The 72,089-nt window shown below is 35.0% G+C and overlaps 3 non-coding genes and 1 pseudogene across 3 annotated transcripts; 2 read left to right on the top strand and 2 right to left on the bottom strand.

Moving 5' to 3' along the window:
- The first annotated feature begins 59,389 nt into the window (after positions 1-59,389).
- Positions 59,390-59,512, top strand: LOC124361643. Its single transcript, XR_006922385.1, has one exon. It is a non-coding gene; the product is annotated as a U5 spliceosomal RNA (small nuclear RNA).
- A 165-nt stretch (positions 59,513-59,677) lies between these two features.
- Positions 59,678-59,894, bottom strand: LOC124361621. Its single transcript, XR_006922366.1, has one exon. It is a non-coding gene; the product is annotated as a small nucleolar RNA U3 (small nucleolar RNA).
- A 509-nt stretch (positions 59,895-60,403) lies between these two features.
- LOC124361605 lies at positions 60,404-60,565 on the top strand. Its single transcript, XR_006922357.1, has one exon. It is a non-coding gene; the product is annotated as a U1 spliceosomal RNA (small nuclear RNA).
- Positions 60,566-61,371: 806 nt separating this feature from the next.
- Positions 61,372-61,548, bottom strand: LOC124361615 (annotated as a pseudogene).
- Between the last annotated feature and the right edge of the window lie 10,541 nt (positions 61,549-72,089).

Here is a 72,089-nt window from a genome sequence, read left to right as displayed (position 1 = left end):
CAATAGACACTACATAATAACAGCAGTATACCGCAGTCCTACTATGAACGTTGACTTATTTCTACATGACCTTGAATCTTATCTAACTGGACTTAGTGAAAACATTACAAACGTGTTTATTGGTGACGTTAATATTGATACCTTACAAACTACTAGACATAAAAATGATAAGGACTCTTATTTAAACATTTTATACGGGGCTGGCTATACTGAGTGTATAACATCACCAACTAGAGTAACTGAACATTCTCTGAGCTGTATCGACCATATATTTATTAAACACTTTGACTATACTGCGATCAGCTCCGGGGTACTGTCTACTGACGTGACTGACCACTACGCCGTCACAGCGAGGATACAGAGTGCAAACAGTAACACCACAGACACGTCTGACTTGACTAAAACATATGTTGATATGGACAAACTACAAGGTTTAATACAGTCCCCAGCCCTGGGACAATGTCCTGGCCCAGGGAAATGTTAATATGAGCTGCAACAAATTTCTCGAAATTTATCACAATCTTAGAAATCAGTCAGAAGTATCAAAACAACCAAATAATCGTAATAAAAAACTAAAACCTTGGATAAATATAACTCTCATACGTAATATTAGGAAAAGAGATAAGTTGAGTAAACGGATTAAAAAACAACCTTGGAATGAAAATTTAAGAATTTATTACACCCGGTTTAGAAACCAACTTAGTGGCCAAATAAAAATTTCAAAAATTACTTATTATAGACAAAAAATATTGGATTCATCTGGAGATCCAAGACGTTTCTGGAAAATAGTCAATGAATTAAGCGGTAAAAAAATTAATAAAAATTATTTTCCAATAGCATCATTTATGGGGGGCTCGGATGTCGGTGGTGGGGGCATGCCGGTGGTGGCACAATCCTTTAATACATTTTTTTTCAAATGTAGGGAATAAGTTGGCCACTGAGCTGCCTCCGCCATTGGGCCCGCCGTTGATCGATGATTCCGCGTACAGAGTCGGGCACGAGTTTCATCTGGAGCCAGTCTCCGCCAGCCAGGTGTTGAGGTGTGTCGGGGAGATGCGTGGCGGCTCGGCCCCCGGCATGGATGCTTTTCCGGCCGCTATTCTCAAAAATTGTATTGAGTATTTACTTTTACCCTTGACCCACATCATTAATCAAAGTCTAACTTCTGGAATCTTTCCAGATCAGTTCAGGGTTGCAAAGGTCATTCCAATATTCAAAGCAAACAGTAAAACCGATTTAAACAATTATAGGCCGATCTCATTACTTAGTGTACTATCTAAAGTATTGGAGAAGTGTGTTAAATATCAATTGCAATCGTATTTGGAACTTAATAATATTTTATCAGAAAACCAATTTGGATTTAGAAGTGGAAAAAATACGACAGACGCTCTTTTCTTGCTAAACAAAGTGATCATGAAGTCAATCAATGCTAATGAAAAAGTGTTAGTTATTTTTATTGACTTGGCGAAAGCCTTTGACTCAATTGATAGACAAATCCTATTTTCAAAATTAGAATGTGTTGGAGTGTGGGGTGTGGCCTTGAACTGGTTTAAGAGTTATTTGAGTGATAGGAAACAAGTAGTATCAATTAATAATCAAACTAGTGATGTCCTCAGTGTAGAGTATGGTGTAGTTCAAGGCAGTACACTCGGACCTTTACTATTCTTAATATATATAAATAATAATGACAAACTGAATTTAACAGGAAGACTTTTTCTATTTGCAGATGACACGGCAATAATATTAAAAGGTAGGAACTGGAATGAAGTGTATCAAATTGCATCAAGAGAAATAACATTAATTCATAAATGGTTTAATGATAATGTGCTAACCATGAACGTAGGCAAAACTAAATGTTTGCCAATTGCCCTTCGTGCCGCGGGTGGGCCGCCCGCTGATCTCAGATTGATGCTCCACTCTTGTGGTAACGCAGTAAATCGGTGCTGTTCCTGCAACGTCATTGAAAGGGTAGACCAGTATAAGTATTTGGGAGTAATTTTGGGTTCGAAATTGAAATTTGACAACCACATCGAGAAAATTAAGAACAACCTTAGAAAATTAATATATGTTTTTTTATCAGCTGAGTCGGATACTAAATTGTGATGAAATCAAGCGTGTATATTTTGCTTATGCGCAATCTATCCTGTTGTATGGAATAGTTGCTTGGGGAGGCGCTCGTAAAAACCTAATTTACCCTCTTTACATTTTACAAAAATCAGTAATAAAAGCCGGGTTTAAAAAACCGAAACGCTACCCCTCAAATCAGCTTTTTCGGGAGACAAAAATACTTACAGTAAGGCAGCTGTATATAAAATCGGTTTTGGTCTACACCTTCACGCATCGTGACTCAGTGATAACTGAAGGTTACACACCAACATTTCACCAGACATGCACAACATGTTGGTATGCAGGTCCCCAGAGTAGTAACATCTGCTAATTGCACAAATTCTTTCTATGTCGCAAATTTTCTCTACAGAACAATACCTTGCCCATGTAAGGGATCCGCAGGTTTCACTTAGTTTATACAAAAAACTGATCACCGCCTGGCTGGTGGAGGTGGGGGCTGACTACGCGGAGCTGCTAATCTGCCCTGAGTATACATGAATATGTCAAATTGCTGACTGACACCATCTACACAAGCACTGTGTCTGAGCTGGTCTTCCCTCGTCCATGCGTGTATTGAAATATTAAAGTTCTAAATTTTTTGCAAAGCCCTCAATTTTTAATTGAATTTATTTTAAATTGAACTTTTTATCCTATTTTAAATTAATTTAAGTCCGGGGTTTTATTATTAGTTCATACTTTGTTTTTATGTTTTAATTCATTAATTGTTTTTAATGATTACTTTTTTCGTAAATATTTTTCATAAAGTAAATGGTTAAAAACATCTTTGAACCTACATGAGGAAGAAAAGTATTTCTGTAGTGCTAGTCAAATACGGTGGTTGATGCATTAAGTGTAGTTACAACTATTCTGTAGCAGTCTTAGTTTGCACTTATTTTTATTAACGTATACTGTACATATATTTCTAAATTTATTTAGTTCTTTAGTGTAATGTGTTTCTTTTTTATCTTTCTTTCTGTCTTTTTATATATCATGTAGTAAGCGCACAGTTTTTTTAATGGAACTCAGAGCCACGCACAGGATTCGTTCCATGTGGCTCTTTATTCATTTGTAATGTGTGATTGATTAACAAATAAAGTCTTTCTGATTCTGATTCTGATTTTGTCTCTTAAAGTAGTTTTTATGTGTCGGTTTTAAGCGTATATAGCTAGAAAAATATAATCCTGCAATCGCTTCAAAGCTTTAATCCTTCCGGCATCCTCCCATTTCGACCTTTTCCAAAATGGTGGGGCTGACATTTCCTCTGTCGGCTTAAAAAAAGTTTGTGTGCTTATACAGTTCAAATTGGCTCTTTGCAACAATAAGCAACAGCAGCTTACTCGATGTAATTCAGTACTAGTCGATGTAAGTACTATATACTAATCATTTAAGTCATCTACGCACAACATTGTCCTTTTCTCTTTGCTACATCTCTTATAGTTTCTAAGATCCCTTAAGTGTGGATAACTTTTGGAACACACTGCATGAAAAAATAAGCATTAAAATCTATTTGTCATACAGAAATAATTTTGGGACATATTTTCGGAAGCGACAATGATGTCTGTTGAAATGGCACATGTGAGAGTCGAGCATAGAGCTCCTAATGGCCTGAACCTACAATGTGTATTTATGCAAATGAAAGAGTTTTTCACTTTTTTATGCCTCAGCGTTATCTATGCCGGCTTTGATGTACACTGTTTGGAACGCTGCATTAGTACACTAATTATCGTGTTTATACGTAATGGACTTCCCGGGGATTTGAACTCGCGATCTCTCAGTTAGAGAGCGGCGACTATCCGTTAGTCTACGAAGGAGGACATCAAAAAGAGTTGTCAGAAGATGTATTTGATTCGGGAAAAGGTTTCACAATTATTGACTATGAGTAACCTTACAATACCATCGAATACTAATGAATAGCAACCAAATACATGAGCGGTTTATCCAAGTATTAAATATATGAGGGTTAAATACTGATATAAAATCATTCTAAGCATTTAAGTAGGTATATTCTACGTGTATAAAATACCTCCTTACCCAATTATTCCACAATGGTTATGAAGATATTCATAATCTCATACAGAACAATACAATTAAATTTTAACTGCGTCAGTAAAGCTAACTCTGACAGATATAGGACAGGAACAGCCCATAAATCAATCATGTAAATATGGCCATAACCCCTCCTCCTCTTCGCCATACACTTCCACCCCCACCCTACCACAGCAGCACAGCATGTATTATAGCCTACTACACGGCGCGCCCATTAAAACTTGGCCGGGGCCACACAGCTTAGTCGGCCTGGATTGGTTTATCCCGCTTTCATCCACAAACTTGGTAAGTTACGTTGAGTTTTCATCGTTTTACATAAATTGGACTTAATGATACAAAATTAATACAGAAGTTTTAATGTACTAATGGTATTTCAATTTTTATTCAAATAAGCATATGTAGAATCCTAAAATTTAACTTTTACATCAATTTCAGTTAATTTCTACGAAAACAGCGAAGGTACTTGGTTATATGCTACGTAAGAGAGTACAGTACAGTCCACGAGATAAATTTGATTACAGTTGTATAAATAAACCACTACATTCTTAAGGTTATATCTGCTAAATAATATTAGTGAAGTATTTCCTTACATGTTCAGTGGATAATTTTGAGTAAATATCTCTAACAGTATATGTTTGTACAACATGAGAAACATCATGTTTGCTAGTACGTAAGTATATCACATCCCGTCTGATGTACAGTACGTACCGTTAACGAACCTAAATTCTTTGCACAGTGGTTAATTTTAAATTACTTGTAAAATTAAATTACTGTAAAATCAATGTTTTAACATTATATTAAAATTAAGTTTTACTGTCGTAATTTAAAAAGTAAAATGTAATTTTATCGTTTATTTTTAAAGAAAACTAATGTTTCGAATCAGTAAAAGTCAAAAGTTTATTTACAAACCTTAATTTAACGTCAAACTTAATAATTTTGTGTCAATACTTTTTTCAGCCTGTTTTTTAATATTTACTTTTTCTAAATAACATAAATATAATCTGAATCTAATTTATTTTAAAGACAAAGGCTTATCACCTTCAAATAGAGGTTGGTTATTAAATATACTTAACTGTATCGTAATTGCATTTGCGCATGTGCAGGCGCTTTGAAAACTTTTTTTGCAGCGCGCCGCCCGGTGGCGAGTTACATCAATGGGTATAGCATATAAACTTTCCCCATGGAAAAATACATACAAATTTTCCTAATGATCGGTCTTATAGTTACTGAGTCTATCAGTGTCATATATACAAACATCTTCTTTTCCTTTACTAAATAACGAATATGTTTACTGATTCCACAGAGGTAAATATTGTTGCTATTTCTTTTTGTGACGGTAGACCACTCAAAGCCAACGGTTTTACTAGGCTTTCACTGTGCTATGAACATTTTTATATTATCATTGCATTTGAACAAAACAGGTAGAAACAATATTGAAATCCCTGTAAAAAAATAATGCAATTTCTCGTTTTATTGTACAAGAAAGCACCTTTTCATTTAATCTTCTCCTACTATCAATTCTACATAATGTTTTAACAGTTTAATAGTTATTGTAAAACCCTAATGTTAACATAAACAGATTATTGTTAAGGTACGTAAACATTTTGTTGCTCTTTTCCCTTAACTAACGACCAGTACGTTGTTGAATTAACGGAAACGGAAACCTAACATCTCTGACGTGAGCTAAGGGCTGGAAAGTACAGATCGGAAATGCCCCTGGCCATCAGTGCGGGTTTCGGTAAAGAGCCAATCATGTTCCTTGTTCCAACAATATGAATAATAATAAACAATAATTTAAAAAAATATAGTTTGTACTCTAAACGAGAACCTGTAAAAGAAGTATCCGCTCGCAGAGGCTTGTATTCGCATTTCTAACTGGACCAAAGGTCTTGAGTGTCACTGAGCCGAAAATCCATTTCATGGTTATTTGCACACAATCTCGTGCTGTACAAAATGCCTCTCAATTGTAAAAACCGCACTGCCTGTTCTTTACTGTCCCACTCACTAGCAAGCCGTAACATATTCAGAGATGTCACACGAGAAACATTGATTGTCTGGACTGACCGCCGCCAGGCACAAGATTAGTTACCTCCATCACTAAGCGATAAGATAAGGCGCGCACGCGTCCTAGAGGTATAACAAAAACCGGAATGAATATTACAGAGTGTATTGAACTTTTACCTAGCTATATATTTAATATTGATAGTGGTCACGGTGAATAAACGGACCCATTTATTACAAGGTACATTTTATTTCTTCCCTGAGACGTTAAATTGAATATAATGAAGCAACAATTATTAGTTTATATTTTTTCTAAATTTTTCTAAAATACTCACCCTGTAAGAGACACAATTTTGACCACAAAAACTACATTAAACAAATTTTCACTAAATAATGAAAGCTATTAATATTACATTCCAGTATTCAAGCACTGTAGGACTAACAAAACGCATTAACCATGAATTTACGAGCGTGAAGCAGTAACAGTAGTCTACTTTAACCAGCCTAATTAATACTGGATTAATACTATTATCGGCCACGCCATTCTGTAATATTCCAGTATTCAAGCACTGGATGACCAACTAAACGCATTAACCATGGATTTACGAGCGTGAAGCAGTAACAGTAGTCTACTTTAACCAGCCTAATTAATACTGGATTAATACTATTATCGGCCACGCCATTCTGTAATATTCCAAGTATTCAAGCACTGGATGACCAACTAAACGCATTAACCATGAATTTACGAGCGTGAAGCAGTAACAGTAGTCTACTTTAACCAGCCCAATTAATACTGGATTAATACTATTATCGGCCACGCCATTCTGTAATATTCCAAGTATTCAAGCACTGGATGACCAACTAAACGCATTAACCATGAATTTACGAGCGGGAAGCAGTAACAGTAATCCACTTTAACTAGCCTAATTAATACTGGAACATTCTATTAACAGCCACGCTATTCTGTTACATTCCAAGTATTCAAGCGCTGGATGACTAACTAAACGCATTAACCATGGATTTACGAGCGGGAAGCAGTAACAGTAATCCACTTCAACTAGCCCAATTAATACTGGAACATACTATTAACAGCCACGCTATTCTGTTACATTCCAAGTAGTCAAGCACTGGATGACTAACTAAACGCATTAACCATGGATTTACGAGCGTGAAGCAGTAACAGTAATCCACTTTAACTAGCCCAATTAATACTGGAACATTCTATTATCAGCCACGCTATTCTGTTACATTCCAAGTAGTCAAGCGCTGGATGACTAACTAAACGCATTAACCATGGATTTACGAGCGGGAAGCAGTAACAGTAATCCACTTCAACTAGCCCAATTAATACTGGAACATTCTATTAACAGCCATGCTATTCTGTTACATTCCAAGTAGTCAAGCGCTGGATGACTAACTAAACGCATTAACCATGGATTTACGAGCGGGAAGCAGTAACAGTAATCCACTTCAACTAGCCCAATTAATACTGGAACATTCTATTAACAGCCATGCTATTCTGTTACATTCCAAGTAGTCAAGCGCTGGATGACTAACTAAACGCATTAACCATGGATTTACGAGCGTGAAGCAGTAACAGTAGTCTACTTTAACCAGCCTAATTAATACTGGATTAATACTATTATCGGCCACGCCATTCAGTAATATTCCAGTATTCAAGCACTGGATGACCAACTAAACGCATTAACCATGAATTTACGAGCGTGAAGCAGTAACAGTAGTCTACTTTAACCAGCCTAATTAATACTGGATTAATACTATTATCGGCCACGCCATTCAGTAATATTCCAGTATTCAAGCACTGGAGAAGTAACTAAACGTATTACACACAAGGTTCCGAGCGGGAAGCAGTAAAAGTAATCCACTTCAACTAGCCCAATTATACATTGGAACATTCTATTAACAGCCATGCTATTCTGTTACATTCCAAGTAGTCAAGCGCTGGATGACTAACTAAACGCATTAACCATGGATTTACGAGCGGGAAGCAGTAACAGTAATCCACTTCAACTAGCCCAATAACATTGGAACATTCTATTAAAAGCCAGGCTATTCTGTCACAGTAACACAGCCACCCCATTGTTCGTCACAGGTTTCAGAGGACTAGCAACAGTGGATTGCGTTAAATAGTTGAAAATTGTATTTCGCTGTTTTCAAACTATCAAACAAAGCTGAAAATGATAGTTTGAACCTAGTTGCTGTCGTAATTGGTTTTGTATTAACCCTAAACAAATTAAACTTTGTTTTATAAATTGAATTGGGACTTGATTTCAATCATTTTAAACTAATTAATGAGGAACAAATCACATTTCATTGGAACCTCTTATGTTTATAGTCTCTTAGATACATTGAATTAGTGATATAAATTACTTTATATTATGTGTAATACTAAATCACTTACAGTATTGTTTTAGTGAGAATTGGAACGAGTGTGTTAAAAAATACAAAAATTAAGAAAAAATAAAACAAAGTATCAAGTCCTATGAAGATACAAGATAATTCCGAATTTCTTGGAATTGAAACAGTAAAGAGAAATTTGAGCACGAAGAGAAAATTTATGAAACAGCATTTGTGTGTAAAACGTGTGTGTACTCTTAAAATTCTTGAGCGAGTTAACTATTTATTTTATATATTGACCGCAATGTCGCTAGGAACCACAGTCAATTTGCATGCTAATTGATGTTGCTTGTTAGAACACGTCTTAGCGGTATCTACTATATTTGCCTCTGTAGTGATAACATGATAGCAATTATCGCTGTTTTATATATATATATATATATATATATATATATATATATATATATATATATATATATATATATATATATATATATATATATTACGCCGTATATTACAGTGTCTGATAGTGTGATACGGTAATCACCACGAATGCTTTCTTTACGCCACTGAGGTAAACACCCACTTCCGGTATAAGTATGATGATATCCGTAGACTGAATTCGCATGTCTCAGTCACGGTCCTAAATCGAGCTCTGGCCTTAAGTATGAATTTAATAAGTATGAAACCAAAAACGTCTTCTAAATATTAATATTAACGTATTATACAGTTAATGATACAGGTCATTGGATTCTTTCATATTTCTTTTATTTTGTATTATTAAAGCTAGTAACGAAGTTTCACGTACTTAACCCTTCTGGTATTGTAATTATATTTATTAATTAATGTTTCGGCTCAAAGATCATTAATTTTGGGTTGTTTTGGAGGGGTTGCCAAAGATTATATAACAGCATATTTTCGTGGTCCACACTCATACTTACTTTACTTCGTGGAGCCTAGATTTGTGGTCAACCTGTTGCCGCTCTATACTGAGTTACAGAGTACTCTTAGCAATTCAGTCTGCCGCAGTCAACGTGTTAACACCTTCACTGCCGCTCTATACTGAGTAATACAGAGTACTCCTAGCAATCCAGTCTGCCGCAGTCAACGTGTTAACACCTTCACTGCCGCTCTATACTGAGTAATACAGAGTACTCTTAGCAATCCAGTCTGCCGCAGTCAACGTGTTAACACCTTCACTGTCTATACTGCAGCAATCCAGTCTGCCGCAGTCAACGTGTTAACCTTCACTGCCGCTCTATACTGAGTAATACAGAGTACTCCTAGCAATCCAGTCTGCCGCAGTCAACGTGTTAACACCTTCACTGCCGCTCTATACTGAGTATACAGAATACTCTTAGCAATCCAGTCTGCCGCAGTCAACGTGTTAACACCTTCACTGCCGCTCTATACTGAGTAATACAGAGTACTCCTAGCAATCCAGTCTGCCGCAGTCAACGTGTTAACACCTTCACTGCCGCTCTATACTGAGTAATACAGAGTACTCTTAGCAATCCAGTCTGCCGCAGTCAACGTGTTAACACCTTCACTGCCGCTCTATACTGAGTAATACAGAGTACTCTTAGCAATCCAGTCTGCCGCAGTCAACGTGTTAACACCTTCACTGCCGCTCTATACTGAGTAATACAGAGTACTCCTAGCAATCCAGTCTGCCGCAGTCAACGTGTTAACACCTTCACTGCCGCTCTATACTGAGTAATACAGAGTACTCTTAGCAATCCAGTCTGCCGCAGTCAACGTGTTAACACCTTCACTGCCGCTCTATACTGAGTAATACAGAGTACTCTTAGCAATCCAGTCTGCCGCAGTCAACGTGTTAACACCTTCACTGCCGCTCTATACTGAGTAATACAGAGTACTCCTAGCAATCCAGTCTGCCGCAGTCAACGTGTTAACACCTTCACTGCCGCTCTATACTGAGTAATACAGAATACTCTTAGCAATCCAGTCTGCCGCAGTCAACGTGTTAACACCTTCACTGCCGCTCTATACTGAGTAATACAGAGTACTCTTAGCAATCCAGTCTGCCGCAGTCAACGTGTTAACACCTTCACTGCCGCTCTATACTGAGTAATACAGAGTACTCCTAGCAATCCAGTCTGCCGCAGTCAACGTGTTAACACCTTCACTGCCGCTCTATACTGAGTAATACAGAGTACTCCTAGCAATCCAGTCTGCCGCAGTCAACGTGTTAATGGTAGTATTCTGCATAGGAAATTCGTTTTAATACGTAAGTTTGCCTTTACTTAAAGGAAGAGTTCAGAGCTATGTTTTTTAAGGACTGTGTACTTTTAAGTCAGTCAACGATTCGTCCCAGACAAGTATCTTTAAATTAAATCAGGATGTTCCAACAAATGATTATTCTCAGCTCTGAAGGCTAAGATTTATTGTAATTGGCATGATTATTGAGATCCACCCTTCAATTTACAGTTCTATTTTGTTCTCAGTATTCTATGTTTCTGTCATGAGTATGTCTAAAACCTAATCCATCAGTATAAACTATTGTTACTCAAAGCAAGATTTCTACTTTCATGAATGATATACAAATAATTATAAATCACCAATATATAAGCTCTATTTTAATAACTGATACTGTTTTTTATTCTTCTTCATAGGACAAGAAGATTATAAATTGCACTTAGTCCTATAAGGGCCTTAGCGCTGCTTCCGGAGTGACAGGATATTCAGGATGAGAAGGGTTAGGGGGTAGGGGCCGCCTCCTGTTGAGATACATGAGGAAGAATCTCAAAGCCATGTCCCCCCGGGAGCAGGGGAGGCTCTGAACCAAGTAACAAGAACCTCTGATACTTACTGAACGAACTACACCAACTCCACCAGTCATATCCCGCAGTAGACTAGACCTATCGAATTACCCTTGCATCCCAGAATCTTGACGTTTGCAGTTCGTGATGTGCCGCTCCTGGATATACATAAGGCTATCCAGATTTAAGTGACACATCGGTTTTTGCTGTACCCAGTGGTAGGTTCAACTGGAAGGTATAAACCAGCCAGAAGTAATCACTGCTGGGTGAATTAATACGTTCAGTTTAAACTTTAATATAATGAATTTATCAATTGAATTAAATTTAAGAACTTAATGTAAATAGTTGTCATAGACAGTAGGCCTGCTAATTGGTCATAGAAACTTACAATGGCTAACTTTTAAAACTTAGTAGCCTACAAACATTACAACGTTCTATCTGAAATAAATAAAATGTAAATGTTTATTTTTGGCATTTCAAACGAACCGTTTTCAAGTCATCAGCAGAGTACAGATGCTCTTTGTTACAGTACTCAATAATAGAATAGTAATCAGTAAAGTGGTACGTGGTGTTTGTACTAAAAATGCAGCGCACTTCCCTGACCCAATTGTTTTTAAGTTGTGAGCAGAGTACAGAGTTTTGGGAGAGTGCAGGTACAACTCTCTATGTTACAGTACTCAATAATAGAATAGTAATCAGTAAAGTGGTACGTGATGTTTGTACTAAAAATGCAGCGCACTTCCCTGACCCAATTGTTTTTAAGTTGTGAGCAGAGTACAGAGTTTTGGGAGAGTGCAGGTACAACTCTCTATGTTACAGTACTCAATAATAGAATAGTAATCAGTAAAGTGGTACGTGATGTTTGTACTAGAAATGCAGCGCACTTCCCTGACCCAATTGTTTTTAAGTTGTGAGCAGAGTACAGAGTTGTGGGAGAGTGCAGGTACAACTCTCTATGTTACAGTACTCAATAATAGAATAGTAATCAGTAAAGTGGTACGTGATGTTTGTACTAAAAATGCAGCGCACTTCCCTGACCCAATTGTTTTTAAGTTGTGAGCAGAGTACAGAGTTTTGGGAGAGTGCAGGTACAACTCTCTATGTTACAGTACTCAATAATAGAATAGTAATCAGTAAAGTGGTACGTGATGTTTGTACTAAAAATGCAGCGCACTTCCCTGACCCAATTGTTTTTAAGTTGTGAGCAGAGTACAGAGTTGTGGGAGAGTGCAGGTACAACTCTCTATGTTACAGTACTCAATAATAGAATAGTAATCAGTTAAAAGTGGTACGTGGTGTTTGTACTAAAAATGCAGCGCACTTCCCTGACCCAATTGTTTTTAAGTTGTGAGCAGAGTACAGAGTTGTGGGAGAGTGCAGGTACAACTCTCTATGTTACAGTACTCAATAATAGAATAGTAATCAGTAAAGTGGTACGTGATGTTTGTACTAGAAATGCAGCGCACTTCCCTGACCCAATTGTTTTTAAGTTGTGAGCAGAGTACAGAGTTGTGGGAGAGTGCAGGTACAACTCTCTATGTTACAGTACTCAATAATAGAATAGTAATCAGTAAAGTGGTACGTGATGTTTGTACTAGAAATGCAGCGCACTTCCCTGACCCAATTGTTTTTAAGTTGTGAGCAGAGTACAGAGTTGTGGGAGAGTGCAGGTACAACTCTCTATGTTACAGTACTCAATAATAGAATAGTAATCAGTAAAGTGGTACGTGATGTTTGTACTAAAAATGCCCAATGTTTTTAAGTTGTTGAGACGCAATTGTGGGATAGTGCAGGTACAACTTCTCTATGTTACAGTACACAATATAGAATAGTATTCCAGTAAAGTGGTACGTGATGTTTGTTTTTTTTTACTAAAAATGGCAATTCCCCGACCCAATTTTTAAGTTGTGAGCAGAGTACAGATTGTGGGAGATGCAGTGTACAACTCTCTATGTTACAGTAACTCAATAATAGAATAGTAATCAGTAAAGTGGGGTACGTGATGTTTCGTCACTAAAAATGCAGCGCACTTTCCTGAACCCAATATGTTTTTAAGTTGTGATCAAGTACTGAATGTTACATACTCATAATAGAAAAAGTATCAGTAAAGTGGGTACGTGAAGTTTGTACTAAAAATGCCGCGCACTTTCCAGACTCATTGTTTTTAAGTTTGTGAGCAGAGTACAGAGTTTTGGGAGATGCAGGTACAACTCTCTATGTTACAGTACTGATAATAAATAGAATCAGTAAAGTAGGTACGCATGATGTTTGTACCAAAAATGCTATGTTCCCAGTGTTTAAGATGTGAGCAAAGTAAGAATTGTGGGATGCAGGTACAACTCTCATGTGTTCAGTACTCAATAATAGAATAGTAATCAGTTCAGATGGTACGTGAATGTTTGTACCTAAAATGCAGCGCACTTCCCTGACCCATTTGTTTTTACATAGTACAGAGTTGTGGGAGTGCAGGTACTAACTCTCTATGTACAGTATAATAATAGTAATCAGTTAAGTGGTACGGTATAAAAATGCGCACTTCCCTGACCAATTGAGCGTACAGAGTTGTGGGAGAGTGCAGGTACAACTCATCCTAAGTTAGTACTCAATAATAGAATAGTAAAATTCAGTAAAAGTGGTACTGATGTTTTGTACAAAAAATGCAGCGCACTTCCCTGACCCAATTGTTTATTAAGTTGTGTGAGCTTACAGTTTGGAGAGTGCAGGTACAACCTCTCTATGTTACAGTACTCAATAATAGAATAGTAATCATAAAGTAAAGGGGTACGTGATGTTTTGTACTAAAAATGTTCCCTGACCCAATTGTTTTTAAGTTGTGAGCAGAGTACAGAGTTGTTGTTGGAGAGAGCAGGTACACACCTACTCAATGTTACAGTACTCAATAATAGAATAGTAATCAAAAAGTGTAATCTGTACGTGATGTTTGTACTAAAAATCTAAAAAAGCAGCGCACTTCCCTGACATACCCAATTGTTGTTTATAGTTGTGAGCAAGCAGTACAGAGTTGTGGGCGAGAGTGCAGGTACAACTCTCTATGTTACAGTACTGAATAATAGAATAGTAATCAGTAAAGTGGTACGTGATGTTTGTACTAAAAATTGCAGCGCACTTCCCTGACCCAATTGTTTTTTAAGTTGTGAGCAGAGTTACAGAGTTGTGGGAGAGTGCAGGTACACAACTCTCTATGTTACAGTACTCAATAATAGAATAGTAATCAGTAAAGTGGTACGTGATGTTTGTACTAAAAATGCAGCGCACTTCCCTGACCCAATTGTTTTTAAGTTGTGGAGCAGAGTACAGAGTTTTTGGGAGAGAGTGCAGGTACAACTCTCTATGTTACAGTACTGAATAATAGTAATAGTAATCAGTAAAGTGGTACGTGATGTTTGTACTAAAAATGCAGCGCACTTCCCTGACCCAATTGTTTTAAGTTGTGAGCAGAGTACAGAGTTGTGGGAGAGTGCAGGTACAACTCTCTATGTTACAGTACTCAATAATAGAATAGTAATCAGTAAAGTGGTACGTGATGTTTGTACTAAAAAATGCAGCGCACTTCCTGACCCAATTGTTTTTTTAAGTTGTGAGCAGAGTACAGAGTTGTGGGAGAGTGCAGGTACACCAACTCTCTATGTTACAGTACTCAATAATAGAATAGTAATCAGTAAAGTGGTACGTGATGTTTGTACTAAAAATGCCAGCGCACTTCCCTGGACCCAATTGTTTTTAAGTTGTGAGCCATCAGTACAGAGTTTGGGAGAGTGCAGGTACAACTCTCTATGTTACAGTACTCAATAATAGTAAAGTGGTACGTGATGTTTGTACTAGAAATGCAGCGCACTTCCCTGACCCAATTGTTTTCTCTCTCGGAGAAAGTAATTGGCAAACATCGTTATTTTTCAATTTCCCAGAGAATTCTCGTTATACTCAAACCACCGACCCATTACGTATCAGAGTAGAGACTTGCAATAAGAGTTTAATAAAAACACAATCTTTGCTTTAAAATAAAATCCCGTTTTTCTTTATATTGAAAGGCTATCCAACGCGATTATGAATTGTTCATTAAATACTAGTATATTATTTCAAACATAAATATTTGTACGTCTACTTATTTAATGACAGATACGTTTTAAGTAAAGAATCTGAAATCGATATTTTTAAGAACTCAAAGCAGACACTAGATAAATTAAGAGTACAGAGTCTTACAGTGCGTTGACAAAATCGGTCCTTGGAAAACAACAATAAGATACTAGTAATATAAGATTATCCTACTAGCGGATAAGTATTGTGATACTTTCGTGTTTTAGACATAACGGTCACAGTCATAATTTTTGTATTTGTACATAAGTACAAAGACGAAAGTAGCACCATAAGAAGGCAATTTCTTACATTTAACCTTAAAAACCCAACTACTAAATATATACATAACCCCAGTAAAAAAATCAACTAAAATATATTTATAGTGTATTTAAAACATTTAAAATTATAATAATACTTCTTTTCATAATAATAACACATTCATACATTCCACTCGCTTACACATATCTCCACGCCATTTGTCTCGGCAGCCGCGGTCATCCAATCTAAGTAGAGTATTTTCAAAGCTGAATTGAACCATGCCTGGCTTTCCAGTTCTGTAATGTTATCTGGAAAGGAATTCTAAGCTCTACATGCGGTAAAAATTAAGATTTATTAAATATTGGTGCTCTATGACATCCACAACATAGACGACCCAGTGTGCGTATTTCTTGCACTTCCATTGTTACAAATAAATTTGAAATCGTTGACAAAGTAATGTGGAATCCCACTATTAAGAATGGACTATAACGCATTCGAATGCTTCTCAAATCATTTAATGTTGATATTGATATGAGAATATACCATGATGTGATATAATATCATATTATTTTCATTTCATATGGAGTTTGTTACTGAAAACCATAGTCATGTCATTATTTATGGAATTACAGTACTTTAGGTATGGAAATACAAGTGTCATGAGTGCATTGCGAAAAGGTCCATACGTTTAGTCAGTATTAAAAGAATAAATCACCAATGTTTGCCAATGTACTGGTTTTAATTTAAAAAACTTAAAGTAACAAATGCTTTTAAATTCACATCCAAACTATTTGCCAACAAATCAAAATTTTCACTTATGTTTTGTGGGGTAAAAATCTCCAAATCTGGCATTACATGCACCTACTGTATTATGCCTTATGTTATTATGCCCAAAACAGTGGCTTGGACTCATCGTGCATTTAAAAGGCGTTGAAAGGCGCAAAAACTTATTATTTACAAGGAAACGTCACTCATTCGTTACAAAAGTCTAAAGACGTTTATCTCATTCACGAACTTACCAGAAGAGAAAATTTAATTAGCTCTGCTGGAAGTCTCGCGACAAATATTAAAGATCAGTCACTTAATGATTTAACTTCTTGTCCTTTCAAAGTAATTATGAACCTGTTGTAGTAGTAGAAGAAATGACAACGGGTATTTATAATAATATATAATTTGATAAAAAGCAATTCTCTTATCAGTTTCATTATGAATCCAGAATCAGAATTGAATATTTTGTTAAAATAAGTAAAGTATAACCTCATCGTTTCACTTAATAAATAAACTAAATTACATATTGAATATAATTAACTCAATTCTAAAATCATTTTAAATATCTATCATGAAAATGGATAAAACTATGTTATTACGATAGATGAAACTTAACTATGTTCACTTTGTAATGTGTGTGATAATGAATATTTATATCTTTAAGTTTTAAGATTAAAGTTATAGCGGTTGATTTTATGCAAAAATTCAGGCTATTTTGAAAAAAAAAAAAAAAAAATAAAAAAAACAGGTAATATATTAAAAACTTGTATCTTCCAAATTTAACCATTCATTACTTAACTTTTGTTATGTTATCTTCTTTAAGTTTGCTGGCATTATGTAAACTACCAGTTTGTATAAAAATTCGGCACTCTAAATCTTCCTTATCCGAAGTTTAAGGAAGTTATCAGGGATAGACTCCTCTGAATATGTAACGAGTTGAACATTTCTTTATCCAGGCTGCTAGACTTAACTTAATCGACAGAGTACGTAGATAAAAATTACCAACTTTACTTTGAAAATAAGGTTTGTTGAACTCGTTCAATAAATTATATGTTTGAAATTTACATTTGTGGATCAAGTAATAACATAATATTTACACCCAACTTAAAACGATTCGAAAAAATGCATTATTTTACAGTATTACTCTATTACAATCGATATCCAAACATAATTTATACTAATTACCTTTCAATATTTGTTCTTTATTTAAAGGATTGACTTCCATGAAATCAGTAAAGATCTGAACTAAATGAGGGACGAGAAGTCCAATGTCAACACTACAGTATAGTTTCAATAAGACTACAGATGTACGTTTTTATCAGCACTAGGGTTCAGAGCACCACTTAGAGAAGTCGACCCCCAAATTTTAATGGTTTGTTTATACAGCAACAGCTCATTAGCTGGACAACACGCTGTTGATAAATGAAAATCGTGTTTATTCATCGCACTTGAATTTTTATATCATGGATGTAAAATAATCGACTTTGTTAGTTTTGTGGTGTGTTTTCTGCAACATTTCAACTCATTAATGTGAGTGGAAACATTTTAGTTTTAGATGAAAAACACGATATTATTATCATTTTACATTGTCTAGATAGGACATAACATAGGACATAGGCTGTAAAAGTGTCATACGTAGAATTCCAAACACACTCACTACATTTTCTTAACTTAACTAGAAAAAATAATTAATTAAGAAAACTATCTTCTGAACCATATATTGATAATGAATGTTTTAAGGAAGGAAATGGGTTATACAGTGAGGGTTCCCACGTGTTTTGCAGACTATCCTCTAAATCCTCTTTCACAAGCTTAGAGCAAGCACTAACTCTGGTATACTGTACATTACATCAGCTTATAGCAGGCGTTAGCTCTAATTACACTGTGTATTACATCAGATAATTTTAGTCCCTAATACTGTTAAAAACTTGATATTACATCAGCTTAAAGTAGGTATTGCCTCTGTGTATTACATCAGATAATGTTAGTCTCTCATTCTGTTAAAAACTTTATATTCCATCAGCTTAAAGTAGGCGCCTCTGTTACACTTTGTATTGGATTAGATTTTTTGTAGTCTCTAACTATAATACTGTTATACTCCTACTATACATCACCTCAGATTATGGCTATATTTCGTCATAATTCCCGCTTACTCAAGTACCGTCATAAAAGGGTATTGATATTATTGTTGTCAGTCGTTAGTAAAATGTATCTTTTTCTGGTAAAAACATTTTAAGAAAAGTCCATAAATCCAAAAATAATGGGCAACATAGGTACTTTACCTACTTTGAATAGCATCCGTCTGCATACGCTGGAGTTTTAAGATCTTCCATTTCTTTTCGAATTTCCTTGGTTCATTTTAGACCTTTTTTTCAGGAATATTTGTGTCATTCTTCCAGAGCCTTATCTACTTTATTTATATAGATCCGTACTTCATCAAGTACTTTTATTTATTCTACACAGGTGCTTCTTGGATGAATTTTTAGTGTTTTTAGGGTTAAGCTCTGACTAAGATGTATTTTTTAAAGTATAAATGGCTGTTAGCTCCTACTTCAATGGTAGAAAGGAAGAACAATTACTTCTACTAGGTATGGGTGCTTTGTGGAACCCGTGCTCAGATGACATTGTCTACCAACGTACCTGATTTCTAAAAGTAGGTTAGTTTGTCTTTTATAATATTCTTACGAATCAATTGATATTAAATAATTACTCATTATTGCTTACTACCTGTGATTTGTGCATTTTTTGTCTTAAAATGTTTTTACAGAGTTTATAAGATTTTCTGTAAATCAGTTTCTATTTATCACATTTAAAAACAAGACGTCATTTACTTCAAAGATGTTGGAGATAATAAAAAATATATGACTTTAAAAACCTAAAATCATTGTAACAGACTTTGTATTCTGCATCTAGCAATATTTTATAGAAACAATTTTATTAAATAAAGGAGATGTCATAATTAATTGTTATTTCAAGTATAAAAAATGTTAATAGTAAAGTTGTAAAATAGGACGAGCCTTTTTTAAGTGAAATCAAAATTAAGGGAACCAGGTAAACCTAACCTTTGGATTAAGGCAATGGATAAGACTGAGAACGCTATTGTGTCAACACAATTAACTCGTTGAAGATCACACAAATAGCCTTTACTTAAGCACAATGTGCTTTTTTGTAAGGATGACATGATATTAGTTGTAAATAAAATAAAAATATCACGGCAGACCATTAATATAAATTTAACTTTTTTAATATTGTAGACCAGCTCATATTGTATGACGTCAACCACACGAGTAAAGCTGATATTACATGATCACGTGACTACAAAGCTGCAGCTTATCTACCACCACAACACGTGTCGGGTAATTAATGTCTCAACCCACAGTGTTACACGCTAGCTCAGCCAATGTTCATCATGGTCAACATAGATTAGAATTGCCTGATAGAATTATTACTTTTTATAAATGTTATTACTTGATTAACCCGTACAAATCCAACATATGAACAGCACAGGGGTTTGGCACTCTTTAAGTAGTGGTATACATACAAGGTTTCTTACGTAATTAATAATGATTTTGAAAGAAGGAAAGTTCGACAAACTATAAAACTTTATTTTGTAACACAAAGGTTTTTTTGTTATTATTTTCAATATTCCACCGGAGATTTCAATTTTTTCGCAAATTTATCAAAGAGTATCGAAAATTTACCCTAAGCAAAAGTCAATTGTACTTTTAATTTTTGTGAAACATTATACATGCATGACACAGTCTAGACGTATTTTGAATTCTTCCTCTTTGCTCCGGGGTGTCTCCTCACTCCTCTATCAACTTATAGAGCACAAACAAAAACATAACCTGTTAAAACACAACCGACAACATTAGTACGATTAAAAGTGAGTGATCTTAAGAGCATGGAATTTTAAACTGTTGATAGGAGATATCATATTATTGGGTGAAATATTGCTGCTAAGTGAATAAAATATGTATTTTATAAAGGAGAAACCGATGCATATAAGCCTTGCGTTTAAACTTTTGAGTTTGGAATTCTGTGCTTTTTATACTATGGAATATAGCTACCAAGTTCCCTAACACAAAATAAATAGTTACATTAAACAATAGTCAATAAAGGTTTTCAATAAGCAATAATCGCACCTCAGATGAACTTCATTGGTTACGATAAGTGACCTTTCTTTAAGGAGTTAGTACAGTTAACTACGGAGAGACGGTATCTTTACTATATTACTTTCTGTTGTATTTTATATTTTAATTGATAGGAAGGTATAAACTTAAAAAATTACACAAAGGACGCAGTCGTTTTTTTATAAACAATATCCTCCTAGTAAGGGTGGCGTTTTTTGTGTATCTATTGAAATATCTTTCATGCGGTTTCTTGAAGGCATTCTCTCATCGGTATCTTCAGGATGCTTTATTCTCTTCTATTATGTTACTTGTCTTAAATTGTGATATTTTTGTTGTTCGGTTGGTTGGTTAGTTCATGAAAGCTCGAAAGTTCGAATTATGAGGTTTTTTACCGAGCCATGAACAGCCGCGTTCGACATCACGGCGAGTGCGTTATATTTCACTAACTAAAAGAGTGGTTAACCTGTTTTAGACGTCATTATCAATTTCATACTGTAGACATTTGTTTACTGGACATGGATCCTGGGAGGTAGAAAAAACAACGGTAACCGTCTATGCAGTAGGGAAAACCTTGAAAAGGTTTTGAAGATTCTCCACCATCAGATCTTCTAAACCAATGGACAGAGAAATTACACACACAATAGACGTATAGGAGTCTGTCATGTATCTTTATATTCAACTACTACAAATCACCCCTGAAAGATGGAAGTAGTGGGATCATCCGTTCACAGGTTTCAACTCATTCAATTACCATCTCGTAAATTGTTGTAAATACGATTATCTTACACAAGTGATCAGCAATGTATTGATGACCACTTGACCTCTGTGGAAAACCGAAGATACTTCCATAAATTGCAATCCAATGTGCTTTTTTCTGTTATGGGATGTAGCTACTAAGTTCTCTAATGGAAAGGCCTTAAAAACACAAAAGAAATAGTTACATTGAACAATAATCAATAGACAATACTTCAAACAATTTAAAATAAATTAACGGCTTCTTTTTCATAATATTCAAAACAAGATAAAATAAATATAGCGATTAGAAGTAGTAAAAATGTAGAGAAGAGAGGTGTTTGACTAATGAATTTAATGACAAATAATAATAGTTATTTTTTCTAGACATAATGAAGCTATGATGGGGAGGGTTTATTCAATGCAAATGATGATTTCAGCTCCAGTTCACCTTCCTCTTGGCACAGCGTCTGGAATCGCATTAGTGCTCCTGATGAGACTATGAGAATGCCTAGCTTCCATTAGATATTTACATCTTTTAGTATGTCGATGTCGAAACGATGTAAAGAGCATGTTTTCAACTTCTTCATCGCCGAACTTGATCTTTTCAAAAGAACATTATTACTTCCAATTACAGAGATCAAGTCTGTGCCAGCTTTGGATTTCAGATGCTGCACTAAGAAAAATGTGAACTGGAATTGAACTCAACATTTGCAATTACATTTTACGTATTACATTTGTCATGTTTATTTTTGACTTCACACCAATATCACTAGTAGCTTCCTTTGACCAAACCTTCTTGGAGACACTTAAACCGTCGAACTTAGTCACAAAAGTGAGAATATTCACACAGTGCTACAACCAGATTCTGACAATTTGAAACATTTCTTCAAGTGGGGCGACTGGTGAAGTTTTCTGACAAGAGACCTTCTACTGAAGTCGTTTTTATTCAGTAACTACCACAAACCTACGTTTGGAGTTCACACTCAAGGTATATCCACTGCCTCAAACACCTCTACCGGAGACCATAGAATTAAGATGTAGGCTTGAGTGAAATGACCTTCAAATTTTCCTTATGAGAACAATGCACTTCTACGCCCTAATTATTCTTATCGCAGCGATATTTAAGAAGTCTAATTTCAAATATCATATAAATCTAAGCGCACTTTTCTCGTAATGTGTGAACTTTGTAAACATTTAAATGATGTACCAAAAAGTTCGAGTATTCTAGTCTGAATAACTAATAAAATTACGAAAAAAAGCGTCTGGACGCTTATGAATTAATTTTTAAAATGAGACATCTCACGATTCTAGGATGAAAAATAAGGTCATATTTTTAATAAGGTTTAACAAGGTTTAAAATCAAGATGGCTACCATTAAAGCAGGTTCCTAAGTTAACTTTTGATGGACAAAACATGTGATATAGATATAGTCATCAATCTTGCACGCTTACTTCTTTTTAACATACCACTACATGTCGCTGTTAGGGAACACCTGGCCCATTCTTTTACCGAAGATTGGGCTCCATACTTGGCATAGCCACCATATAAGTGTGGAAAGAAAATGAGCATGAGCCATACCATCAACAATCCAAAGTACCATCATTATTAATTGTACGAACCAACCAGACCTCGAAATAGTATATGAAAGCGAGAAAGTATGTTTTTCTGTTTTACATTTGTAAACATTTCTCAAACAGGCAGATCATATTGGAAGGATTCTATAGGTGAAAATTTAGTAAAGCTATACCGAAGTACAGAAATATGTACACTAATAAATAAATCTTTGCCTTCCACGGATCGTTATACTGATTTATTGCCACTCTGGTGTAAGATGTTGACACCTTTTCTAGGACAAATATCACTGACTTCAAACTTATATAACCTTTCGAAAACATATGCCTATAGTCCTAATCCTGAACATTTACTTCTTGATATCGCAAAGTACTCCAAATCAATTTCCAAATAAAAAAGTAAATTATGGTCACCAGCATTCTGGTGACCATGGAGCTGATAACCTCGAAATCTTGCTCACAAAATCCGCCTAAAAAACTCAAAACTAATTAGCCATAAGCCGGGACATTAATTAGGCCTATTTAATTTGAAAACTGCTTCGCTAGAAAGGTTACGCACGTTCAATCTCGTTACTGACTTTAATCATAAAAATCAAGAAGAAAAGAAGGCATTTACTTTCATCATTTGCTGCATAATATATAACATATTAATATTAATATTTAGAAGAGATTCCCGCGTAAGAACTAGTATTATGCGCTAAATAATACTTACGGAACTTCAATCTAGGGAATTTGGCTTCGAGGCTGAGACAGGCCATATCGGAGGTGTCCTGTTATGATCGTTTTATCGTAATATGCCATACTATTATCGGTAGAAATAGCAGATCTGGATCCTCTTTAAAGTTGTAAAAGTCACCTCTTAAACCATGCGTATACTGTAGCCAGGATTATTCTTATTCGCTCCCATAAAGACTATGGCTGAGAATCGCCTAAGATTGTCGCAGTAGTATCATAGATATCTCATAAAAATTTCTCAGAGAGGTAAATTTCACTTCATCAGCTGAAATAGTAGTAGGTTTACTAATACGTTGAAGGTTTAGTAATGGTAACGAAATTTCCATGGTGCTAATTTTTGTAGAATTAAAGCTAGCATAAACTTATTGTGAGATCTACAGGGTTGAAAATTAGGCCCGTCATTTAAAATCATTTTTGTATTGAAAACCAAATATTTTCACTTGTCAGAAATATCTATGTAGTAACTCGGCTTAAGCTATAAATAACACCGTTTCAGGAAGGGGCTTAGCAGCACTTTCTAATGCTTAAGTGAGTCTGTCAGAGAGTAAATGTCACTAAATGCGGCTAAATAGTTTGTCAGTTAGTGAATCAATTTGGGTCCGTGAGAATATTTTATTTTTATTATTATATAATTTTAATAAATGTTTCAGCTTTAGTTGATCACATCGCTAAGGCGGTATTCGTGGTTTTCTTGCTCATCTTCTAAGTCATCTGTGTAGCTCCATAGTACGGACGCAAAGTAGTACGAGACGAAAAGTCTGACGACACTGTACAGAATCGCCACGGCGGGATAGTTTTCTTTTTGTACGTAATTATAAATTGCCATGGCTACATCAATTGCTGAATGTACCACTAGCACTACGGCGGCAATCTTCAGCGATAGTATTTTTCTTCCGAAAACTCCACACAGAATGAGGGCAGCACACACTATACCGACTAGTATCTGTAAAAATAAATCGACAAATTCTAAATCGAATTTTGATTTTATATCTTTTACGTAATCAACTAGGAGTTTAATGGGGATGAGGACATCGCAGCAAATTAAGTAGGCGGCGATCAACAGGCAACCAGTGAAGAGTGAACAACCACAACAACAGTTTGGCAGTTTCAGACACATTTTCCTCTAAACACTAGAAATGTTATTATTTAAACATATATTTACTTACATTCCGCGGCTGGTTCAAAACACACGTCTGTTTCAACTACCTATGAAGAATCAGCTGATTCATAAACGTTCGATGTGTCATAAGTTATTTGCAAAGACATCTGATATTATTTTTTTATCTGAAATTACCAGTATCTGATCACTAAACAGATTATGAGAAAATATTTTATCTAATGCTAAAAACTGCTGCGTGGTTGCGTGCCGACGTAAAATATGAAGCCATACGTAAAGTAAGAACCGTTTCGCGGTAACTTTTCGAGCGGTGAGCGAACAGCGCAATGCGCATGCGCGCTGCCTCCCAGCATGCCTTACGTACGAAATTATGCACTTGCAGTGAAACCATTGTAGAGTGCTATATACTGTGCAAATTTAAGAGGTTGAAAAGGATTTATCAACCCACCGACTACGAAATAGATCAGGTATCTGGTTTTAACAGCAAGGAATGATCCAGCAGCGGATATATATATAGTATATATACAGGGTGATTCATGAAGTTCTCCCCCCACTTCTACAGCACATTGTACTAGTAAAAATAATGAAAAAATGTTATATAAACATAGGTCCGAAAACGCTTCGTTAGCGAGTTACAGCTAGCGAAAGATTTCGCCTGAATTCACGGTAAAGAGTAAAATAAAGCCATACTGAACTTTTGGAAAGGTTAATTAAGTAAGAAATATCGTGGGATTCTTATGTATTTTTACCTGATAAAGCTAATAAAAATAGTTTTCAGAACTGTACCTGTAGTAGTTTTTGAGGGATTCAGGGTTAAATGCAAAAAAATTGGGGCACGAAACAATGTTTTTTTTAAGTTTGATGTACAATAACTTTGTTAAATTGGTAATAAATACATAAAATCAACAAAACATTAATTGTAGAGAATTTAATTCTGAGAAAATTGATATAATCAAAGTCTAAAATATTTTATTCAGTATAATACATTACTAGCTGTAAAGAAATACCGTACGGCATTTAGTTAAAATAAAACAAAAACAAAATGTTTGTTCCTTAATGATGAGATAAATTGAGAAAAACAAGATTAACTGTTAAATAAATTTGTTTGTAAATAAAAATATCATGTTTTATTACGTTGTATTTTTTTTTAATAAAAAATTTACATCAAATGTTTGAAAATAAATGAAGCAAACATTTTCCCATTATTGTTTACTAATCATCGAAATGCAGTTTTTTGTTTTATTAATTTCTAAGTTGGTAACGCATGAATAACAGCTGATCAACAATGGTATTCTGTACTGTTTACGTTAGAACTGTGTATTAGTGGTGTTTTGCAAGCTACAGCAGGAGATCGGGTTCTGTGAATCGTGTTATTAAATGCAATTTTTCTGTGAGTTAATAATTCGATTGTTTATTTAGCGAAAAAAATGCCTTACTTATTTACATCAGAGGAATATGCTGATATGTTTTTTATTTTGGGTTACTGTAATGGTAATGCTAGAGCTGCTGTAGAAGAATATGAACTACGTTACCCTAATAGGAAGATTCCAGATACCAAAACAATTTCAGGAACTTTTCGTACTCTTCGGGAAACAGGATCACTACCAAGTACTAGAACCCAATTATGAACGAGCTGTCCAACTTGATGATGATATTGTTATTAATGCTGGTTCATCGCAGTCCAGGTGTAAGTACACGACGTATTTCTAGGCGGATAGGAGTTTCGCAGGTCAACGGTGTGAAGGTCACTTAATCGAAATAAATTTTATCCGTTTCATAAACAAAAGGTTCAACATCTACACCTAGGGGATGGTCCGCTTCGCTTGGAGTTTTGCAACTTTTTGAATATTAATAATCAACTCTACAAGCGTATTTTGTTTTACGGTATGAGGCACAATTCACTCAATAACTTGCACAATGAACACTCATGGGCAGAAGAAAATCCACATGAGGTAGTGGAACAGAACTTTCAACACCGATTTAGCGTCAATGTCTGGTGTGGCCTTTTGCACAATTGGTGAATTGGACCTTTCATATTACCTGGACGCCTAAATGCTGAGTTCTATTTGCATTTCCTTCAAGAAGAGTTGCCGCAGCTGTTAGAGAATGTTCCTTTACATCTCAGACAAAATTTGTACTTCCAGCATGACGGAAGCACCTCCCCACTTTTCACGTGCCGTTTCTGCATACTTAAATCATCAATTTCCTGGACACTGGATTGGTCGTGGAGGGCCTCATCCTTGGCCACCAAGATCACCAGATCTATCTCCATTGGATTATTGCATCTGGGGATGGATGAAAGACATTGTATACAAGACAAAAGTGAATACTCGTGATGAATTAATTGCCCGTATTATGGATTCGGCTGTGCAGATACAGGGAAGTCCTGAAAAATTAAGAAACGCAACAAAAGCAATACACAAACGTGCTGCAAAATGTATTGATAATGATGGCCTCATTTTCGAAACATCTATTATAAAAAGGTGCGTACGGTTGGCCCAACCTGATTAATTTTGCTTTAAAATTAGTAATGTATTATACTGAATAAAATCGATTTTTTGGTACTTATTTCTGTTTTATTTTAGACTTTGATTATATCAATTTTCTCAGAATTAAATTCTCTACAATTAATGTTTGTTGATTTTATGTATTTTATTACCCAATTTAACAAAGTTATTGTACATCAAACTTAAAAAAAACATTGTTTCGTGCCCCAATTTTTTGCATTTAACCCTGAATCCCTCAAAAAACTACTACAGGTACAGTTCTGAAAAACTATTTTATTAGCTTTATCAGGTAAAAATACATAAGAATCCACGATATTTCTTACTTAATTAACCTTTCCAAAAGTTCAGTATGGCTTTATTTTACTCTTTACCGTGGAATTCAGGCGAAATCTTTCGCTACCTGTAACTCGCTAACGAAGCGTTTTCGGACCTATGTTTATATAACATTTTTTCATTATTTTTACTAGTACAATGTGCTGTAGAAGTGGGGGAGAACTTCATGAATCACCCTGTATATATGTATATATATATATATATATATATATATATATATATATATATATATATATACAGATAAGTGTACGGCCCTAATGCGATGAGTGACAGCAAAGTGCGGAAGTGGGAGTGGAAGTGGACGGGAAAATGTCCATGATGAACCGCGATCTGGTCGGCTATCAGTGATCACAGAATATTTGTGATCATAGAAAAATGTCGCTGATGAAGATTAACCACTCGCTGTATAGCCCAGACTTAGCACCGAGCGATTTTCACTTGTTTCGCTACCTAAAGGAGTTTCTTGGCGGTAAGCGCTTCAACACTGATGACGAGGCGAAAGAAACAATTCAAAATTAGTTACCCTCACAGCTGGCAAACCTCTATGACATCGGCATTAAAAAACTCGAAGAACGTTATGACAAATTTTTAAACAAAAATGGAATCTATATTGAAAAATTCATAAAGGTGAAGTAATTCCAATTTTTTTATTATTATTTATTTTTTATAAGAAATTGGACTTAACTTATTTCACGGAATAACACTCGTATTTTACATGAAAATGTGAAACATGAATACACCCTAACTGCAGTAAAAATCAAGCTTTTAAAATTCAATCCATAAAAATTGGGTCATTTAGTAATGACCCAATTTTTTTTATATGTTTTTTTTCTTTTTTTACTTTAGTAAGTAATTAAATGGATCACAAACAAAATATTTATTATGGTAGTACTAATTCCGCGTCATCGAGCCAAAGGTCTGCCACACATTCCTCATATGGATGCAAGCTGTGTTCTCTTTTATAGTAAAAGCCAACTTATCCATACATTAGAGCATCTGCTGCAATCGTTCGACTCAAATCAAGTTACTTTATGACTACAGTTTGTGCTCTCGTTTTAGCGGCTGAGCGTTACCAACGGATATTCAGTAACATTCTATTATGCTTCAGAGATATTGATCAAAAATAAAAGCTGCAGTATTTTGCCACACGATTAGATATCTTAGGCTTTTACATCATGTGTCTATCTATCGGTATGCTCTCAAAATACTGCCAGTGGAGACCAAATGCACTGTACTTTCAAGCTGCATGATCCACGAGCTGCATGACCGACTCCAGGAACCTGAGAATTTTAAGAACGTACCGGAAAGACTTTGCTCGATGTAGCATCCTCCATGATCGGGAGTAACGCTTTCTCAGGGTGACACAATAATTTGGAATGAGAAGTTTCTCTTATGTCCCGTATTGTACAACCCTCCCTGAGTGTCTTCAATTTTGTGAAGCTCCTCAAGCCTTCAAACTAAATTTGTGATGTTTTGTTTAAGGATTTAATGTAGCTTAACAATGTTTAAATCTCAATATAATCTTTAGTTATTATTTGTTGTTTTTTTAATTATTTATTCTAGTTTTATTGTAGATCTGTTAATTATTCAATAAGAAACGAGATGTTCTGAAAAACAGTGAAACTGAGAAATGTTTTAAATAAAGGGATTTTTATTTATTTATGAGGAGCATAATTTTATATAGTTTTCGTTTTTATTCGGGTGAAATGATGGCCATAGAATCAAGTGAATGCCATTACATTTCCAAGAGAAATTTCCTCTGTGGTATTTGCTCATAATACCACCAAAAACCTCTCTCACAGAGTGGATCATTTTTTTCAACATAGCTTTTTTCAGACGTATTTCATGCTCAACATGTAATTTTTATGTGGGAGTCAAAAGATTACCAACATTCAGCCTCATCAGTCTCGAAAACAGTGCATAAATCCAGTAGGTCAGATTACTTTATCCTAAGGATTATTTAGTACATTACCACCTAGTTGACACAAGATGTGCGTGTACCCACCAGAATTACTTCATTTCAGTCTGTTGATTTTGTTATTGGATCATCCATCAAACTCATAAACAAAGTTACAGTTTGTTCTCCTTCGTCGACACTTTGATGGTAATCAAGTTACCAAACTTGTTCCAAAGTATATCGATGTAGTGATATTGTTAGTTATTTACTTTGCTCTCAATAACAGTTTTATTAGGAAATATAGATCTGAAAAGCTTTAAACGTAGCATACTGTACTTAACAGTGATTTATAAAATTGAAAATTTCACGTATTTAGAAAACCAAGAAATTTCTGTTTGCCAAAGCTAAAGAGTTAATAAACTTAGCAGTACTATACTTCTTTATTCATTTTTGCAGTCTGAAAGCTACATCAGGTATTGTGGTATCCTATTATGTTAAAAAATCCCAAAGTAACGTGAAAAATAATAATTATCTAATATAAAGAGACCGAAATGGATTACGGTGGTACCCATAAAAATACTGTCACAAACAACCCAAGACAAAACTGATAGCTTACAATCTTCCGTGCAGTTTGAATTCATATCAAAATCTGCTTGATCTTGTCAATTTTTATTTACAAATCTATCCTCTTTCTTGAGTATAATAACAATGTGACAAAAGGTTAAACGTTTACAAAACCTGAAAGACTAAAAGGTGTGGCAACTAAGTTTTTTTTATATGTCTAAAGTTATGTCTGAGAAACGTTTATACCTGAGGATATATTTCAATCCTTAAAACGTAGTTTTCCAGTTTTTTACCATTAACTACGGCAAATGTATCCTTTTCAATCAGCCATCGTCAAAGTTTATATATTGTAAAGCGTGTCAATAATAGGTCAACAGAATATTTGTGTCGCCAACATTTAACAGTCTAATATGTTTGCCATTATGATCCCAAAACACAACAAAACATAAATATAGAAATTAGGGAGTGAGATTAGCCAAATTAGCTAATTAGAAAGGTAAGCCACAGGCGCCCCTGTTGGTACAGGTCGTGCCTAATCTATTATGCATAACACAATTAGCAGAACACTTCAATCGCTCTAATCCTGATTGTGCCAACACCGCCTCGACAACATCTCTTAGCTGAACAAATAGGGATGTTGACAGAAAACAGTACAGTGCCATTGGTGTACTGTTTATTTATGCAGTATTACAATATATTAGCATTGCCTTAAACGTTATGCAGCATTTCATTCATTTTCTTTAACATTTGTCTTTCATAATAGTAAGTAATACAATTTATTCGTCACGAATACTGAAAATTATCTACCACAAAACGTGTAATGAAAACTGATCATTAATGGTCGATTATGGAATACATAACTTAAAATTTATGTACAACCATATTTAATAAAAAATAGTAATAACTTTTTCTATGTAGATTATTGATCCTGGCCAATCGCCAATCAATGTTAATTAATATGTTAAAATTAGGTATATACTGAAGATAAAATATAGTAAACATCAAACAATACGATCATACTCGGATATCTATAATACTGGATAGAAATGAAATAATTAGTATTAATATTATACACAATATAAATTACTAAGATTCCATAAAATGACAATTGAATTCTTTAGGTTGGATAGAATTAGATTCTTAATGTTTAGTAATATGTTTGAGCATTCAAAGCAGTATTACGAGGCATATTCAGAAAGTAAGGGTACTAAGGCTTTCACGGCTGGGATGATTTTTTCGACACGTTGGCAACACTGTCTTGCAGCCTGATTAATATAGTTTGAACATATAATCACGGGTAAGTCCCATTATAAAACTCAAGTGGAATATGTTTCCCTTCCAAACGAGATAGACGAAATCACACATTTTGTTGTTGGAAAGAGATTGGATTGACATTTTTCACGAAACATATTGTCGAGTTTTAAACGTACAGACCTTGAACCAGTCTCGTTGGGGAAGGGAGGGATCAGGCTACAAGTCAGTTTAGCCAACATGTGGAAAAATTCTTCCCGGCCGTAAGAGCTTCAGAACACTTACTTTCGGCCTATACTACGTATATACTTAACGTTGGCTTTTTATAAATTAGGGTAGCGATAATTAAGGTGACAAAAAACTCATTGTCTGTAACTATACAAACGTTTCGTAAATGTTTATATTAAATGTTGTACTTATATAAAAATGCTGTCACGTTTTGGTGGCACTATCCATTATGTCCGTATTAGGAAAATAGTTACTGTTGGTCCTAGAAAATTCGACACGTTAACTTAAGTATTTATACTTAATTGTATTTTTATACCCACACGGGACAAATATCTGTAACAATATTGTGAGCAGTGATACGTGTAATCCACTTGTTGTTAAAACAATAAACCAAATAATTAAGTAAACAATATGTCCTCGGATTGGCTCTGGGCCAACTTTGAAACCCTAATTATCGTCAGAGTGGTGAGGACGACGCTTAACAAAACTTTCTTCACACTTTGATGGATGATCCATCAACACGACCAGCAAAGAGAATAGAATTTACGAAGTACAAGAGCCGCTTATGGTTGTATTTCGTCGTATTCTTTATTTCCTTTCCTGTATGATCCTTAAATCAATACCTAATGATGTAACAGTGTTGGCGAAACGTGAAAGGTAAATTCATAATCCATTAATATTTGAACGTTTCAGCAGTGGGAATGGACTTTAATTATGGAAATAACCTGCTTCTTAAAGAACTATTAGCAGATAAGTAAACTTCCGAAACTAGGAACTCAAAAGGTCTAAAGGAAAATTTAAAAAAATTGATAACTGAATATTTTATCGTAAATTACTTTTCCCGTGATAAGAGAAACGAGACGTTCAAACTAACAGTGATGGATTAAGATTTGCGTAAACAAGCTGAGTACGAGACAAGATACTTGTTTTGCCTTGGCGTCAAGCCAGACGTCATTGTCAGAGCAGCTACTGTCGTGATTTATCGTTTCTATCAGCATATCGTAAATTACTTTTCCCGTGATAAGAGAAACGAGACGTTCAAACTAACAGTGATGGATTAAGATTTGCGTAAACAAGCTGAGTACGAGACAAGATACTTGTTTTGCCTTGGCGTCAAGCCAGACGTCATTGTCAGAGCAGCTACTGTCGTGATTAATCGTTTCTATCAGCATATCGTAAATTACTTTTCCCCTGATAAGAGAAACGAGACGTTCAAACTAACAGTGATGGATTAAGATTTGCGTAAACACGCTGAGTACGAGACAAGATACTTGTTTTGCCTTGGCGTCAAGCCAGACGTCATTGTCAGAGCAGCTACTGTCGTGATTAATCGTTTCTATCAGCATATCGTAAATTACTTTTCCCGTGATAAGAGAAACGAGACGTTCAAACTAACAGTGATGGATTAAGATTTGCGTAAACAAGCTGAGTACGAGACAAGATACTTGTTTTGCCTTGGCGTCAAGCCAGACGTCATTGTCAGAGCAGCTACTGTCGTGATTAATCGTTTCTATCAGCATATCGTAAATTACTTTTCCCCTGATAAGAGAAACGAGACGTTTCAAACTAACAGTGATGGATTAAGATTTGCGTAAAACACGCTGAGTACGAGACAAGATACTTGTTTTGCCTTGGCGTCAAGCCAGACGTCATTGTCAGAGCAGCTACTGTCGTGATTAATCGTTTCTATCAGCATATCGTAAATTACTTTTCCCGTGATAAGAGAAACGAGACGTTCAAACTAACAGTGATGGATTAAGATTTGCGTAAACAAGCTGAGTACGAGACAAGATACTTGTTTTGCCTTGGCGTCAAGCCAGACGTCATTGTCAGAGCAGCTACTGTCGTGATTAATCGTTTCTATCAGCATCCATTCAACGCTAGAGACAAGCCCCTCCTCAGCAACTTCTGCTTGAGTTTGCTATATAACTTCTATTAACATACATTTTTAGATATATATAGTATCGGAAAATAAGTGCGCGGAGGCTTCTTATCAGAATGAAAGAAAAAGACCCCTTAACAGTCCGTTAATATCTCGACATAATGTCGTTCTCAAAAATAATATACCTTTGTTTTTATACACTATATATCTTATATCCTTTATAACGTATACTTGGCTTATGGCACGGTGAAAATAAAACATCGTGGCTAACACTTGAGGTTAGCACAACTTCAGGATATGATAGTAGACGAAAAAAAACAAGCAAAAGAGTTAATATGAACATATATCCTATCTCGTTTCGTTAAGTGTCTGTCTGTCTATATGTGTGTTTATTTTAAAAAATTCGAGCAATTAACATAATACTTAGGTTTTATGTTAAATTAGCAATACAAAATTTAATTACCTATTATAACTTTCAATGTTTATACACAGGGTGTTTCGTGAGAGGTTCGCACAACTTTAGGATAACAGATATAACTGTCTGACATTATGTGGTTTTTATTTAAAAAAAATCATATCTCAGAAATCTTTGGAGCAAATAACATGAAACTATCACTGATAGTAATTTTCTTATTAGACGAAAAGCTTTTAAAACTGTTTACCATATAGATAAATTTAAAACTATTATGATACACAAAACCTTTGTGGTAGGAAACCTACTGGTGAAGTGAAGTAAAGATTTTTTTTATTTTACCAGGCGAAGTTAAGGCTAAAAAGCCCTCTCTAACACTCAATCCGGGGACCAACGGTTTAAAAGTGACTTCCGAACCACCACCATTGGCCGGGCAGGCGGACTGCTTGCAAGGACAGGATCGTTCAGCGGTCACCCATCCAAGCAGCAGCCATGCTCGGCGTTGCTTGATCTGGTTATCTTGCGATAACCGTTGTACCCGCTACACTGCGCCATTAACAACATGGTACTATTGTTAAACGAATTAAGGTTTATCATTTCTAATTTTCGAATGGATGTATACGAGTACACGCAATGAACGCTATAAAATGATTTTTAACGTATATTTCTTTAAGGATTATATATTTTTGACTAAACTACAGTGATTCTGTATCTCGCTCGGCGGCTGGTGTAGATTAATCGCTGATTAGTGTGGTATTTTGGATAGACAGTTCCAAGAATCTCCGTGACCTGAGCCTCCAATCGCGGTCGCGGAGATTGGAATTTGATTAAATGGAGCTATCTCCGAGATCGTATCATCGAATATCAGTCAAATGGGACGCTGATGTGTTACAAGCCTGCAGCGATTGGGAGGAAACATACATATTCATCAGCACCTGTCACTTTTTGTCTGTTCCGGAATAAATATGGATTTCTGTTTGGATGGAAATTGGACCTGTGTATTTCTCTTATTACCGTAACAGACTCCATTATAATTCTGCTGTTTATAAAATATTCAACTGAATTTAAATGATGATTACTTATTTATAACATACCCAATTAATAATTTCAAATTAAAGAAATCAGTTTTTGCACTTACTTGTAACCTGAGATTCAACTTGATAAACCATCTTTGTTTTCAGTTATTGTTTGATAATTTAATTCCGTAATTACTAGATTAAATAGTGTTTTAGGTAGTCAAGAATTACATTAGGATAACATATTTATAACTGAAAATCCCGATTTTTAAATCAATAGAAATCTAGAAATTTAATTTATGAGTCATATTCTGAGCCAGGATCAAAGAAAGTAAACACAGTCATAAGTTTTCAGCAGTTTTGAAAACTAGGCAGCATGTTATGAAAAGTAAGAATTATATTACAATTTTACGTTATCTTATATTATAATTTCTTTTAATACTCGTTTGAAAGATATCATTTTGTATATGTTTATGTTCATCGGAAATATTAATCATAGTATAAATCTACTTAAAATATCATTACAGATTTTTCTAAGCAAACAAAACGTCTTGTTTATATTGTTGTAATAAATAGTGATAGCAAATGTCCTTCATCGTGTTATACCTTCATATTTCAAATTAATTGGCAATAATTATATTGTAACTTTCTTTTGGGCGGATTATAAAAATATGTGGCGTTTAAGAATAACCAAATTGACATCCGTATTGAATGAATGGTTTAAATAACTACAGATATCGTTTTGCAATAAAATACTGAATAATTATTAAAAGTATTTTTAACACAAGTTATTCAATTCGATACCGACCTACAACCTTGATTCAACATTAATTCAATCGATACTTATATTTTGTATAAGGTACTTTTTAAAGAGGGACCAATTCCTTTGAAGCCTCATTCTGCCCGTCTCCATAGGCCTCTAGTTAGATAAGTGCGGGGATCTTATCAAACAGAATAACAGAGAATCAGTACAAGGTTGGTGGTACTGATAAAAAATGCTTTGGTCACTGCCAGTATTTAAACCTGTCTGATTAAAATCCAAAGTCTGACGTCTTAGCCCACTCGGCCATTGGCACTCACAATAATAATATCATCATATGGACCAGATTCCATGAATCAGGTCTACGACATCTTCAGATTTTAGACATTGCATTGAGTAGAAGGTGAAGATGGAGCTAAACTCAACATTTGAATTAACTAATACTGTTGAGAAATTGTGATAAACCCTATGTACCTTCCATTATTCACTTAAATCACACACCATTACTTAATTAAAAGTTACATGTTCAGCGCTTTCATTTTTCATTTTAGTACAGGTTATGTTTCGATTTTATGACACACAGTAAACAAAGCGGGTGGATAAACAATTTTTATGAATTTCGGTTTATTTGACGTGTCTTTCTTTATGAGGATTCGTTACAGTATTTTACATAGAACATTTCCATCACTTTTCTAAATATAGAACTATACAGCGTCATTTAAATCATCTTCAGTAACATTTAAATCATTCTCAGTAATATTTCGTTGTCTTCTTCTCCTTCTTCTTCTTGGTGGTTCAACGACTACCGTATTTTCCTCTACCACTTCCATTGCGTAACTCCACAGTGACGCACCCAACAAGTAGCTAGTGAGCATCCAGACCATGTCAGAGAATAAAGCTGCAAGATAAAGTTCTGGTTCAATCACAAACAGAATGCATGACCCTAAGAAGGTTATCACCAGTGTGAACAACAACACGCCAGCCTCGATTTTGAGAAACAACACCTGCTTGAAGTACACACTGAACATCGCTAAGATACCAATCAACGTCATGACGATTCCCTGGACGAGCTTTATGTTGGTCAGGATCAGGTTCTCGTCATCGACCCAGGACTCGCTCCTGGTGAACGAGAACAGTCCAGAAAGGATAACAGCGCCTGACCCGACCAAGAATATTCCAGTACATATTGACCCTTTACGTAAACCACATCCGCAAAGACTCTGCTCGAATCGGGGAAACATTACCACTTCATTTTCGTTGCCACTAAACAACACTTTTCGTTACAAAATTTAGAATTTTTTAGGTTAAATACACACAGTGCAAATGTTTAATTTAAATCAGGTGGTGTTGAGAGTCTGTATTCAGATTATATGTAGTAAAATTTGTGATACATAGAGTTTTCAAAAACAGCATGATAGCATAGAGTTCCAGGATTTTGAGAATTACTAATGATAAAATGACATTTACAAATACACAAGGGCAGCTAAAAAGAAATCAAAATAAGCGAAAGTATACAAGTATGCTGTTATTCCCCATGAATTCAAGTTATCACTTTCTCGTTTTTCGGTTCTTACTAATTACTTTTCGTTGTAAACTCGTTGAACAATTAAATTCAATCAGCTTTATTCAGGTGGACTGGAATTAAATTCTCTCTCCGCTCTCTAACATCATAATTACTACGAATGTTCAGCTCCATTTCACCTTCCACTTGGTGCAGCGTGTAAAATCTGACGCTGTCGCAGACTTCAATCCTGCAATCGGGAGTCAAGGAGTCAACGTACGTTTTAAGAGATCCAAAAAAGGTAGCGACGAAGAAGCTCAAAACGAACTTTTTGAATCGTTTCGACAACAAAGACATCTAGACTACAAAAAATGTAATCTATATGAAGAGATGTTCTCATTGCCCCATCAAGTAGTCTATCATAATTACTTTTTGATTCTAATTTTCAAATTAATTTTAAAAGTTCAAAGTCCCTGTCTCTCTATTTGAATTTTAAATACCTTGCTTATCTACTCCAATCTAACGGCACTCTGTTGTTTATTAAGCCCCACAATATATTTTTAATGATTTTGTTTATTTGTCAAAGAGTTATCAAATATTTATTAGCTTTCATTTTTTAAATTTCCTATCCCCGCAATATATTCTACCTCTATATACCGTACGGTTTGAAACAATAGCAGGGATACGTCATAGTGTCTCTCAAGTCAACTAGGCCTACTGTATACATTGGAGAACATTTTGGGCATAACCCTGCATCAATACCATAATTTTCAGATACTGTGCTATCAGCAAGCTTTAAAACGCATACATGTGATCAACCTTCCTAGAGAGCTGAAATCATCAACTAAGAGGATCTGATTCCCGGAAGAAGGTATACCAACCGAAAAAACCCACCATGCTATAGGCGAGGAGTTACTCTCAACACTCCATGAATGGAACTTGTAACTTGTCATTGTTTACAGGGACTTAAATAGGGCATTTTTTAATTCTGAAAGGAAAATATTTTTAGTTTAATGACATGTTATGATCTTTATTTCTTTCACCCACATTTACAATCTTCAACGCTAGAGACGTCACGTGGCAGGGCCTGGCTCGGCCAAGTAACTAACGACATGGAGTCTCAAAATAACTCCGCTGGAGTTCGCTTCAAGGGCTGTAGAGCCTTACTGCGGAGGCCTCGTGTACCAGATTATGTAAGTACGCTGTGTCTGGCTGACTCCTCTCAGTCGGAGTCACAGCCCTACGATACGACGTAATAAGGTGCAAGTAAGTCCTAGCTGTATTAGGTACTCATTTTGCCTAGCAAACGTTTTTGCCTTCACTTGCCTAGTCACTAACGATACGATCAGTAAAGGAGATTACGTACTTAAACTGATAATAGAATATTATGTTAGATATAAAATACAGCAAGAAATTAAATCAGTACGAATAGGACTAAATTTTATTACTAGTAACGAGGAGTTTGGATTTAATTTTATTTAGTCTATCGTTTCTTTTCGAGGCCGCTGGGTTGCTTGACGTGTACGTTGGCACCAATGTTCCTTAGCTTCGAGCTAGACGTAATTTAGTTTAGCTTTTATTTAGTTTATCGTTTCTTTACGAGGCCACTGGGTCGTTTGAATTACGTTGGTACCAGCGTTCCTTAGTTTCGGACTAGACGTGATTTAGTTGAACTTTTATTAGTTTACGGTTTCCTTTTCGAGGCCGCTGGGTCGCTTGACGTACGTTGGCACCAGCGTTCCTTATTTTCGAGCTTGAGTTGAACTAACAACTGCCGTGTTAGGGAACGTTTAGGTAGAAGACAAGTCATCCTCAAGCAAATGCTAGCGCCTTCCCTTTATTTTCTTTCGTTTCGAGTCGGCGGTGATGAAAGCCTGTTGATCCGTTGATCATCGGTGCTATATTGGCTTCGGCTTTTGTTTGTTTATACAATTATTCGGGTTTGAGCAGAACTAGGAAACTACCTCTCCTTTCCGAACCCTGGATTTTACCCCTCCCCGCTGTTCTATCCGGTGTCTTAGGGCTATATAGGCTAGTATTATAAACTATCCCTAACCCAACTACACGTTATAAACTATGCCACAAAGAGGATTTGCTTACTTTCATATAAGATGTATAAAAATACTTCATAGAGATATAACTTCAAAATGTCAAGTATTAAATAGATTTCTTCTTGTTTTCCTACTTTAAATGAGTAATTGAATGCTGACCAGAAGTGTTAAAATAATAAAGAAACCACAATAAATAGGAATTACTGTAAATTCTTTACTAACGTAATCTTAAATCTACAAGAGGTTAGTGTAGTTCAAGAACATGTTTGGAATGACTCACAAATAAATTTATATGTTGCGGTTGTGACGAGGGAAACAGTATTCTTATATTTCCCAGTGGAATATAGGCAAATAAAAGTAGGATATTAAGGAAGTAAACTTCTTGTTTCTGTTTTCCTCGCGGGGCCTGCCTGCTTGTACGCTTTTTAAGTTTCTCTAATAATACTCGTGAATTGTTAGTTGACTTTTTTCTTTTCCTACCTTTTACGTGTAAAGAAGTCGTGGTGAAATCAACAAAACATTACATTGAACTTTTAATTTCATTGACATAAGAGATCATCATTTTATTTTACGGTTACACCGAATAGTATAAATCGATGATCATATAAATAATATAGTTTAAAAATCAAGTAAATATATTTTTCTAGTTTAAAATTATGATAATTTCTATATTTTTTTTTTTCATTGAAATCTGAATGATTAAAAAAATTACCTGGTATACTTCCTCCATTTGAATTGTGGAAAAATAAGAGTTTGGTTTAAAATCCAGATAGGAATAGATGTCAGTTTCAAAGTCACTTACAGCGTGGTATTTAGGTTCTTCCGCCAGGTTATTGATTGATCACTAAAACAGTGAGTGTCCTTAATTCACATGAAACCATTCTATTATCAGGAAAGAACTATAATTTGAAATAAGTCTCTGAAAGCACTCTTTATTCTCCGAAAATCATGTCATTTTGATTTTTTTTAAACTGTTATTATGTAACGTATTATAATAAAAATCACTTAGTAATTTGCATCAACGATATAATCTGTTTGGATTCACATTAAAATAAATAATTTAATTTATTTGATAAATATGTTTTTTACCTTGTTCTTATTTCCTAGTAAAATCGAACTAGCTCATTACTATTTTGTCTCAATAGGGCATAGCCAAATGCATCTCACTAGAATTGAGATGCATTTGGCTTTGATGAAAGTCGTGTTATTTTCCAAACCAGATAAACATTAAAACGCATTTTCTTTTGAAATTTTACACTTAAAGGGTTAAAACTTAGCCTAGTAATGTGTCTATCCTGTATAAGCTTGGCGAAAAACGTAACAACTAATTTAATTTCTTTTTTGCGAAACGAGACGACTCATAAGGTTTTTTGTCATAGAATCGGTCAAATATTTGCGGGAAGGCCTTGTACAAAAAAAAAAAAACAAGTTGACGATTTAACTTTAAATTTTATTCGCCTGAGGTATCCAGATCATTCGAAAATTACAGCTGATAATGAAATTTAAACAAATCAACGGAATAGTGGCGGAAAGATTTGACAAAACCACCTAAAGATATGAGAAATTGCTGTTACAACAGACATCAATAATTTCTGGAGAATTTTTACCAGCACAACCTAGATTTTCATGAAATCGATAGATTAATTTTACTGAATCAATCGCCAGCCACGATCATTTTGATGGGGGTATCAAAAGGAATTGAATTTTGAGAGTTTTTCTTATATCGAGTTTGAACATTTTGTAATTGAGAGACGAAAGGTTCATCGACTTATTAAAAAACTTCTTTCTGATAAAATATATATCATAAGTATTGTACCAAACTATAGCATATACCAAAGTAATCATGTTGAAACGTGAGGTTAATTGCCAGTAATGCTTTAGACGTACTAATAACAATATCATTATCAAAATACAACATGTTCTGATGAAAACTACATATCCAAAACACAACACATCCAATTGGACTAAATTCAAAATAACTTTATCAGTCATTTTCAAGTTCTGCTAGATTTAAAATTTGCTTATTGAAAATCAAAAGTTACACAAAGATTTAGTTCAAAAATTGCAACATTAGCTGAACTTTTCTGTGATGTACTGTGTTTACATTTAATGAATTAATTTACACAATTAATAAATCGATCTACCCTTTCACCCCAGATTCTCGACATATGCGGTTAGCGATGTGATCCGCTCCCGGACGTCCATAAGGTTGCCCAGATTTAAGTGACAAATCGGATTTTGCTATACTCAGTGTACATTCAACTGGAAGGTATAAACCAGCTAGAAGTAACTCCTCGTGGACGAGAACCAGGCATAACGATCTATATACTATTATGCTATTAGGTTGCTTTTTGTTAGGAATTAATTAGATAATGCAGGCGCACGCTGAAGGTGCACACACGTGAGTGTGAAGCCGTTGCTCAGTTTTTATATACCGATATCAACCGGAAATAATTTTTAATTGCGGCCTGCTTTTTTTCTGAAATTGTGTTTATCCGAAATAGGCTTTGTCGCAGCAACTTCGTTTAGTTGTGTACTACTAGGAAAATATCAGCCTTGCAATGAAGAGCTATAAACATTAAGTTCTATAAATGACTTGTAGTAACTTATCTGAATATGTGCATTGGACGTCAAATAACCAAGGCTCCTCAGGTACTTGTCGAGAGCATCGCTTAAACAGTAAATGCGAACACCAATTACGGGAAACCAATCTCTTAACAAGTTAGAGATGAGGCCAACGGCTTAAACCGCTCTCATCGGAAATTGATGAGCCAAGACGGAAAGGAAATTACTTAAGTGAGAGGTTTTCAATTGGGTTTTCAACTTCAACGGACTTGATAAACTCGATTGATCAAACTAAGACGATGAATTTATTTTCAATAGTTGCGAGTTTGATAGTAGAGATAAATCTTTTGAGGGGTTCTTTACTTCCCAGATGTATCCATTTAATATTTTCTAAGAATATGTATTATAATTGCCCTAAAGCATTCGATTTTATTGCCTTCTCGTAGTTTTATTACATTTGTTATAAGTAAAGATGTATTTATAATCAATTGATTGTTATATTTGGAATCCCGGTGTTTTTTTTTTTCTTATCTTAGAAGTTAATTTTCTGACCAATTTCAGATTCTCTACAAAACGTTTCATTTAGTAATAGTTTAAGTCTACGTTATGTGCAGTGAACGTTGAGTATATTTATATAATCCTGAAACTTACATTGCAAACAAAGACAACATTCTAAGCCGTCTTCTTATCTCATATTTCGCAGGAATCAATACCTCATATTGTGGAATAGTTTGTGTTTTAGGGAGTTCTTTTACGGCAATGGTCTTTCAATTAATTATACTAATTGTTTGTAAAAGAATACGGTCCAAATCCGTTTGCAAATTTTTGTTGACTTTTCCGAGAATCGAACTTGTGACCTCTCGGGTAGTGAGCCGCAACCTTGCCCCTAAGCTTTGGTGAAGGTCAATGTTTCTACATAGCAGTTATTTGAATTACTAAGTGAAATAAGATGAAGACCGTAGCTACGAGCCAAGTAGTCTGTCCATATTTACCTATTGTCCATACAGGTACATGAGTCACGTAATCGTCTTCTAATCGTTTTTTTTTTTTTTTTTTTTTTTTTTTTTTTTTTTTTTTTTTGCTTGCTGTAATTTTATCAAAAGTGCAAGTGTTATTTATATTTGAAAACATTCAACTGATCTTGAACCAAATGTTAACAGATAGCGAGCGAGCCATTCTATCCTCCTATATTATCTCTTATGGTGGAGCGATTCCAGTTACATTTATCTGTTACCCCGAATCCCCTGCCAGAGATAAGCAACTGATAACGTAAGGCATGTTTTGCAATGTCCTCCCAACAATGAGTGATATTACAACATTCTATGGTTATATCCGTTGCGATAGCAATAGTAGACATTCAAAAGGTTGCGTTCTTTGGTGGCAAAAGCGGAATAAGAAGCTCTTTTAGTAAATTCATTTACCCATACAACTGAGAATCAAAGGACACGACAAAACGTAATGAGAGAGAATGCAACTAAAAGCCCTTTGACCTTTTGGCCACAAAATCAGTAAGGCTCTCTTTTTGTGTCAAGAGGTACTACGTTTCAAGTCTCAAGAACCTTTCTATCAAATATTATTTTACAGAAGGACAGACAGATAGAGAACTACACGATGTTAAGAAGGCCATGAAGATGTTTGGAGGATTTATTATTTAACTCTGGTAGGGAAGAGGTTAAATAGGAATATCCGGAAGCGATATAAGTCGCACATATAATAATGTTTGCTTTTTTTAGTAGGAGGGAACCTCGGTATTTCGATGGTAAGTTTAAACGTTTCTAAGGGTTAAAAGTTTTAAATCAATTCGCAAATTATGACATACCAGGTAGTGACCCTCACCTTTCTTTAAAACGTCAAATCGATATTTCTACGCGATGTTGAAATGACGGTTTCGCAGTGCTAGGACAAAAGAATTCAATTACAAAAAAAGTTCAAAATTACAGAGATTCCTTTAATGCAAAAAGGTAATTTATGACCAATAACGAGCATTTACTCGTTAATTATTTAGTCCATAAAAATTACATTAAAAGTCCATAACATCACTTTTATTTTTATAATTTTGGTTCATAGCTTTTACTTGTCAGGATTTTAACAAAGAAATAACTACTAAAAGAAAAAATATAAAAATATCATGTGACCACCAATAAAGATATTACAAAGTAAAGAACGTCATTTCAATTATAATTAGTAATCCTAACGAGAATATTTGCTTGTGACAACGAGTACTCACTACTTGTCATAAGTATTACCCAAGTACAGTTTCCGTCAAGTTCAATTACTTCTTCCAAAATCCGAAATTAAAAATTGTCAAAATGTGATAATGTTTAGTAACGTAAAGCCTATAAAAACGTAAAGGTAACTTTTAAATGAGTTATAAAGGTTAACATCAATCAAGGCTAATTGGAATACAGAGAGGGTGATACAAGCGTAATTAACTGAAGGTAGCTTAAGAGCCTTTTGTAGTGATACTACCTTAGTTTTCCCTATAAGAACAATGTTTCCCAAATTAAATGCATTTTACGCCTTTAGATTTGATCTCATTTTAAAGATATAGTTAATACCCATCCAAACTATTTTTTTTTTCTTTTTTTTGTAAAGCATATACTTCTTCGTTATTTAAACGGTGAAGTACAAGAAAGTTTGTTATATTGTGTCTGAGTATCTTAAAAAAAAAAGAAATACTGAGGCAGCCTCCATAATGTTATTCTGTGGCTAAAAATAAGGCCGTTTTCTTTAATTTAATTGTTCTTATGGAGTTTAAAGTCAGGATGATTGCCAGTACATCCAGCTCTTAAATATGATACCAAGTACTATCGTATACTTGGAAGTGCTGAATAGCTGAGCGGTCTAGGACGTTGGACTTTAGGTCTGATTTTATCTATGACCGCTGCACTTTTTATTAGTACCATCGACTCTCCCTCTTTATTCTGTTTGAAAAGATCCCCGTACAGACCAGTTTAAAGCTTTAAAGAGGATCGATCACTCTTCAAAAAGTAATAAAAAATAAAGGTATCGATTGAATAAATATTCAATATTGCACGTCGGTACCGATTGGAATAACTGTGTTAAAGTACTTTTAATAATCATTCAGTTGTTTTATAGCGGAACGATATCTGTCTTTGATTGGCCTTTCCTTTTTCGTTATAAAATGAGTATAACGCTTCTAAATTTACTACAATCCATATCTGAACACAAGTATTAAAATACTATTTATAAATTTCTATAACCAAGACAACCGTGCGCTTTGAAAGTGTAAAAATTACAAAGAGTAATGAATAAGATACGTCAATATAAAAGACGATCATTATCACTAAAATTATTACTCGCTGTAAGAAAGAAAAGGGAACCTAAATGGGGAGAAGAACTGCCGCTATTGCATTTATTATGTAAATGAAAACGACATCATTACAAACGTTGTAATGCACCTGAGTGAGGCGAGTTTCTCGTAATGAAGTCTCGCTGTAATGGGGTGTTTATACTGGAGGGAGAGGGTGGAAGGGGGTAGATGTCTGAGAGGAAAAGATGCCTCTCGGAAGGGATCCTTGTTATCATTTTGTTCTCAAGCGAGTGGAAGCACACTTGACTTACTATTCTCGTACAACTTTATTCAGGTTTGGAGTTTCCAGATTCCGTCCTATTAATTAAACCGCACTAGAACACACGAATAATATTATTTCACACAAGTTTATTCACCAACGTCAATATCACTCATTGAAATTACATTTACCCGCTTTTAACGTGTTTATTTGTTCAACATTTAATTCATATTTAGAGTAGACTAGATGGCAGTTCCGTTACTAAGGGAGGAATGAGAAAATAGAACCTCCTCCCCACTAAAATAATCCTAAAAATATTTAAACATATAAGTATAACAGCTATCCATCTTGTTTCAAATACAGCTGTTTAAATTATACTTATCTAATTTATTTAAATTTATATTTATTCAGATGTATTTCATTGTGTACTTCAATAAGATTAAGCTCCCCGCCCTTGCTAGTTACATCACTGACACGTAATATAATGAGTATGTTTGAAACAAAGTGCGGATATCTGAATGGCATTGTGGATATGGATATCTAAAATACAGGCGATTCCTTGAGTGGATAGCTGTTCAAAAATAGAATCAAAGTAAAAGACGGAGTTAACTTCAAAATAAATAAGAAACTTAATGCAAATTCCAAAACTACTGCAAGCACTAAACCTAGTTCACTTTATGCTCAAGGTGGCCTTTAGAGTGCATACTGAGGTTATAACAGCATCAATGGAGAAAGCATCGTCATTGTATCTATAATTGCATTAGGTTATATACTGTTTACGGATTCGCCGAATGTTGAGAGTGATGTGCCACCCACCACTGCCGTGACGGAGTGACAGACCGGTTCACATGCGGTCACCTGTTGTCTATTCACCGAATGTTGAGAGTGAAGCGCCGCCCACCACTGCTGTGACGTAGTGACAGGCCGGTTCACATGCGGTCACCTGTAGTCTATTCACCGAATGTTGAGAGTTATGCGTCGTCCACCACTGCCGTGACGTAGTGACAGGCCGGTTCACATGCGGTCACATGTAGTCTATTCTCCGAATCTTGAGAGTGATGCTCCGCCCACCACTTCCGTGACGTAGTGACAGGCCGGTTCCCATGCGGTCAACTGTAGTCTATTCACCGAGTGTTTAGAGTGATGCGCCACCCACCACTTCCGTGACGTAGTGACAGGCCAGTTCACATGCGGTCTATAGCAGCGCCAACTCACTGTATCAGCTACTACATTGTTGGTCGCTGAACTGTGGACATAGCCAATCTAAGGATGCTGATTTTCACTGATTAAACTTTTAAACACATTTATATGAAACCGATTCTTTTCTTATTGTGATCAACTTGGCCACGTTTGTTCTTAATCACTTGGGAAATGTTCTTAAAATAATTTAAAGTTCTCTGTAACACTTAACCTGGGGACCAATGGCTTAAAAGTGACTTCCGAACCACCACCAATGGCCGGGCAGACGGACTGCTTGCAAGGACAGGATCGCTCAGCGGTCACCCATCAAAGCAGCAGCCACGCTCGACGTTGCTTGATTTGGGTATATAGCGATATCCGTCTTATACGCTACACTGCGCCATTGGTCATGTAAAACATTACTCACATACGCTACAGTACTAATATTCTAGTATAATTCACACGCGCTATTAACATTTGGACCTCACTCTACGGTTCTTCAACACCACTCTCAACACTGGATGAATGAGCTTTAGTGCTTAGCCGGCCATTTACCTAGAAAATTATCTGTAGTCTAGATCTAAATATCTAGAAGTACCATTCAGATATTGGTTGTATACACTAAATTGAGCAAATTGTATGTATACCTTATAAGAAATTAATGTTATTGTTTTTATTATAATACACTGAAGGGTCTTGCAATTTCAATCCATAATATTGATATAAAAAGGTAAAATCGGATAAACGATTTATACAAATCCATCATCCATGGGGTTACCTAGATAAGTGACACATCGGTTTTTGCTCTACTTATCGCTGGCGGCCAACGATATCGCTTATATCTGTGCCGCTGCCTCTCTTATATGTGGTGTAGTCTGGATTTGTCGTATAATATTAATTAATCAACTTGTCACAGACAACCTTGGGTTAAGTTAGCGAATGTATTGTGTGTTTATTTGAAAAGATAATTTGTATTTAAAATCTTAAATCGCAAGCTTTCTTTGGATTGAGTTTTCTTTGGATGGTGTGGTGGCAATTTGATCAAACTTCTAACGATGTGATTACAGCAACAATCGATCAACAGTTTCCTGGGTTTGGAGGTTGAAGAGACTGGTACAGTAAATGACTTACCGCGAAGTGTTTCGCCCTAGTTCGATACATACTACTGAAAATATAGAAGTTACCTCAAACATATAATAAAACTCCACAAAATAAGTCAAATACTAAGTTATACTAAAGCTGTATTTTCAATTAACTGAATATTGGTTTACTGTTTTTTGTTGTTATAAACTTATGTGTAAACACCCGTAGTTGTTGTCCTACCTCTCATAAATAATTTCCTAACTCCAATTAATTTTACGAGAAGAGTTCACTTCTGGTTGGTTAATTCCCTCCAGTTGAACCTACACTGGGTGTAGCAAAAACCGATGTGTCACTTAAATCTGAGCAACCCTATGGATATCCAGGAGCGGCACATCACCAACCGCAAACTTCTAGATATTGGTGTTCATGGGTAGATGGATAGGCAATATCTACTGAGGGAGTTGACTGTTGGTGTTAGTGAGACTCTCTAAGTGAGGCAGTTTCTGATTAAACATAAGGGCGTGCCACCCCTCGTCCATTTTGGAGAGACTGGTATAGGCTAGCCTCCCCTTCTTTCAAGAAGACATGACTGAAATTAATATCCAAAGTCTTTCCTCGAGGATCTCGACAGGAGTCTGTTCCTGCACTCAACCTTACCCATCCAGAATATCCCGTCACTCCGGAAGCAACGCAAAGGCCTTTTTAAGACTAAGTGCAATTTTAAAGCTTTCTATCTTAAGAGAACAAAAAACCCATTTCAGATTTCAAGTGTTTAGATTAATTGAATTGTCAGTGGGTTTTCAGTAATTATTTTATTCTTCTTTATATATAAATTCCTACGGTCCCTATCCAATGCACTAGAAGTCAGTTAAAATCAAATCCTTCTGCTATGAAGATAGTACGTTCCTGAAAAAATAACGTGACAAAGAGGAGTGTAGCAACGTAAAGATATTCTAAAATTATATTATAACTGTTGGCTGATTTTGTTTGCAGAAACTGTAAATCTGTAGAGTCTACAGAAAGTATTAATTTAACATCAAGGGAGGTAAAACTATGTCAGATCGGTGGGTGGTGAATGTAGCATTAGGAATGCGGGGTTTGCATTAACGAGGAATGAAAGAGACGAGATTTGCTCGTTCTCGAAGATAGGGACTGATTTTATTGCGGCTTACCCACAGGTTGGATTTTTCTAAATTCTTATTGGTAGATTTGTAAGAGGACGAATCATTTTTTATAAATCATTAGCGTGAGGAGGATCTTTCTATACATTCCCGGTACTTACACAAGGGGTCATATTAATAGCATACGAAATAAAATCATGCTCTTACTATTAGTAAAAAAGCATATGTATTATTCTTTTTATCCTATTGGAATGACAATAGTGCAAAAATGTGAGTAGTTAATCAATTAGGCACATTTTGTTAGTAAAATAACTTTTTTTCTTTCCTTTAATGTAGTTTCTAAGTGGAAGAAAGTATCGGTTCAACTTGAAACAGTATTGAAGTACTAGATTATTTTTTAAGAATTTCAAAAACAAATCAATTATTAATCTAAGTTCTTCAGTTTACTTCGCCGGTGTCATGACTTACATCAAAGTGTAGCGAAAATTATTAACAGAGTTAAACCGAAACTGCCAATAGAACTATCAACTTATACAGGTTGTTACACAGGCTTATATATGACTTGGAGGTAGCGTAGCTGTAACATGGTTGGTTATAGCTTACTTAATCAACAGCCAACAAGACAAAATAGTGTTTGGTATACCTTCTTTATTGCGTGATTTGGTAGTTTCACGCTACATTCTATGTTGGAGGTACTTTCTTTCTTGATTATTTCAATGGTATCCTTATTATCCTTGAATAGTAGTATGGAAGTTTAATGAAGCTTTAGTGAAGATATATTACTGCGCTGTGCCCGGTGCCAAAATTGTATTTTACAAAATGGAAATTTGTCTGTTCAACTTTAGCCATTTTTCGTTAATGTGGTTTTCATCAGTCGTAAGGACTGAATATAAGAAACGAAGAGAAATTTTACTTTAATTTCGTTTTTCACATCGTATAAATTCAATATAAAAACATTATTTGTATCATTTCATCTATGTTATTTAGGGTACCACGACTACAAATGATTCATTATGTATGGTATCCTTATGTGAATACATTGAAAAACTCTAGGTAACACCTTTCTGCAATAATAAGGTTGCGACTCTACAACCAAAGGTTCGATTTCCAAGAAGATCATGAAAATTGGCACATGTACTTGGCCCCTTTATCCTTAAAAATGTGGTATGACAAATTAAAATGCTAAGAACAAAAAATAACTCCCTTACAAATTCATCAAGATTCTTAAGGGTTTTTACATTTATTTTAACAGTTAGCCTCTTCATTATTTTAGAGAATAAGATTTGTTTGAATGTATATGACTTATTGCAGCTTTATTTCTACACTTTGAAAATGTTTGAGATATCTTATATTTTAAGGAAAGCAATGGTTTAATATTTCTCACAATGTTTCAAACCGGACACCAGACTTAAAAAATGTATTCTTTTTATTCTAATCAAATAATGCAATCCTAATTAGACTTTTGAGGCTGTTGCTTTGAAAAAATATCGAGGAGTTTTAGTCACAGATATATTTCAGCATTACTCTCGTTAATGGAAGGTGTCAGTAAATGAAGATAGAAACGAATGAATCAAAGCCATAATAATGTGGGTCTCGACCCCCCCCCCCCCACCCTGCGAACAGCACATCGTCCTCGCCAGGACACGCTCACTGGAGCGGCACACTTTAATGGCTCCAAAAACTACTCAACTTTTCTCTCAAAGGGTTTAGTGATGCAGTAAAAATAATATAGCGTAAATTTAAGATATTATAAAAAAAAAATAAAAACAAAATAGAGGTCCACTTTTGGGCGTTTTCCTTTATGTTTTATTCCGTAACGCAATTTATTTTCTTATGAGTTTATGGTTATACAAAGATCCTGTTCAATTCACACCAATTTTATGTCCATTCTATATATGTATATATATATATATATATATATATATATATATATATATATATATATATAATTTTATTTTCAACTCTTTAAAGTGAGTTGAGTTTAAAGTTAATAGTTTAAAATAATTTTCTTATTCTAACAAAATTTAAAAAACTCGTTTTCTTTTTCTAAAATCGGTGCCTAATTCGGACTCTCTTTTAAAATATTTTAAACATTAAATAAAATGAGCCACCTCAACACAAAATGAGGGGAATAAAACACAATCAAGTTTATAAGTATTGCTTAGTGATGTATTACGATTTGGTGTGATTTTAACAGGATTTCTGTCAAACCGAAATCTTATACGAAAATAAGTTGTGTTACATATTAAAACATATATGTAATAACATCCTAGAGATCAAATGAGTTCTTCTAAAATCTGTAAAAGTTAAAAACCTATTGAACAAAATCCCTCAATTTTAAATTGAACTTCATATAATAGACATTTTACGTAATCTACTTTACTGGTTACTATTAGTACAAAATTGTTATTTACTTATATTTTAAAGTAGAAAAACTAGTATTTCAGTGTAGAAAACAAGCGGCAAAATGTGTTACACGTTCTTCCTTTAAATACTAGACGCATATTCCGCCTTTTCACACTACTAAAACCGGAAAGAATGTTTAAAAATTTCACCAAAATCGTACTATCCGTATGGGCTTTATCAATAAATACCATTTTACCAAACATTAAAAGCCTATCCGATTAACTTTAAAAACATAATTTTAAGAGTGCTACAGATTTTCACACTATGAGAAATATCAAAGGAGGAATAACCCGTAAGGTTGGATATATTAATCATCTTATGATATAGTCAAAATGTGTTTTTCTGTAAGAAATCGGAAAATTAAAAACATAATTAAACATTCCGGTTTATACCAAGATCACCAACTTCCCACATGGCAAATGTTGTCAAAAGTTATCTGAATATTTATCACAGATATGTACGCACACATGCACATTCACACATATATGGGCGCAATGTCTCAAAATGTACATTACCACTGAAACCGTAAATTCATTTTCTTACTATAAAAGGACCTGTATATTGGGTGGGTGGGAAGAGGAGAGAGAGTTTGAATAATGTGTGGGTCATTTATATTTTCACAGTACCGATGCCATGATATCTATTCTTCTTTATATTAAAATTCCTCAGTGAAATAATAATTATAAGGTAATGGTAAAATTAAAGATTACTTTGTGTTTAACAAATGTTTGTTTTCTTCTTCGAAAATGGAGAGCCCAAACTACAGGGCCCAACTAATTGTGAAATCTGATGAAGCTAATTAGAAGAGTGTCGGATCTCTCAATCTGGAGGGAAGTAGAAGTGGTAATGACAGGCGAAGGGAAGGTTTGATGAGGGGGTATGAGGTGGGTGAAGAGAGAGAGGGAGAGAGAGAGAGAGGAGTATATTAACAAACTGAAGATTAACTGCTCGATATTCATTTCGTTCTCGAATGGTAAACTCAATATCCATCACTGGCCGATATATTTTGTTCCAACAGATATTTTACCAGTTTTCAGTACGCTGGAGAGAGCTCTCATTTCTAATGAGTTTTAAATATCGAGATAAACCCGCTTTATATTCTTCCGCTCGTTATATTCCAACAGCACTTCGAATGATAAATTTGAATCGTAATCATTTCTAACATTACAATAATTAATGTCCATTTGCTTGATCGTGAATGTTGGCAAAGAATAAATCACGTTGTGATTATAAAGTTATTAGGAAAATTCTAAACGAAGACTGATTTTTTTAAACTCCTTAGTAATTACAATCCTTTTAAATAGATTAATTATGTTAAGTATGAGTGAGGATACGCTTAGTCTTGTTATTATATTATCTGAAGTCTATTGATCCATAGAAAAGATCACGGATAGCTAGGTAACTACTGAATCTAAGCGACCTTTGGTTCTGGACTATTTAGGTATTAGCTGATAGCGCAGTCCACTGGACAATGCAATTTTTGTATATATACTTAGAACTTAAATATATATGGGTAAAACAAGTTTAGAACCTCCATGGCCAACCGTAACTGCACGATAGCAAAATTCTAGAAGTTTTATTATCCAAGCTACGAGCATGCGTTGATGAGAAAAAGCGATCTATCTAAACCAAAATAGACCTCTGAAAAGCTGAATTGTAGCACTACATCACAAATAACGGGATAATCATATATACACTATATATATATATATATATATATATATATATATATATATATAAACCCCCTCCGAAATACCGAAATGGCTCTTCAGTTTATTTCTTGAATGCACGACGAAATGCCAAATTCATCAGCGCACAAGCTCACATGCAGATGCTGGTACTGGCAAGCTGGAGCGCGCAAGCAGACATGCTGTTGCTGATGCTGGCAAGCACACATGCTGGTGCTTGTGCTGGCAAGCAGTAGTATTCTGCTCGAACTGTGCCAGCAATGTGAAGGGTCATGATCTACCATAGACAACGACTTAGACGCAAAATAGAAATACGAGCCGTGTCCCTTAGAATTTCACTGTCTGAAGCGGCTAAGGTAACTTAAGGCATTACTTCTATCTCTACCCAAACATTAACACCATCTATTAACATAAAATTTTTCTAGTTAAATCCCAGAATCAACTCACTGTTCAACTTGGAATTCCACAGCTCATGACCTTAGTGATATCTTAGTTGTAATTCATCAAAAGCATGTGTCATTTTAAGGGGTGGGGTTGATTCAGTTGTACAGAGAATAAGTCTGTTGCAATATTCGCTTTGCTCCCTCCGCTCTTATGAGAATATTAAATGTTGAATGTCATGTAGAATATGTACTTTGATGTGGTATAACAGTTTTTGCTTGTAATATATTTTTAATATTTTCGCGGAATGCAAAAGGTTTTTCAGCGTGCTTGAATGTCACTCACTAAAAAATAAAAGATGAGTAATGGACTTATTATCCATTATTCTGTACTTTAATGTTTTTATGTGTACTTTTAAATTTTCATCGGTAAGCGTATAAATGTTGATGTACATAATTAAACATAACCGAACCAAGAGAGCATATTTATGCGTTTTTAGAGTTTTTCGTTGTGCAGCAGGCCTTCTGAGAGACAGTAAACAATAATTTGGATTCTGCACCAAAAAGAAAACTCAGCGTTGGTTTGAAAAAAACCTGTTCGATTTTGTTACGGGAAAGCCTTCACCTTTTTATACTGTATATTACAAAATGTCAAAGCCATTCGAAATGTTGATTTTGCATAAATTATTTTATACGAGTTTAGCTCTAACCTATGAGTAAACTAACTAAACGCAAGCTAATGAATACTTGTATAGCAGTTTTATATCTTATATAAAGTATTAAAGTTATTCCATGTACAGTTTTGATGAGTGACATAACAAGTATCCAATATAAGTATCAAACATAAAAGTATCCAGATTTTCCGGTTTGCACACATTACATTGTTGGATACTTGTATAACCATCGAGATTCATCCATTTCCAATTTTATCTAATACGTTTGATCATAAGAGACTATCCAGAATGTTTGTCTTGAAGAAGGAAAGTTGGATACATTCAGAACAATCCAGAATCGTCAGTATCCAGTTTTTTCCTGTTGCATTAAAAATTTAAGTATCCAGATTTGTTATAAGCTGTTAGTATTGTTGGGCCGTTCAAAATCATACAGTATTGGTTAGCTATTTTAGCTACGTACCTTCAGGTTAAAAACATTACGCAGATTACATTGTCGGATACTTAGTTGCCAAGTTAATTATCAACCCCTGCCAGCTTCTGTGCAATTTTCAAAATCCACCGTACGAGACTGAACCATTCGATTTGTGTATCATATCGTTTATTTAAATTATTGTATCATTATAATTTGAGTAGGAAATTAAATATTATTGGAAAAGGTTCGTTTTGTTTCTACTCCAAGAAATAAACATTTTATATATCAATCACCTCATAAACTTTTACTTTCATAAACAATAATACACAACACTATTAATGTACATTTGATGGTAGGAAAAAGTAAATGCGTATTTCAAGAATCATTATTAATGTATCAAACGGTGGAGTAATTAGCTCATTAACACTGCTGTAAAAGACAGCTGAATGTTTCAGCGAACGCGTTGAAACCCTACTCTCCACCATAAATCCGGTAAGCCCTGTAAATTCTCGCACCCCTCCCCCTGATATAAAACACAAAGCTCTCAGCGTGTTGCGCCCTTTGTAACAGTCTGGGGGGGCAAAGGGGGGTTGAGGGAGGGGGTGGAAACCTTTTATCAAACAGTTACTCTTGTTGACTCGGTGCAAACAACATTCGCAACGGGCAACTTCATCCCTGCTGAATACTTTTTAAACATTGTTGCTACCCTCTACTGAAACTGATTTAACTCCAAGAAGGAGTTTTCCTAAGTGGAATAAGTCTTGTCATTTCCCTGTCTCAAACAATTGTGATGGGTTCTGTTTGTGTAACAGATTTCTATATACAGACTTACACCTGAAAAGTAACACGGTTGAAACATAACCTCTAAGCTTAAACGAAATTCACCGAGAGATTCTGCAGATTAAGAGTGTTTTAATTTTAAAATTTTAAAGATGCCTTAAAAGAACATAATGGAGTTAGTCCAGGAAAAATAATGTTTTCAACTAACAACTGTCTCAATAAGTGAATGGATTTGGATACAAATTTAGAAAGTCAATGTTTCAATTGAGTTTTAAAGCATAACACATTGTAAAGTATAAGCATAAAGCATATTTAATGTATTTTATTAGGAAGGTAGGGGTGTGCCATAATATGTGTCACGTAACGTTTCGCTGAGGTTGCATGCCAACATTCAAGTCTGTAACTGCATGTGTTTCTATGACACTGTTAAAATGCCATATTGTACTCAGTTTGTCTAGACATTTGTTTATTCTGCAATTTTCTCGTTGTTATGGTTATCCATAAGACCAATGTAAAAATGTTATAGTGTAGGCTGTAGCTTAGTTCGTTCTCAAGTTATCGTGCGGACAAGCCTACAGAAATGATACTATCAGTGTCGATATGACTCAGGCACAACAAAATTGGATACTGGTGTGGACTATTATTTATTCTCCCTTCTGGAGTCACAACGAATAAACAAAGTTATTAAGGACTAAACCATATGAAGGAATCTATTTAAAACATTTCCAGTAGATCGTACAAATGTTTCAAAACTGGAAGTTCCGGATTCTAATCTAGAATTTTACAAAACTATTTGTAATAGTACAGCTCGCAGCTTTAGATATCTTGTAAAAATAGATTAATTGGTGAAAATCTTTTTCCAAGATACTGAACTCTTTGAAAATGGCGGACCTACTTAGAAATATGGGATTTCACAAAACGTGGTGTTATTTACGTTTTCAAATAAATTATTAAAACTACCACACTCTTACTCTGAAATAGATTTACTAGTAACTTACCACACTTAAATACATACCAAAATCTCCTCTTTCCAAAAATCTCAGTATTTCGAAAGAGCTAAAATAACAAATTGTCTTCACTCAAAAAGTTATTATGAAAAAGAGCTTTGTTTGTTATTTATTTTTTTTAAGTTTTTGATGTAAAACCGTTGTTCATATTTCAACCTCGATTATGACAGGTTTTAGCGAGATTTCATTAATACATTTTTAACTTTTATAAGAGACACATTTACAATTCCAAACACATGTTATTTTGAGAACTTAGGACACAAAACCATAAAGCAAGTTATTACAATAATCAACAACAATGATTAAAATAGCATGCTATGTAAAAAAATCGAACAGGTTTTTTCAAACCAACGCTGAGTTTTCTTTTTGTTGCAGAATCCAAATTTTTGTTTACTGTCTCTCAGAAGGCCTGCTGCACAACGAAAAACTCTAAAAACGCATAAATATGCTCTCTTGGTTCGGTTATGTTTAATTATGTACATCAACATTTATAATGTAATGATTAAATATAATTATACATACTTATTTTTCTATTCTACGAAGAATAGAATAGATATCTTTTAACTATATCCCTATGATAAGCTGCTGTCAGCAGAACATTATTTTGTATTCAAAAATCCTGTCATTTATCTCAAAATAAATATATATTGATTAAATCGTTACATAAGTCACATACGGACATGTATGGTAATTTAATCCTGAGAGAAAATTTAATTACAGAGGGAATCTGGTGACAAAGGGCAGAATTGTGTGAGACACAAAGAGAAACTCTGGCTTCATTCTACTAATTTAGAATTTCTGGTGGTAACTTTGAGTTTCTGTAACAACACAAATGTCACAAAGATATCTATCATAACGAGGTAATTAACTATAGGTACTGAACATTTGTGATGACGGTAATTATTTTTATGTAACACATAACACAGGAGCTATTTGTTAAATATTGAGTTTAAAATACAACCTTTCCTTATATTGTAAATATTTGTATTGCTCCTACAGATTAATAGAAATATTTAGTACCAGGTTAAAATGTGCAATCACTAGACAAGTATATGAATTTTGTTATTCAAATTTACGTTGTCATGAAATGTTTATTGACTTTCTCTGATTAAATTAAATTAAGATTGATACACTGCTGGTTTGATTTTTTAACCTGTTCTTAAGTAATAGTTTTTAATTACAGTTCGAGATATATAATTGCAAGACTGGGTTGTGGCGAATAAACTTTAGTTTAATCACTGAGGTCAGTTGTTGTTGAAGAGATATGTTGTTTAAACTCCATATGTGTATAGAACATAAGTTTCTTGCGATAAAAATAGTATGAAAATTATTAACAGCGATCTCTTAACATTATTAATAAAAAATAAACCAAAACGACTAGGTTTTCAATTATGTGTCTCATACTATAATGCTTGTATAATTTATTTTTGTTCTCTTAGTACAAGAAGCTTAGAAATTGGCCTAGTCCTATAATGATCTTTGCACTGCTTCCGGAGTGACAAGATATTCAGGATGGGTAAGGTTTGGAGTAGAGGCCGCCTCCTGTCTAGATCCATGAGTAAGAATTTTGGGCACTAATCTCAACTCATGTCTCTTCGGAAGAAGAGGAAGCTAGTTCTGAACCAGCGTCTCTAGTCTAAGCAGGCAGGGATGGCACACCCTAATGTTTAGGCTGGCAAGAACCTTTGACTCTTGAGGAACAAACCCCACCAACTCCAACGATCATCTCCTGTAGTAGATTAGACCTATCGAATTAACTTTTCACCCCAGAATCTAGACATTTGCTGTTAGTGCCGCTCCTGGACATCCCATAAGGTTGCCCAGAAAACAGTTATTTATAAAGAAAAGGTTTTTCTCAGGTATTGCTATTAGTGTAAAGTTAATTTTAATTTTTGTATATACATGTATATATATATATATATATATATATATATATATATATATATATATATATATATATGTTCTAACTAACTACATGGAAATGAATTATACAAATTTCATTTATAGAAATGTCACTTCATAAAAATTTTTAAAATACAAACAATTGCCATTTTACATGTTGCAAAATATTCATTGTAAAAGTTTGAATAAGTCAATGTTAATAACGGAATTTGCGGAACAATCTTCATTTAATAACATAATTAAAATTAAAACGTACTTTCATTTTTCCCGACGTTGAAAATTAAATAAGTAGGGATAAATACAAAAAAAAATACAGTATAATAATAAACCTAATATCTTGTTATATATTAGGCCAAGACTCAAATGCTTCTCAAACATACAAATCATAAATAGAGGTTTGATGTGATGTTTTCAAATTAAAATTAAGAATTTATAAAATAAAAAATACTTTGAATAAAATAATTGTACACTTTGATCATAGCCAAAAGGCCGAGAAGCGATAAAATAGAAGTGTTTTACAATTACATAGAGTAAAAAGTTACGTGCAATTTGTCGCTCGCGAAAGAAAAACAACAAAAGTCGGAAATTTGGAGAGAAAAAAGTGGTTAGAAAACTGTGGTTTCGCTATTTTAGAGAAACAGTCTTATTAGATGCGTAATAAATTCCCTCCGGCCAGAGAACAAGAGTGAAAAACTGTTATTCTATCAGAAAGACAACGACGGAGCTCGTGTAATCGCCAGCAACGCGCCGGCCGCACAGAGCCCGACGCACCGTCACCCGTCACTTCACCACCACCTGAGAACGATGCCAACCAACCATCGTGTGTGTATGTTGTGTGTGTGCGTGGGGTGTGTACGGGTCGTCAAACGTCGCCAAAGGCGGCTAAGGCGGCTATATTTTCTAATAAAAATATAAGATAACCGCTTATGTAAATTTACTTTGTAGTTTCCAACAGCGAGAACCTGTTGACAAATTGTTTTTTCGGTACCGACCCGGCGAGCGTTGAACTGTTTTCGTGTAATTAGTAAAATTGGTCAAACTCTTTTCAACTATACTCGACGCTAAGACAGAGGATTTTCCCTTGTTAAACTAGTTAAAATCGTAATCGGAAAGGTTTCAACCAGTGTTACCGGTCGCTATACGGCTACGGCAGCGTTACCCCACCGTATCACTCGCCAACGGTTGTCATGAGAACGCCCGGCCAATTGACACTAGCGCTCCGCTCGCCGCAACCAAACTGTCCTGTTAGGTGGTAGACTCGCCGCACAGGTTTCGCGTCCAGCGCCCGGTACGGTTACCGCGGGACGGCGACCGTCACTTTGCCTTCTCTTGTCGCGCGACCGCTAAAACGACTGCATATCTCTTAAACCGTAATCCGAGCAAGACCGTCTAATGACAAGTGTATTTTTAAATTCACCTGTTCACGGTTGATAATGTTCCTAAAGTGTTCAGCGTCTCGCACACTGCCAGTTGCGGACATTATGTCGGCAAACTCTTGGCGCAGTTTTTAAGTAGTAAATTTATCGGTCTCATCGTATGTACCTTGTCTCTCCACACTGGTTTCCCTTCAAAACGAATAAATCTTTCGCCTTTTACTACAGATTTCCGTGGAGGGGAACACATGATGAGTCTGTAACCAATTTTTAGTCAGTTCCCGGCCCTTATGGGGCTGGGCCATCATCAATACACAAACCATACCCATCACCATTACCGTTACACTGTGTTACTGACTTGTAATGGTAATACCACATCTCACGTGACGTTCACTTGCCGAGAATCGTACTTTTAGCCTACAAACAATTTAATAGTTTCTAATATTTTCATTTCATATTATAAAGGGCCACTCTGAACGCTCTCCTCTCGTACCGACCAAGAGTGGTCGGTCTGAACGATCATCGATGGAGCGTAAACCGCGTCATGTTGTGACACGGTCACGCGCCTGCCTCACGCTCAGGGAGGAGAACTTTGTCTCTTCATCGTGGCTGGTAAACACTTCAGTGTTGAAGTGGTTAAATGAAGATCTTACTACAGAAATGATCCTGTGAAGTATGATCTTGGTGCGAACGGAAACACATCTTGGACTAGGTCATTGTAATAACCAGTTGGACATGCGAGAAACTCTCCAGGAATTGTCTCACCGAGATATTGCCATTGAAATCCAACGGATTTCACCAGTGCACGGTCCAGTGGAGTTCAGTTTTCAATGTGAATAGCCGCAGTACGCTAACCGACTAGTGAAAATCGTAATATTCTAACGGTTAGAGAGTGGTATTGGTGTCGATGCGGCGAGCGCCGTGCCGCACAGACCGTAATGTGGCGGTGCCACCGGTGCGACAGTGTATGCCGCACCGTGGCGTTTAAAACCAGTAAAAACTAATAATTTACCAGCTAATATGTAAAAATGTTGTTTTTAAACACCGATAATACTGTTTGGAACATGAAATGTGTGCATTTTAACGGATACCTTGGCACAATTACCATAGAAACCAACTCTTGCCGTTTGCCTCTCGGTGGCAGATAAAACTGTCGTTTTGGTCGGTACCAATTGTCTGGGCAAGTACATTCATACTTACCTGGCGTACGGGTTACCGTGATCACGAAGGCGGTTCCCCCAGGATGAGGCCTTTCCATTGCCCTACGGTCGGGCTGACTCTTGCGAATGCCCCAAATGTGGGTATCTCGGGTGCGTAATTTTTGGTAGCGGGGACTGAGTTTGCACCGTCCCTAATTATCCACTGATGCCTTGTCCAGAAAACAAAATAAGAAGAAGAAAAAAAATATATCTTACGGTTTTAAAATAATTTCACAAAGACATTTTAAAGTTGTCTCTATAATAAATAAAATATTAAATGAGTCAGCTTTCCCACCAAAGTCGATACGTGCAATTATAATATTTACAACCTAGAATAATAAAATGTATAAATAAATAAATAGGAATAATTAATTAAATGTGTGTATTCCGACAATGAAAACTGTGATTCAAATATAAACACTTGTTTTCGTGTCAATATGTACCACCAATAATGGTTCTTGTTCACTACTGAACGCTGAAGTAACCTATGGATCGTCTAGATCAGTTAGTCTCTCGCCAACGGCCATACCAGGGGGTGACCGCCTGGGAACACCACGTGCTGTTGGAATTTTTTTTCTAAAATTCAATAATTTAATGTATTTTTACATTACAATTCTACATTCTTGTACTTTTGAACGATTATTATTGTTATTTTGAGCCCTACAATTTTGTGGCAAATAAATAAATTTTAATAAAAAAACAGACTATCAATACGCGGTTAAGAAAATATTGTAAATTAAATTTATTTTATTTTAATACCAACCAGTAAACACTATCAAAATTGTTGTGTAATAGTGGCAACAGTGTGTACAATATAGTTGTATTATTATTATTGTCTTCACGCGTTATAAGAATAAACATGGAACTATTTTGTTTTTATACAACCATAAAACGTTGACGGTGGTAACACTGTATATACACGGTTTTATAAGTTATGATGAAGAATTAGTTTATTGTGTGTATTTGGTGGGCCGGTCCCGGCGGTACTGCAATGCCGGGTCAACCCGTGACAGAGGTGGAGCAAGCTCCTAGCACTCCGTCATTTTCCAAAAATCAGTTTAACAAACTGGTCGCTCGACGAGGGACGTATCAGATGTTCCTGAACAATTAGAGATATTGAAAAACTCTCAAAAGCAAAAATGTCTTATTTTTTACAGTAGAATCTAAAAACAACATAAAATACAGGGTGTTCCATAAAAGATTTTAAAGTTGGCCGCCATATTGGAAAATGGCGGCCATCTTCAACAAATTTGAAAGTGTATTCTTGAGTAAAACTTAAAATTGAGCAAGTTCCAAATTTAAAGTGTGGTGCTAAGTCGTGTAATTAAAAAGTTAGCTATTGGATCACTTTAAAATATCGCCCGGTATATATATATATATATATATATATATATATATATATATATATATATATATATATATATTATGTAAAAGAAAAAAAAGTATGCCATATTTTGGCCGTATTCATGTATTTTACAATCAAAACTATTTTGAAATCGTTTAAAATCGGAAAAAATAATTAATAATTAAAAATTAAGTATAAATTTAAAAAATGTCAAACTAAAACAAAATTTAATTGTTGTCAAACTGATTTTCCCTAATTCTAATAAATAATGTTAACAGTGTGATCATTTTATAAACATGATATAAATACAAGTAAATGTTGTATTATTTTTAAGATAAATATAGCCAAGGACGTAGCTAGCTAGGGAGTTCAAGGGGACCGAAACCCCCCAATTTTCAATTACTTTTTTAGTGAACGATTGTTATTATTATTTAAATAATTCAGTATCATTGACATGTACTGCGGAAACAAAGGAACGGGTCAAGAACTTTTTAAAGAACAAAATAGGGCCTTACTCTCTGTCCGGAAAAATATCAGTTGTCTGGACTCCCCCATAACTTTTTCCTGGTTACGTTCTTGAAAATGCATGATATCTAAAAAAATTAATAGATGTACTAATTAACTATCTTTTTTCACAGGAGTTTACTGGCTCCAAGACCTCATCCTCTTCAGCCTCGTGCTGGCGCTGGTCCTGGTGTGTCTCACAGTATTGTGGCTCATCGCGGAGTTAGTCTTTGACTTGAAGTACAAGTTAGATTTATTTTTGTCTGTGTTATCACAGTCTAACTTAATATTTTTGTCTGCCAGTAGTTGGGAGACTAGCAATCCAACCTGTATGTCGGCACAGCTGTGTTATTTTTCTGTCTTGGCACATTTTTTATTTGTTTTAGTTCTTAATTTATTCATTGTTGTGGGTATATAAATAGCATACTTACTGTATTTACAATGAAAATATTTGTCAGTAGAGAAATATGATTTCATCACATCATTGAAGAATGACATATGTAACACTTTAAACTTTAATGGTGATAAAAAATAGTATCAGAGTTGTATTTCCAATTGCAAAGGACTCTTAGATATTTTAGAAATGGTTAATAAATGATGGCGAGGATCATTTACATTAATAATACATTAAATAATATTTATTTTACTTCAGAACCCTATGAATATTTCCAATTGAAATAGATAAATATTATATATAGATAAAAAAACGTATGTAGAATGTGATTTATGTTCGATTAGTATTTCCAATAAGCCATATAAGGTTTCATTACCAAAGAATACGCTTACAAGGCATAACAGTGAACCGGACAATAAAACAATGCCTGCTCAATCATTGAGATTGGTGAGAGCCTGTCTAAATTAATTGAAAAGTGATAGAATTAAAATGTTAACAGGCAATGGAATTCAGAAAGTACATACAAAACAAAACAAATGTTTCTTCTAGCTCAAGATCAGTGAGTTTTGACGACTGAGTTCTTTTGACTTTTTGTACGTACGGCTGAAAACTGATGCTCTTCATATTTAAAATGGGGCAATAATGTTGTCAGTGTAATGAAATCAAAACAATACACATACAAGGTCAAAAAGTTACACTGATTTCTTTCCTCTATTCAGAGGAGAATTCCTGTAATTTAATTTTACTTTCTGATATGACGAAATTCTTCTTATATAATTACCATTGTTGACTCAGCAGATTTTCAGTTGTTATCTTCACTAGTTAGAAAACTAGTAGTTAAATGATCCTTTTTTGTGGTTTTGTGACGGTTGTGTGAATTTTAAATGTCACCACAGAGGACGAAAAGTTTAAAACTAGTGATGAACATTGGTGACGTCAGGGCACCTAACTCCGTTTTGGCAGGACCATATAAAATATGTGGCAAGGCCCTGTCATGTTCTGCCACCGTCCATCGGCATGGTCCCTTCAAATAGACGTGTGGCAAGGCCCCGTCCGGACCCCGGTAAAATTTTCAGAAAAAAACTTGTCTGAGTACGGGCCTAGGTGGGGTATATTACTGTATACATTGTAAATTGCTGTTTATTTAAGCATCCTAAATTTACAGATGAAGGGAATAGACTCCAGATTATGACACAAAGTCAATCTTTAGTCTGGTTGCAAAATTTAACGGTCTTTCAATGGGTTTTGGTGCTCCTGCTAAACTAATTTTGTAGGTGCAACAATCTGCAAAAGTACTAATTTATCTCCTAATCCTACCTGAGTACCCAACCAAGCTACTCAGTAGAGACGTGACTCATCTACCTGAGTAGGTACAGTCAGGTACCTACCCAGACTACCTACTCTGAACCTAGCAGAGTAGGTTCAGGTTTCTCAGTTATAAGTTTGATTTCCTGAGTTCATAATCTATTAGATAAACTTTAGATAAGAGAATGACTAATATCAAGTGCTTTGATAAGGAAGTTTAAAATAATGTGAATGAAAAGAAAATTCATTGGACAGAAAACGTACAAGAGATCTACATAATAATATAGTTATTAGAACTGTGTTAATTATTTTTATTACATGGACTGAAAAATTCAATAGCAAAATTGTAAATTAGCAAAGGGAATAAGCTTGAATTGTTCAAACAAAGCCTTTGGCAAGGTTTATTCTGTATTCTCCTACAACAATTAGTAAAACATTTAACATTTTAGTTACAGATTTTGATTTTTTTTGAGTATAGCAAAGTTATTTTTTGATAATGATAATATAACAAGTTCAAGTTTTTAAATTGCACCCTTTTTGGGAAATCAGAGGTTAAGGGAAAATGCAGTAATCCATTGGAAATGGATTAATGGAATTGTATTACTGAAATATATAAATAAACAAACTTCATATGTATAATAACTCAACCATTGTAAACTAGGTTGTTGCTAGTGAAAATTTTTGTCTTCGGTCTAGCAGTAAGAAAATTAGCATTTTCATAGATAGCCAGGCAGCATTAAAGGCGTTGTGTTCAACTGTAAACTTTTCTGGGATTGGTATCGTCGGTTTTCCCCAGGCAGAATAAAAAATGTGACTGTTTTTTGGTTTCTGGTCACGAGGGGATAATAAACTCTGGGAATAAATGAGCTGATGCTCTGGCCAACTTGAGCTCAGTGTCCAACATGATGTGGCCTCTACCGTTCTGTGGTATTGCTAGGTGTGAATCCTTTGAGGCTGTCTCGAAATGGGTTTGCGCTGAACATGAGAGAAGGTGGAGGTTGCATCTGGGTCTGAAAATAAGCAGAATGGTCCTATAGTTACCTTCCCCTAGGATAGAGTCTGATCTTTTCTTCTTAAGTAGATCAGAGTCTTCTCGGGATGTAGGTCTAATTGCGGGACATGGTCAACTAAGAAATCATCTTCACAGAGTCAGCATTCTCCAGGAGGATCCGCTCTGCAGAATGTGTGATGAGCAGGAGGAAGCTGCTGATCACCTGCTCTTTGACTGTCCTGCAATAGCAAGGGGGCGTTACACCATCTTTGATAGTCTGGGAAAAAGTGGTGAATTTCCCAAGGAGGACCTGATTAGTTGTTTTGGCGGTTTGTAGAACTGTTGAAACTCTAAACTGGATAGCCTCATAGTTTACCTCTGGAATGTGCAAAAGGCCCTTGAGGTTTAAGTGAATGGTAGGCTGCCATTTATAAGAAGAACTAAGCTGCCGCTTCAATATCGAATGTGTATAAAAATTCTCAATTGCTTGTTAGCTTAATTCGTATCACTTTTGGATACTTAACAAATGATGCAGCCTATATATTGTTTCCAAAAAAGCCATCATACACAAGCTCACAGTATGATAACTAAATTGTATTTTAAATTTCAGGTCTGGGTTTTACCGATGTCGAAAGCTAAAAGGTGTCGAAGCAAGGAATGTACTTCACAATATTCTTTTCAGTAACCAGGTAAAGTGAAAATATAGAGTACATCTTGTATATCAAACTTTTGATTATGGCTGATTCGAGATAAGACAGGTTCAAGATAAAAATACATAAAGTTATATAAGTAATCACTTTGAGCTAACTTTAATATCACTCATTTCCAATATCACCAACATTTTTTAAATTACATTATTGTGGCATATTGTTTGAAAAGTTAAACATTACTGTAAATAAATTAATTTACATCTAACATTTCTCCATTAAAAATGTCAGCTATCGATCTTCTAACAAATTTAAATGTTTGGAAATACTGGAAATGTTAAAAGCATTTTTTAACCTTTGGTATGCTATTATCAGATTACCTGGAACATACACGTCTTCCCTAGTATCCCTATCAGTGCCTTTTTAAAATCTAATCCTACCTCACTGAGCTAAGCTACATATTATATTGCTGGTGTTTGCTTTCAGGGACTAATAATTTTAGGGGATGAAATAGCTGCACACAGAGTAATGTTCAGGTTTGATAAAACTTTGCAAGTAGAGGAGAGAGTTTCGAGATCTGACATTGAAGCTGAGGAAAGGACCAGTGCGGAGGAAGGTACTGCATCCCGAAAGACTATAATTATAGTTTAAAAATTGTATGTCTATTTTGTGTTTTCATTGAAAAAAAAACATTTACAGATAATAAGGTGGGTTAAGAAACTGAATTTGCATGTGAGGGCTAAGTAATTATTAGTGGATGGAGGTTGTCATACCACTTCATTCTTCCATATAGTTACGACCTCTATAAAAGCTGGACAGTTTAAAAGAAATCTATTACTAATCACATTTACAAAAGGAAATAACTTTAATTAGTTCAATGGACATAAAGTATTTGAGGATTTTTTACTTCTGAAGGTATCAAATCAAACACACTGTGTCACTGTAACACAATGTAAGAGACTGAACAGAAGTGGTTTTAAGAAAAGTAATTAATACGGATTAAACTACCTGTTTGAGATTTTTACTTCCTTCAAGCAATTGCAAAATTCATCATTACTGCTTTGCCTGCTATGCTCATTACTTGTTTTGTACTTCTCCACATCTCTCAGACCGCATACCTCTGACTCCTACTTCAACAGCGTAGTAACAGCAGGAGAAATTCCTCTGACAAATAGAGTGGTACAGAGGTTCTAACTTGTTAGTTTCATAAAAATATTGTCTTGGATTATTAGTCTCCCATGGTAACGTTAATTCCAACGTTATCATAACCAAGTACAGTCCAGACCTTCAAAACTATCTTTCCTGCCCAGAGAAGTAGGATAACTCATGATCTGCCTTAAAACTAAAAGACTTGTCATTCTGCTAAGTTAATCTTCCCTTCTGTAGAGCATGAGGGTATCCAATGAAAAATAACATGCAGTAATTAAAGTTGTAAAACAAAAACTACATGTCATATTCGATGCAAGATTTCAAAGACTCATCATTGAACATCAAGTTCTTAAACTCCACTTATAGTAGACGTGAAGGATTCTGCCTCAAATCTCGCTTTACATGAACAACCAAAGAATCACCAAATTCACCTAAAAGTTGCTCCGGAGTTGGAAACTTATTGCTATTCTACACCAGTGGATTGGGTCAGCATGGTGATCATCATCACAGAGCAAGTATCTGCTATGCCCTTAAGATGTGATGATATGTATGTCAGAATGATCTGCTGGTGATTTTACTATTTAGTTGTTCTCTCTCAACATGATGCTGTAAGGCTATGGTACTTGAGGGTTTAATCTTCAAAACTTTGTTCGAGATCCAAAAAGACCCTGTGCTAATGAGTCCTTTGAATACCTGTACAATTGCACTGATTTCACACATAACAGCCTTAGAGTTGAAGATGATAGTCATACACTATATTAGAGATCCATACTAGATCCATACACCACATCATACTAGATCCACAATGTTCTGCAAAAAACGTAGTAACCTCTTGTCGGGTATAGTTCTTCATCATGTATTGGGGTCTTGCAACAAAAGAGGTTTGGGCTTAGTTAAATCAAGTCCTTCCATATTCACATCATCATTGCATCGAAGTTATATCTCTTAACCCCAATCCAATTAATAACAAATACAGTTTTGCTGTAGAAAATTTTCACAGTGTTAGTCAAAATATCATAAAAATATTACTATATTTACATTTTGGCTTTAGAATAAACAAGTATAAGATTAGATTCTTTAGAACTCTCATAACATATAGTATAATTTCAGAGGTATCCAAATGTGGTAAAATATTGAGACAAATATTTAAAGTGTTTCATTATGTAAAGTGCATATTTAAAAAACTATACTATTTATTCACAGATGCAGAAGCAACATCTGATGCAACAACTGAAGAAACAAAGACTGAAGAGACAAAGACTGGTGAAACAGAAACCACAGATGAGAAAACTAGTGAAGAGTCGTCTATTGATGTGTTTGAGGATGCATCTGACCATCCTAATGATGTTAAAAGCAGTATCACAAGAGATAAAATAAAAAGAGAGGATAAACTTCGTAGGCACAGTGATCCTATTAAAAAATCCCCTGGCTCTCCTCAAAAAAAAAGAAATAGGATTGTAAGTGCACCTGTGGAGGAAACTGTTGTAAATGTCATGACAGATGATGATCAGTTATCTCCCTTCACAGAGCGCAGTAAGTATCCTAGACGAGGTAAGACGAAAGAGAAGGATGTGCGGAAAGGGAGTTTGCTTGACAATCAAACAATATCTCTAGAGGAGTTGCAAAAGTCAGAAGATGCTTATGGCTCATCAGATGGGTCACCAATGGTTGGAGTTAGGACTGCAGATAACTTTATCAGAGTCCCAAGAGATTGGAGGAAGAGACAAGTGAAGACTCAGACCTCTACACCCTACATTGGTATCATCCAAAATACCTCTGCTTACCGGAACATTGAAAATGAGCTCAAGTTTCTTCCTGAGAAGTTTAAGGATATTGGAAAATATGAAATTGTCAATAAAATGTCAAATATAAGTAACTTGAGGGTATTTTCTTCTTTGTTTAAAGTAAAGTTTTATGATGGATGATCTGCATGGTAACATGACTGTGGACATTTGAAATTGTCATAATGTGTCTGCATGTATAGTACTCTGCTTCGTGTCACTTTTAATGGTTTAGTATGCACAAATGTAGGCAGTAAAACATTATGGCTACAAACATATCAAAGTCAAACTTGACAAAAATACAACATCACAATTTCGAGTATATACTTGTAATCAAGCACCAAAATTATACTAAGGCACACCTTTGATGTATAAGAAGGACTTGATACACAATTTCTATGTGAAAGTTGAGATTGAACATGAAAATTCCTAATGACATGTCCCACATGGGAAAGGGTGCGATGAACAGACCCTTTATTGCATAATTTGGTTGGATTGGATTTGTTGTTTCTTTGATTTTATAATTTATTAGGTTTCTTAGTCGTTCCAGGATTCTTCTCACTTTAGGTTTGAGTCGCAGGTATGTGTTTTGATGTGTAATCCTTTTATAGTAACTTTTGGTTTGATGTTTTTATGTCTATGGCTTAAAAAAAATTATAAAACTGTTTTAAATTAAGTAATAATTAGAACATAGCTTGCTTTATAGTGACTGTAAAATAAATAATAGCTATATAACACTATGAATAAATAAGGTGAAAATGCATTGGTCAATACAGAAAAAGTAGCAAAAATTTGGAACTTGAGAATAATCGTACTGTTTATTATCTTTACTAACACAGATTTTCAACCTAAAATACCACCTCTAGAGAGATGGCCCACCCTCAGCGTGGTGCTTGACTCTGGGGATGTGATCCATCAGGGAGAGAAACCCAGGAAAGTCCAAGTGATTGTGCAAGTTGTTAGAATATTAATGTGCAGAGTTCACAAGCAGTCACTTATGCCTTGTTGGTTCATTGATGCTTCAGTTTGTTGGTGCTGCTGTAGACCGCATATGAAATGACCTGTTCTCACACATCATGGCAGTTGTAGGTGACGCCTCAATCACAACACTTGATAAATGGACATGGTAATCTACAATGTTAGAGATATAGGGAGATCGCTCCCTTCCAAAACAGACTAGAATAAATAATATCCTCTGGCAAGAGCACATTACAGAGTACATTAGTCTTGTTTATCTAAATTTGATGGGACCAAAATAATTCAGTTAAGTGAAAATATATTTTATGCAAAATAGTTATTATCATAAAACATGGACTGCCATGTAGGTGCAGTTCCGGTAGATCAATGACACATTATTACATACGATTTATTGTATACTGCATTTTATGATACTGTGTTATTACTTATTTATAGAAGCAAAATTAATAAAAAGACCTTTATGCTTTGAATTAATTGGACAATCTGTTAGTTTTGGGTTACTCGATACACTAGTAGTATTCTACTTTTTACTTCATCATAAACTCTAATTTTACATTGAATGCATGTTTAGTTGTAAGAACTAATATGAGAAGCAACATCTGATGCAACAACTGAATAATATGAGAAGAGAGGTTAAACAATTGTTTTAATATTTTGATTCAGGAGTGATAACAATGTATTTGCTATTATAACCCTAACATAATCCTAAAACTGAATACTTGATGGGCGGGTTGTGGTATAGTCATCAGTGGAATCATAATTTAGAAGGTAACATAATTGTTTCAAACATTTGCCATCGTGCAGTAAAACAACTAATTCATTAATACCACAGAATGAGATTTGCAATCTGGACTCTTCTTCAGAAAACATTTTAACAACCATAACGAAACTTTGTGTTGTGACACGCATAAGACAGGATTCACAACATGCATGTTGTAAGTCAACTCATGCTGAAGTAAACTAAACTAACACTAGAGAGCAGCCCATACCAAAATAGTCTGGTGACATTCCAGGCAGTGTTGCCACATCGCTGCTGACCACCAGCTGTTCTCGGTATGAGGTGGCTGAGTCCTTGAAGGATTCCTAATCAAGGACTGAGATCACTACGCCATTGCCAGCGTTCCTGTCTTTCACGGTCCACTCGCCAGAATGGTCAGGCTAGGAAATGGTTTCTGCGACAGGTTCGACGTCTTCAATGATAGTGCAGCAATTATTAGAGGACGTGTGCTAGCTGCTTCCCAGTATACTGTAGAATAGATCGGGGCCTTGTTGAGTGATGTGGGCATGGCATATATATGTTTTTTCTTTCTTTGTATAAAGTAATTAATTTATTCATAGTGTTATGTAGTTGTCACTTTTGCCATAATTGTAGCTCTTCGTATTTCTTTATTTATATGCTTTTTGCAGTTGTTATTTATTTATTTACTAATATTTGGCATATGTTTTGTATTTGTATGTGTGTATTATGTGTGTGTGTAATACTTATTATGTACATTGTCAATCATGTCTAGTAGTATAGAGTCCAATCGCATGTTTGGCTTGTCCCTGTCATGTCTGGGCACTATGGTAATTAGCTACCTTGCACTATGTTTATGGTTATAAAGTGGTCTTTGACCGTTGAAAGGAAATAAACAAATAAACTACTGTCTGTTTGATTAATATTTCGTTTGCAAAACAGATGTATGAAAAACATTTGTTTATGGCAACTTATGTTTGTTAAGGGTAACAGATTGATGAGACTGATCAGTATTTTTTCCGACACATAAAACTGGCAACAGTGTTGGGCACGAGATTTAGCGGGGGAAGTCAGACGCACCAGCCACTTGGCAGAATCGTTATAAACTGAACTAAATAATAGACCAAAGTATGTTTGAAATAACCAACCACTGAAAAATGGCCATTAGTAAATGAAGAATGTCACAGCAGAATAAGATTGTGATAACTCAGACAATGGGGATGGGCATTTTCTTATTGGTTCATTCTAAATCAATTTTTTTTTAACGATACTGTGACTCCGTATTGATTTATTTTAACTCTCTCTCTGTTTCATTCATTATGTTTCCTTTTCAGTTAATTGTTCATTATTGGTAACCTAAGTGGCCTAATTTCAACTGATGGTTGACACTGTGATTGGTCCCTAATTCAATGTATGTCGTTTTAAAGAAAAGAAACTCCCATTGTTGTATGCTAGCTAACTACAATCCATTTCATAACAATCCTCAGAACAACAATTATAAGCAAATATTTTACTTGTCTTTTAGTCCCTTTCTCGTGCTTTTCTATTCCTTTATTTTTTATGTTTAATGGCCTTTTATTTTATCTGTATATTTTCTTTTACAACTATATTATACACTATAGTAATCATAGTTTTTGGAATCTTGCATGCAATTTTTTGGGTTTGTTCTTATGGGATTTTGCCTAAGAGTGTTGTGTGTTTTAAACATGGTTCTAATGTGTGTTCTAACATTGCTCAACTTATGGCTAAAATGAAAAAGAAACATAGAAAGAACAACAGGAAAAATGCTGAGAGAACAATGGCAATAAATTATACAGGTTAACACACACACTCACACACACAATTATAA

Source organism: Homalodisca vitripennis, chromosome 4 (genome assembly GCF_021130785.1).
Source record: "Homalodisca vitripennis isolate AUS2020 chromosome 4, UT_GWSS_2.1, whole genome shotgun sequence".
Classification (NCBI taxonomy): domain Eukaryota; kingdom Metazoa; phylum Arthropoda; class Insecta; order Hemiptera; family Cicadellidae; genus Homalodisca; species Homalodisca vitripennis.
This window is presented reverse-complemented; position numbering and strand designations above follow the sequence as displayed.